General features: G+C 39.0%; 2 protein-coding genes, 3 long non-coding RNA genes and 1 other non-coding gene across 10 annotated transcripts; 3 read left to right on the top strand and 3 right to left on the bottom strand.

The window, feature by feature from the left end:
• Positions 1-35,546: 35,546 nt before the first annotated feature.
• On the bottom strand, positions 35,547-41,410 carry LOC145570290 (quinolinate synthase, chloroplastic-like). The gene is made up of 7 exons (XM_081629327.1): positions 40,542-41,410; positions 39,176-39,460; positions 38,566-38,784; positions 38,159-38,338; positions 37,140-37,655; positions 36,724-36,885; positions 35,547-36,620 (listed from the first exon to the last, which is right to left on the bottom strand). The coding sequence occupies exons 1-7, from the start codon at positions 41,274-41,276 to the stop codon at positions 36,555-36,557; spliced, it is 2,163 nt and encodes a 720-aa protein (XP_081485453.1). The 5' UTR covers positions 41,277-41,410; the 3' UTR covers positions 35,547-36,554.
• Positions 41,411-50,472: 9,062 nt separating this feature from the next.
• On the top strand, positions 50,473-50,544 carry TRNAQ-CUG (transfer RNA glutamine (anticodon CUG)). The gene has a single exon. It is a non-coding gene; the product is annotated as a tRNA-Gln (tRNA).
• A 1,287-nt stretch (positions 50,545-51,831) lies between these two features.
• Positions 51,832-55,543, bottom strand: LOC145570289 (serine/threonine-protein kinase AFC2-like). 2 transcript variants are annotated; one of them, XM_081629325.1, is made up of 12 exons: positions 55,328-55,543; positions 54,470-54,659; positions 54,157-54,183; positions 53,920-54,073; positions 53,757-53,805; positions 53,550-53,664; positions 53,252-53,343; positions 52,942-53,098; positions 52,790-52,854; positions 52,605-52,702; positions 52,379-52,481; positions 51,832-52,279 (listed from the first exon to the last, which is right to left on the bottom strand). In XM_081629325.1, the coding sequence occupies exons 1-12, from the start codon at positions 55,427-55,429 to the stop codon at positions 52,133-52,135; spliced, it is 1,299 nt and encodes a 432-aa protein (XP_081485451.1). In that variant the 5' UTR covers positions 55,430-55,543; the 3' UTR covers positions 51,832-52,132. The 2 variants fall into 2 exon arrangements, with proteins under 2 accessions (XP_081485451.1, XP_081485452.1); XM_081629326.1 differs by lacking the exon at positions 54,470-54,659 and having other exon boundaries at positions 55,328-55,508.
• A 4,452-nt stretch (positions 55,544-59,995) lies between these two features.
• Positions 59,996-63,846, top strand: LOC145571909 (uncharacterized). Of its 4 annotated transcripts, none has more exons than XR_014096649.1 (7): positions 59,996-60,461; positions 60,608-60,778; positions 60,920-61,015; positions 61,147-61,521; positions 61,657-61,710; positions 62,187-62,224; positions 63,601-63,846. It is a non-coding gene; the product is annotated as an uncharacterized LOC145571909 (long non-coding RNA). The 4 variants fall into 4 exon arrangements; XR_014096650.1 differs by having other exon boundaries at positions 60,920-61,019; XR_014096652.1 differs by having other exon boundaries at positions 59,997-60,461; positions 60,955-61,015.
• Positions 63,847-66,355: 2,509 nt separating this feature from the next.
• Positions 66,356-67,341, top strand: LOC145571908 (uncharacterized). Its single transcript, XR_014096648.1, has 2 exons — positions 66,356-66,710; positions 67,189-67,341. It is a non-coding gene; the product is annotated as an uncharacterized LOC145571908 (long non-coding RNA).
• A 2,966-nt stretch (positions 67,342-70,307) lies between these two features.
• LOC145571907 (uncharacterized) lies at positions 70,308-71,192 on the bottom strand. The gene is made up of 2 exons (XR_014096647.1): positions 70,850-71,192; positions 70,308-70,490 (listed from the first exon to the last, which is right to left on the bottom strand). It is a non-coding gene; the product is annotated as an uncharacterized LOC145571907 (long non-coding RNA).
• Positions 71,193-72,089: the final 897 nt, after the last annotated feature.

The raw sequence follows: 72,089 nt of genomic DNA, 5'->3' as shown, positions 1-72,089 counted from the left end.
AACCTGTGTTTCCAGCCTTCGAATTTTGAGATCTTGTCCAAGGTCATCATGTATTGGAGTTGCGTGGTTAGAGTATACCACGCCCTCCAGCCGCCTAGGCTTCTGCTAAGATAATGCATACTGGCAAAAGCCTCCCAGCCGGGGTTAAGCCCCTGGAACTCGCAGGCGGCAACATACCCCAGAATGTTTGTCCAAGAGTTGGGGGTAAGTTGCAAGACTCCGAGGCTGTAGCCTCTCAAAATTGCCTTCACCGCCTGGTGAAGGGGAAAGCGGAGACCAGCCTTGAACGCCGCCTCATAACAGCCAAAATAGCTGTTGGCGTTCTCTTGATCGTCCTCCCAGGCGACGGTGCCATTCTCAGGCGGCACCCGGATCCTATACCCGTCTCCTAGCAGGTGCATTTTAGTAAAATTCTTTGAGTTTTCCTCCATTTGGATCCGGTCCTTGGAGGAGACGTGGATGTTGAAGGGATCATCCTTCTCGTTCCACTTTTTCTTTTCTTCCTCCTCGCTATCCGGAAGTGGGGGTAAATCGTCACTGCTCTCAGAGGTAGAGGCGGAGCTGTCGCTCTCCGTCTCCTCCTCACTTTGACTCAAGGGGGTAGAGACGGCCTCGTCGCCGCCTTGGTTGCATTCCTCCAAGAAGGAATCAGCAGGAGTTGAAGGGGCGCGCGGAGGGGATCTCTCCAGAGCCGTCTGGTCTCCCTGACCAGACGTTTCTCCCTCAGGCGTTTGGCCGCCTGATCCTTCGCTCTTGTAATTTGGATCAGTCGCCGTCTGCATTGTCCAAGCCATGGTGTCCTGCACAGACACATAACTGGTCGGAATCCAAGGCAAAGGGTGGTCCCAACACCCCGAGACGGCACTCCCAGTCCTAGACTCAGCCGTCCCTGGTGACCGGCTGGACTCTAACCAAGGTTGTGCCGTGTGTGTTGGTGATGCATCCATTTATTGCAAGAAATATGTACAAGCGGTGAAAAAAGAAAAAGAGCTAAGAGAGGCAGAGACGGTACCTTTTGAAGAGATATCAGAAACTAGGCGGATCCGGCTGGGTCGGTGGAAAACGAGCTCTCTTGCTTGCGCCTGACTCAAACGGATGACTTCTGCTCTCTCAAAGTTCTCTCTAGAAAATTTTTGTAAACGTACAAAATTATGAGGGTAAAACGGCTATATATAGAGGGTAAATACGGGGGCATTTCCATAATTTACTCAGAAGGTGAACGGTTACTCTTTAATGGTAAAATTACCGCTAACCGAAGCGTGACATGTGTCACAGATGCCACGTGGCGTGCCACGTCACATCTGTGAGGGGCAAATGTTTAGGGTAATTTTACCCCGCCACGTGGTCCAATCAGAGGATGACACGTGCCAGCCTCAGGATGGCCCAAAGTGGACCAATCCCTGCTTGACACGTGTCACTCAAGAAATTAAGGGGAAAAGGCGGCCTTCAGGCCTAAATCCCGAGAAAGCCGCAAAACGGCGCGGCCCACCAATGATTAGGGTTTAGTGACCTAATCAGGGGCACAAATCCCAAAGACCCTATAAATAGGGAGATGTCCCTCTTTTTGAGGGCACGTTTTACCATTTATTACACTTGCATTCTCTCACATCAGAAAAACACCTGAGCTTGGAATCCGAGCAGATACCCACCTAAATTTCCGTTCTCTTTATTCCTTCTCAAGTCACTAACTTGACCGTCGGAGGCGGAGCTCCAACCACCCGGAGTCTCCGTTATTTTGCAGGTACAGCTCAGCCGGATCAGACTTCGTGTTGTAACTCTCCCGAGGGACAAAAACACCTAAAACAGGTGGACTTTTATGGAATGCATCGACTGAGTCGGTTTTGATCATTTTGCGTTTGCGTCTGATTTTCAATTTTTGTGAATTTTAATTTTTAATTTTTGCCTAACTTATCAAAAGCATGCGGCGATTTTTTTCCTAACTAATCAATAGCCTGGCTGTCCTTGCCCCTGGACGGCTGTGTGATTGGTTTCAAGTGGAGTTGGTTGATTGACTTGGAAACGTCTGATGCTGCAAAGAGCATGATATGTTTGTAAGTCAATCAATCACAGTAGTGATTGCCCCAAACCAAGTGCACAGCCGTACACCAACAGGCGTTCCAGTCACTACGCAGACGGCGTTTGTCCGTCTTGGTAAAGATTTCATAGCCATTTAACAACTCTTTTGCCCCAATTGGGATAGAAAGTGCAATTTTGGAATAAATAACCTAAGTGAGAACTTCAGCCGGTGACCGACTGATGCCCCAGGCCATCCGGTATTTGGTAACTTGATCGTTCTATACAGATCATTCTGGTCAGACGGCTATGAGTTGACCAATTCGGTTGTTCAATTTTTGCCGTCTGCATGGGTACGTAGAAACGACAAATAGTTTGTTCTCTGCGACGATTGCACCCGGAGGGGTTTCGCCAGACGCCTTTGTCCATGTTGGGACAGGCGGTTTTATAAAATGAGCAACCATCCGGCCATTTTAGCCTTTGGTCTTGTTTAGGACCGGTTGTATAGCCACTAAGCGTTTTTGTGCTTAGTTTTTAATCGGAGCATTGGCCGATCGTTATTACTACATTGAATTTACACTAAGTGTTGAACTTAGTTGTTTAAACAAACGAGCCTGTCTGGGTATTACCCAGACGGACAGGAAATTATTAAATCATACCAAGTATCAAACTTAATTAAATAAACAAAGGATCCCTCTGCCCAGGCGGTCAAACAAAAGTAACCTTTACTAAGTATCAAACTTAGTTAGGTAAATGAAGAATTCGTCTGAGTATTACCCAGGCGGATAATAAAAAAACAACAAATCAATTTTGCAAACAAAGTCTGAATCTTCATTAATTGACTCACTGTTTACAAAAAACTTACATTCTTAGAAGTAGTACTTTTTTATATTGTCTACATTCCAAGTTCTAGGCAGGCGCCTGCCGTCTGGAGTTTCCAGGCGGTAGGTGTCGTCCCTTACTTCTTCATAGATCCGGTAGGGGCCTTCCCAATTTGGAGTTAGCTTCCCCAGCTCATTGGCCCTACCGGTTGACTCAAATTAATTAATTAATTAATTAGGCAAAGTTCTTTAAGTCATTAATTTATTTATTCTCAACACAAATCAACAAACGGTTAAGAGAAACATAGAATATATATGCACAACAAATAATGCACAATTAGTCAAGTAGGCACAATATGATGCAATGCGTTCACAACCTAACCATGGCTCTAGTTCTCTAAAGTTCGGGATATAGTTTAGTCAATAGAGGGTCCATGGTTAATTGTCCGGATGCACCGCGCGGAAGCCTAACCGTGAAGGGTTGGCGCGAGTGGATGGGACACCGCGAGTTTTAGAAAAACTCGCTTCCATGGTTTGGTAAATTCAACATCTCGGATGTACCCTTTGTTGCACGGAGCGTTCAATCGGGTAGATGGAGCATGAATTCCCAGAGGGTTATGTCCATATGTAGAACACATATGGGTTTCAGAAAAGTGAGAAAAAATTCAATCAGGAAGTAGGATCGAGCAAACAATACAAAAAACTGGTCGAAATTAGAACGCATATTTCTGGCTCGGTATTGGGAGAAATTGGCGCCAGCAAACAGAGACTGGCGCCAACTTTTAACTGTAGTGCCTGGTGCCAATACTGGCGTCTGGCGCTACGGCTAAAAGTCTGGTGCCAAGCTCTGGCCTCTGACGCTACTTCCCACATGCCTCAGCAGCTTTCTGTGCTCGATAAAATCTTCCAGTTTCGCGCGGTGTTATTTCAGTCCTAGTTGTGAAAGACATTTCTCAAATTTCCTACGTGTAAAATCCTATGTTTTTGACTCATTACGGATGGTCTTTCCAATGAGAACCTTTTTATGCATATGACAATAATGTTAATCAAAATTACGCACATGAAATACTTAGAACTTTTCGAGTCTCATCCACTCATTCTAAATCATTGCCGAAACAAATTCAGGAATTAAAATAGAAATCGTCCCCAGCGGAGTCGCAAAAAAACTGTAGGAAATAATTTCAAGCCTTTAAATCCCACTAGCTTGAACCCCACTGTGATCATACACTAAAGTACGGTGGCGTCCAAAAGGGAAGAAGATAGAGCAAAAGAGTCGCCAACAAGTTTTTAAGGAACTTGTAAACCGTTCACGAGGTGAAGGTTACACCCCTTAACGATCCAAGAGATCGTCAACTCCATAAGGTCATGAACCAAATAAGGGTTCGGGGATGAAGGTACAAATCCAACCTAAAAGAGATTGAACCTGCCCTAATAATAGGCCTCTACTTTATTCTGATCGTATTCATGTGCGCTTTTTAATTAACATGCAATCAATAGGATTAACCCTAAACCTGTTTAATCTATGTTGGTTGAATTTAATGCACATATAAACTATTATTGGCGATCACTTGAATTATAATCAAAGTTAACCCTAAACAAGATTATTAATTATCTTATTAAGCATGATTACAAGTACAAAATTCCCTTTAAACATGCATAAGAGGTGTGATCAAGCAATAACAAAAAAAAATAATGTACCAAGCAACATAATAATAATCAATATCATGAATAATAATTATAATCGTAATAACCATAAATATAATCATAATCAAAACAATTATAAAAATAGTCATGAATCATGTTAAAGCATAATAATAGCAAGATCCTAGGCATGATACTAACAAGATTAATAACAAACCCTAGCCTGTCACTAATCAATAAAAATCAAATCTTTAGCCCTAACATGATACTAACAATCATAAATATTAGGAAGAACATAGGAAGCATCATAACAATCATATTTAATATTAAAAATACCCTAGACATGATACTAGGAATCATAACAACAATATAAACATGATATCTACATCATAAAATCAATCAAATCAATTAAAGTACTTACTTTGATGCCTCGTACCTCTTTCTAATAACAAAATACACACGTTAGTAACTTCAAGGAAAATAATAATCAACAATTAAATTAAATAATTGAAATAGAGATTTGGGACCGAACCCTCAGAAATTAAAACCTTTCACGTCTAGGACGAAGGCAACTTCGAATATGGCTAGGTGTTTCTAGATCTTGTGAATGCGGAATTTTGTATGAAAAAGTAAGAAAGAAAGAATGCTAGAGAATTAATGATTGAGAATTCGTGAATGAAAGACGATAAATGATGATTGTAGAATGAGGAGAATTGGTGAATGAAAACGGAGTTTTTAATACGATATTTATAGAGAAAATCAGCCAAAAAAGATAATTTAACAAAACAGAGTCTGACACTCGCAAAACAAGGTTGGCGCCAACCCTGGCAAGCTGGCGCCAGGCACCAGTGGCTAGCGCCTGGCGCCAAGCCTGGTTCCAGGCGCCAAGGCCTGGGGTTGGACGCCAAACCAGATTTCAACGCGTTTTCGAAAATCCGATAGATTTACCATACAGGAAGATAAAATAATATAATTCCTTCGAAAATGCTATTTGATTTTGATTAAAACTCTGAAAAGTCAACAAAGTCAACTTATCAATGCTAATTGAATTAGGAAGGAAAAGAACCTTCTAGAAGATTCTAGAAGACCAAAACCATTCCTAATTGCATTAGGAATGATAAATCATATTAAGCCCTCCCCTAGATCATTGGGCCGCACATAAAACTCAAACCGGGCCCAGTTCAGTAATTGGCCATAATTTCCTCAATATTCATCGGAATTGGGCTTATAATATATCGTTGGAAAGGTCTTTGCAAGCCCCATCCAACTACACTATTATTGGACCCATATCATGGACCAACCAAACCGGATTGGCTGTTTTCTTAAAATAAAGTTTTCAAAAACAGAGAGAAGAAAAAAGAAAATTAAAACTTTCCGCAACACTAGACCTTTCCACACTTTCGTTTCATTCGATTATGATTCGATGTGAAAGGTACTCATCACTGGGTTTGGTTTTGGGGAGACACAAATGGGTGTCTACAGAAACCCCCACTTTGACTGAGTTTGGAGAAACGCAAGTTTCGAAAACAAAAGTCAAAGTATCGATAGGGATGGAGAATGATTCAGAACGTTCTGCGATCCTAAACCAATCTTGTAACGCCGATACCTGCAAAACTAGCGTTAGTTAAACAGATAAAAGAGTTAAGAAACGCGTATCTTGCACCGTCGAGCACACGTCTCTGAAAGTAATCGATTTGCCGCATTGATGTTGTTTTTGCTATTTTGACGACCTTCTGCAAGCTAGAGAATTCCATCCCACTTGAAAACCGCTACGCCTGTAACTGCTTCCAAATTAGAAGATTGCTTCGCATGAAACGATCCTCCTCCGCAATGATAATATTCCACGTCCAAGGGAATACTATCGAAGATTATTTCTCTTGAAACAATCCTCATCCGCATTGATAATATTCCACGTCCAAGGGAATACTATCGAAGATTATTTCTCTTGAAATAATCCTCATCCGCATTGATAATTTTCCAAAGGAAAATACCGAAGATCCACGCCCGTCGATCTTTAAAAAAGTTCGCCTGACCTTTGCTTCCGCTATGCCTGTACGTCGGCGCTCTTTTGCTTTGGACCTGTATGTCGGTGCCTTTTGCTTTGAACCTGTATGTCGGTCCCCTTTGCTTTTGAACCTATATGTCGGTGCTTTTTGCTAATAAGCCAATGCTTAGGCGCTTTAAGCTAAGTGAGACGATCTCTTATCAGGTCGATCACTTTATGTAATCAAGCCGATTACTTAATCAAGTCAAATTTCTTAGAGGGGCTAACTGGCGTACCAAGGAACCCAAAATATGTTGCAGAAGCTAGCACAACCTCAACAAGTGGCTGAGTGCTTTGGCGTCGCTGAAAAACCATCAGCGCCAGGCGCCAAGCCCAGATGGTGACGCCAATGCCTAGGGACAAGCTCCAGAACGGGATTTTCTTTAAATCCCCACTTCTTCTTCATTTCGCTGCTCTGTTCGTCGCGAAACTGCTCGAGGAAAACCGAATGCTTCAATTGCTCATTGCTTGCTCGTTTTTCAACCGAATTCGCTCAAATTTGTTGCAAATCAAAGCTCTTCTTATCTATTTTCCCGATCTATGTAAGTTTCCCTCAAACTCACACCGGTTTTTGCGAATTCTTGGCATGAACATTCACGAATTTCATGAAAATTCGAATTCTATGATGCTCAATTTGCTTTGTTTGTCAAGTTTTATGCCATGAAATTGCTTGTTTATGTTTATATATTGCCTTAGGAGTAATTTGAGACTTGTTTAACTCAATTTGGTGAAGAAATGAGCAATCTGCCATTGTTGGACCTCTAAAGGTCGTGAAGAACAATGTGGCTTGTTCTTGATGTTTTTGCTAGCAATTCTTGTTCAATTTGTCACAATAATCACTATAGTATTGCAAGAAATGGTCTGGTTGCTTGAAAAATGCTGTCATGCTCAATTTGAATTTGTGCTCTGTTTTAGTACTACGTACTCTGTTTTTTGCGAACATAGTATCATGCGACTAGGCGAACCTTAGATACTATAGAACCTTAATTTATGATGATTCTGCACAATGTAGCATGGCTAGACAACGAGGCTCAGGTTCACGGTCCCGAAACACTAGACGGGAGCATGAGCCCGTGGAGGATGACGCCACGCCGTCCACTTCGCTTGGTCGGCTCCCGGAGTGGGACGAGCAGACTCTGTTCTTTTCCCCTGTCCACCACATTTCTGAGAGGGTGAGATGGGGTACCGAGCCCGGGAGGACACGGCATCACGGCTCTGGCTGTGACGGTCTAGGCGATCTGTACAGGATGCATATCGCCAGGGACCTTGAGACGAGACTCCTATGGGAGTCTTGCGGGCTAGTTACTCTATTCGAGACCTTCGAGGCTATGGTCGCCTCCAGCGGGGGTCATCACGTAGTGCGCGCTTTGGTGGAGTTCTTCTAGGACACCACCAACACCTTCCATTTTCCCTGGGGCGAGATGATGGTCACCCCTACAGACTTCAGTCTCATCACAGGACTGGAGTTCACTTCTGTGCCGCTGCCGTTCGACGGTGGGATCGACGTCTTTTCTTCAGAGGTCGAGGAGTTGTTGGGGCCGATTGCTATTCGGGCCCGAGCTGAGGTCGAGACGACTCAGTTCAGTGCTAGAGGGACTCGCCGCTCGACGCTGGCAGCGGCTCTTGATGACGATGCGACCACCCGAGAGCAGCGGGTGCGCATCTTTGTGCTGATGTTGTTGTCAGGGACATTCTCTCCTGACAAGGGTAGTAGGGCATTGCTTTACTACCTCCCTGTTGTCCGTGATCTCCAGCGGATCGGGACTTATGACTGGGCCAGCTTGGCCTACGCTGATTTCGTTCGCGCTCTGAGGGACTCGTGTCGTCATCGGTCCTTTAGGACGAACGTTGCTTTGTCTGCTTTCTGGAAGGTCGTAGAGGTAAACATTATTCCCTATAAAGTTTAGCCCTACATATTAGTTAGCGTTTACTCACACTTTTAACTCTTTGTAGATCTGGTTCTACGAGTACTTTCCTTCCGTTGCGCCGGCGAGACCATCGCCGAGGGGAAATCCGGTGAGCGCCTCTTGGGGCGGCCACCATGTGGACATGTCTACTGCACGTGTCCGGAATTGGATCATCTCGGTATGACTTTTAGTGTTTATATTGCTCTTCCGCGGTGTTTTAGATATATTCTTGCCTGATTGGTGCTTTTTATAGGGACCTGAGGTGGTATACCGACCGTGGGGCGGTTGGACAGCCCCTGGATTAGCCGCACAGTACTCTGCTGAGCGTCGCTATTTTCTGGGGACTTACGGAGCGGTCGTGTATTTAGGAGAAAGAGTTGCTAGACAGCACTCTTCTGATGTCTTCGTTGTTCCTGCTCCTCCGCCACGTCACATGTTCGACGAGAGACGGTTGTCAAGCATGGATGAGGGAGCTGGTTCCCTCTGGGGGTCCCATGTGATTCTCGGGCGGTGTTACGCTGAGGAGCTACTACCTTTATTAGCTCCAGCCCCTGTACCGGCTGAGGATGTGAGGGTAAGATATTTAGCTTTTTATTTTTCGCTAAGTAGCCCCCAAGTAATACCTTACTGATTTCTTCTGTTTTATCAGGACGGTCCTGCTGAGTTCATGCCGCCCCGTATGTCCATTCACTACCAGGGGACATACGGACCGATCGAGGAGATGATTTCTCCGGCTCCCGAGGGCGAGCGCTTCGTGGAGCGTTCGATTCCTCGCCACCAGACTAGTGTAAGCCTAGTTATAGTTCAGAATTTTGTGTTCCTTTATCATGTATTTTCACTGACTTATTTTTCTAACAGTTCTCACGCAAGGTGGTTTCGGCTATGGCACGATGCATAGATGCCTTCCGGAGCCAGCTCGTCCGGATGAGGAACGCGGCCACCTGTCGTCGGGACGACGTTGTCCGAGAGGTAACCTTTTTTACTCATTATTTCTGCATTATGGCTTCAGTTTTACTTTGTTTCTGATTTAATTCTTTTTGCAGGGCCAGCCTATCGCTTCTCAAACCCGTACGAGACCTGAGGGGCGGAGAAATCCGGCGAGGTCTAGCTCGCGGCGTAGCCGTACTTCGTTAGGGGGTAAAGGCGGTCGCTTTGAGGCTGCTCGAGCCGACGTTGCTGAGGGCTCGGGATCTTCTTCTGAGGGTGCTCCTGCTGCACCGGTAGGAGAGGCTACCTCGGCTTTCAGAGGTGGTGGGATGTACGAGGTTGGCTCGTCATCGCAGCAGCCTCCGCGGTCTCAGCCTCAGGTTGATCCTGGCTGGAGCGGTCCTATCTTGAGTCTTCCTCCTCCTACGGAGACTGGAGCTGGTGCTGAGGCTGGAGCTGGTGGAGAGGTGACTCCTCGTACGGCGCAATTTTATGGCATGATGGGCCTACGTCCTCCGGCGCCGTAGTCTGTTTCTGTACATATATTTTATTTTGACTTTTATAGAACTTTGCCTTTGACTTATTATTTAGACGCATTTATCGTAAATTTATTTGATTGCTTATTATTATGTTAGTGTATGTTAGTGTGTGCAAAGGAAGTGTGATAACAATTTTGGCGCAAAAATTCAAAATTCCGTCATTTTTATTATTGATGGAGGATATTATCCGACTCTCTCCCCCAAAAAGAAAAATAAAAAGGAAAAGAAAACGGAAAAATGTCGGTTTTTTGAAAATTAAAATAAAATCCAAAATAAAGGAATTAAGATAAATTAAAAATAATTGCTATATTAAGAAAAAAGATAGAAAAGATATTTAGGAAAATTAAACGAGGCCATAAAGTCATTAACCGACTCAAGTTTAATATCAAAACGCAAACTGAGCACGCGTGGCTGCCATGGTGACTTAGCGCCAGCTGGCGTCGCACTATGGCGCGTGGCACCAGGCGCTACACTTAGCGTGTGACGCCAAGCTCTGAAAGGTGGCGCCAATGTCGGGGCTTTGACGCCAATTCACGCTGACTCCGTATTTCATTCAGATTAAAATTCTTCACAATTTGTGCATAAATTGCCCCCTGCTCAGCCGATTCTTCTCATAATTCCATCGAAAAATTATTCTCTTCTTCAGAAAAAAATAATAATCATGTCTTTAGCCACTAAAACCTTCACCCAATACACTCATGAATGGTGTCGATCTCTTAATGCTAGAGAAAGAAAGGAATTAGATTTATTTCACTTGGGGGGAATTTATGGCATCAAAGGGGTAGATCTAGACTTAGACTTCATACATACCGCTTTAGAATTTTGGAATATTGATACGCATTGTTTCAGAATAGGGTATGATGAAATTAGCCCTTTGCCGGAGGAATTTGGTGCTATCTTAGGCTTCCCTGCAATAGACCTGGTAGTAATCCCTAGAGTAGATGCATATTACTATAAGGATTTCGAACGCTTCTTTAATTTAAAGGAAAGGGATTTATCAAAAATAGTAGATGGCAATATAGTAAATTTGAAAGAATTCGCACGCTACTATTTTGATAAACCTCTTTCGGAATCCTTTCATATATATAGAAGAAGGGCGTTTTTATTTTGCATGCTCAATCAATTTTTTCTTGGTAGTGGTAACAATAATAAGGGTCAATCAATTATCACCACTGTACTAGAACAAATTGAATCATGGAGGAATCCAATGCCATTAATAGTTGGAGAGACCATGATTAGTCTTGATGAATTGAAAAGGGACCCAAAAGCTCCTTTTCGCGGTTCTCCAATTTTATTACAGGTAGAAAAATAACATTTTTAATTACAGAAATCAAAAAATATATTTTTGTATTGTAATAATAATTTTTTTTCATTGCAATTTTTTACAGATGTGGCTAATGGAAAGACTAGGGTTAATTAGCCCTCCGGATGACATCGAAAAATATACTCCCAACTGCTTCGTGAGAAGAAAGAAGCGCATCCCTAAGATTGGGCGTCATGGGTGGAGAAAAGTATTTGAATCACGTGATTTTGCTATCAAGTGGGTCATCCCATGGTGGAAAATAGAAAGGATGGTTGGTGTTAACAGGCAACCTTTTTTCCGTCTTCCAAGCTTGTCTCGCGTAACATATTATTATCCTTGCAGGGTAAAGAGACAATACGGCTTACTTCAAAATATTCCTTCCGGGGATCTTCGTCCTCCCTATGAATACCCTGTGTCCCAAGAAGTAGATAAATTTGACGCCTACTGGAGTGCTAGACCTTTATGGGAAGTGATTACCCAAAAGGTTCCCCCTTCTTTACCTAATGATGTAAAGAAGTGGTTGCTGAAGAAATCTTCGATTGATCAAGGTAGAACCGATGTGAAGAATCGTCTAGGTGACAGGGTGAAACCTGCCAAAGAACGCTTAGGTGCAAGAATTGAATTCAAAACACCTACAATGCCTAAGAAGAAGAATGCTACTAGAGACAAAGGAAAAAGGAAAGCTAACACCACGGACAAAAAGGCTTGGGTGGAAAAGAAGCATGGGGTGCTAGCTGAAGGGGAGACAATCTATTCTAGAATTGAATGTAGGTCCTCTAAAGGATGCCTACTAGCTGAAGTAATGGATGAAGAGGAGGAAGCAGAAAAGAATTGGAAAAGAGCTAAAAAGGAAAAGAAAGATTGAAAACATTGCTTAGCTTTAGATTTATTAGACTGTTAATTTTTATGTAAAGTTAATTTATTTCAGCCTTATTTAAATTCCATTAATATTGTAATTTTATTATATCAATGAAATTTTAGCTTTCAATTAAATTATTTACTTTAAATTTATTTTATTCAAGCAATGAAAATCGAAAAACAAATTAGTTTTCCAGAAATTCTTCGAGTACGGAAGTCGAAAATTTTCCGAAAAACACCGAAATTCGCCCAGATCTTCTTCCTGAATTGGCGCCAGTAATTGGGGTTTGGCGTCTGCCATTGACGTCTGGCGCCAGGCGCCAATTCCATCGGCTGGCGCTGATGACTTATGGCTGGCGCCAGGCTCTGCTCTGCGATGCCAACACTTTGTCGACTTTGTGTTGACTTCTTAGTTGATTCTGGAATGCGGAGATGTCGAAAAATAAAGTGGTCGCACCCGTAAAGGGTTGCCTACGTATCCTTTCCTAAGGAATCAGGCCGAACGTAGCTCTCTTGAGTATCCTACTCAAGTAATTATGGGTAGTATTTTTTAAGTTGGTCAAGATTGGTCATGTTTGAGAATTCATTGCCATCCATATCAGTTAGTTTTGTTGCACCACCTGACAGGATTGTTTTGACAATGTAGGGGCCAGACCAATTAGGCCTAAATTTTCCCCTTGGGTCTAAAACATTCTTCCTTAGTGCTTTTAATACCAAATCTCCTACTTTGATATTTCTTGTCTTGAACTTCTTATTAAAATGTCTAGCCATACGAGTTTGATAACACTGAGTGTGATGTAGAGCTTCTAGTCATTTTTCGTCGAGTAGGATCAATTCTTCATATCTTGCGCTAGTCCATTCAACTTCATCAAGTTTACTCTCTAGCGCAATGCGTAGAGATGGTATTTCTAGTTCGACAGGTTGTACGTCATCCATTCCATATACCAAGGAGAATGGTGTATTTCCGGTTGATGTACGGATTGACGTGCGATAACCCCACAGTGCGAAGTGGAGCTTGTCAGGCCAATCCTTATAATTTTCTGTCATTTTCTCGATGATAGTCTTTAGATTCTTATTAGCTGCCTCGACTGCTTCGTTTGCTTGAGGTCTAAAAGGGGACGAATGATGATGTTGGATACCATATTTATGTAGCAATTCTTCACATTCGGCTTGAAAGTGAGTTCCATTGTCACTTATCATTTCATGTGGGACTCCATATCGGCAAATAATATTTCTCTCGATAAAGAGTGCTACATGTTTTGCAGTGAGTTTAGCGTATGATTGCGCTTCGACCCACTTTGTGAAGTAATCAATTGCTACTAGAATAAATTCGTGGCCTCCTGCCCCTGGGGGAGTGATTTTGCCGATTATGTCAATTCCCCATGTAGAGAATGGCCATGGCGATGTGTAGGTGTAGAGCAAAGATGGAGGGACATGTTGTAAATTGGCATAAATTTGACACTTAGGGCATCTTTTCACGTATTGATGGCAATCCCTATTCATTGTAGTCCAATAATACCCTTCTCGCATTATTTTCTGGACTAGCATTTTGCCATTTACATGAGTTCCACGGATTCCTTCGTGAACTATTCTCATTATCCTTTGTGCATCCACTTTTCCTACACATAGGAGGGCTCGACCTTTAGGTACCCTTTTATGTAGCTCGTTGTCTATGAGTACATATTGAGAAGCCAAAAGTCTCAATGCTCGCTTTGCTCTTTTGTCAGCATGAGGAGGGTATTCTCCATTGGTGACGTAGTTGAGTATGTCTGTGTACCATGGTTCTTCTTCTTGTTCTTCTTCTTCGTCCCGGACTGAGTCGTCGTCTTCTATAGCCTGTATATATGCTGGTTTATGCCTTTTTTTCGATAGTTAGAGGCATTTGCTCGATCTTCGTGGGAATCCTAACCATTGAGGCTAATCTTGCCAAGGCATCAGCAAATTGGTTTTCTTCTCTAGGTAGATATTTGTATTCTACCTTCTCTAACTGATCGGTAAGAGTTTCCAGATAAGTTTGGTGAGGGGCTAGGCTTTCGCTCCTTACTTTCCACCTTTTAGATATCTGATTGATAATCAAAGAAGAGTCTCCGAATATCCTTAACTTCTTTACTCCCAATGCCAGGGCTGTTTCAAGGCCTACCACGCATGCTTCATATTCAGCAGCGTTGTTGGTAACGTCGAAATCAAGCTTTATTGAGATTGGAACGTGCTCTTCTTTAGTTGATACCAGTAGCACTCCGACGCCACATCCCTTTTGGTTTGAGGCTCCGTCGAAATACAAGGTCCAAGTATCATCTTCGGTGACCATCAAATCTTCATCCGGAAATTCACTGTCCTGTATTGGCGTCGAGTCTTCTATTGGAAAGTCTGCCAGGAAGTCTGACACCACGGATCCTTTAATAGCTTTTTGTGGCATAAACCGTACATCAAACTGGGCTAAGTTGACTATCCATCTTGAAATACGTCCATTGAGTGTTGATTTCTCGAACAGATACTTGAGTGGATCCAATCGGGAGACTACGAAAATGGTATGTACCAACATGTAATGTCTCAACTTAGTTGTGGCCCACACCAAAGCGAGGCACAATTTCTCGAGCGGCGTATAGCGTGTTTCGTATTCGAGCATCTTCTTACTTAGGTAATAGATTGCATTCTCTTTTCTTTCTACCTCTTGTGCTAGCATGGCTCCCATTGTCTCTTTGGTAACCGTCAAGTATAACCTAAGAGGTATTCCGGGAAGTGCTGGCGCTAATACGGGAGGATTTGCGAGATAGGCTTTGATCTTGTCAAAGGCTTTTTAACACTCATCATCCCATATTACTGGTACATTCTTCTTGAGCTTTTTGAAGATTGGTTCACATATCGTTGTCAGTTTTGATATGAACCTACTTATGTATTGCAACCGGCCAATAAATCCTCGAATCTGTTTCTCGGTCTTGGGCGGTGGCATCGACATGATTGCTTTAATCTTGGTTGGATCTACCTCTATTCCTCTAGAGCTTATGACGTATCCCAAGAGCTTGCCCAAGGTGACTCCGAAAGCACATTTTAATGGATTCAACCTCATATTATATTTTCTTAGCCTTTCGAAAAATTTCCTTAAGGCTACTTGATGGCCTGGACGGTCCTTTGATTTCACAATCATGTTGTTGACATATACTTCGACTTCTTTATGCATCATGTCATGGAGTAAGGCAGTTGCTGCACGTTGGTAAGTAGCACCTGCGTTTTTCAACCCAAATGGCATTACCGTGTAGCAGTAAGTGCCCCATGGTGTGATGAAGGTCGTTTTCTCCATGTCTTCTTCTGCCATGAGAATCTGATTGTACCCTGCATATCCATCCATGAATGAGAGAAGCGCATGATTTGCCGTGTTGTCTACCAGAATATCGATGTGTGGCAAAGGGAAGTCGTCCTTTGGACTTGCCTTATTTAGATCTCGATAGTCGACACACATCCTTACCCTTCCGTCTTTTTTTGGAACTGGGACGACGTTGGCGACCCATTCGGGGTATTTGGATACCTTGATGAAACCTGCAGTTATTTGTTTTTGAACTTCTTCTTTTATTTTAAGTGCTACGTCGGGTTTCATTCGACGTAACTTTTGTTTTACAGGTTTCATTCCTGGGATTAGTGGTATAGTGTGTTGAGCTATTTCTCTGTTAATGCCTGGCATATCTTCATATGACCAAGCAAATACATCAATAAATTCTTTAAGTAAGTTAATTAAATCGGTTCTTTCTTGTTTATTCAACGTTAGTCCGATTTTAACTTCTCTTTTATGAGTTGAATCATTTGAGATGTCAACTGTTTCAGTCTCTTCAATTACTGGTGTTTTCTTTTCGAGTGTTTCCATTGCTTTAATAATTTCTTTATCTTTTTCATCGTTAGCTAAGCAATGCTCGTCATCTTGGGTTAGGGAAGAACACAAGAAGTAAGGAGAACGAGAAATATTATTATACTCTGAGATCATTACATCAAAGAGTGATATGTCCTCAGGGACTGGATCACTAACTATCCTAGGAGAAGGAATAGGAAGGGGAGGTGTTATTGCTAAAGACTTAGAAGACTCTAAAGGGAGAGACTCTGACTCGGACTCTGACTCCGACGACTCTTCGAACATCGGCCCTTGCCCTGTCATGATTCATATCTTCCTTCCACTTGGAGTAGTCACTTTGATAGTCTTGCGCCACCCTTGTAGTGATCCTTTAGCTGGAGTAATTAGCTTCGAGGGGTCGAAGTTTTCGCTTTGTAGGACCGTTTGAATGAGTGAGGAGTTATCTTCTTCATAAGCTGGCTCATTCTTTTCTCGCCCAAACAGTAATCCCATGACGTTAAAGTCAAAGCATGGGGTGCTTTCTCCTTATGGGCAGGAGTTGGGATTTCGTCAGTGAAGTAGCAATCCAAGAAAATCTCGAATCCTGGTTGTCGTATGCCATTTACAACAAATGGCTCGGGAAATTCATGGCATGGATAGTCCTCTCCTTCTTTTATAAACTGACCATTAAGCGTAAGAGGGTACTGATCCATTGGAATTGCTTTCTTTTGAATGCGAGCATCACTACGTGCTTTCAACTTGTCCTGGGCTCGCTTGAGATCTTTCCGAGTCGGTTCGAAACCAAGCCCGAAAGTATCTAGCTTAGGGAGGCCAGGTGACTCTACCGATTTTGCTATCCCCTTCTTCTTTCCTAGGGTCATCCCAGAGAAGTGTCCTTGTTTCTTCAGCATGGTGTTGACAATCATGTTGGAATGGGGGTTGCGGCAAAGAGATGTCCTTTCATCCTCTTGGATTAAAGAGACTTCTTCGTTAAAGCCCCATAGGTCTTCATCATCTTCGTCATGCTCCACATTGATGATTGGATTTTCTATGGATTTGATTCTCATCGGCGAAGCGTCAATAGTGATTGGAATTCCTCCAACTATGGCTTTCACTTGTTGGTGGAGAGATGAAGGGACGACCTTTAGATCATGGAGCCAAGGGCGTCCTAACAACAAATTGAATGAGGCTTTGATATCCACTACTTGAAAAGTAGTAGCATGTTCTATTTCTCATGCTGTCACATTTAGGGTTATTTTGCCAAGAGCTTGACGGCGAGTATTATCGTAAGCTCTTATTCCTTGTGTGGACGGAGTTAAATCCTCATCTCTTATGCCGAGCATCCTCGCAGTTCTAAGTGGACAGACATTGATAGCCGATCCATTGTCTACAAGAGTCATGGGAACATTCATCCTTTTGCAGACTACCGTGAGGTTTAACGCTTTATAGTGTTTGTCACCTTCTGGGGGTAAATCTTTATCAGAAAAGGTGATTAGATTAATCGGACTAGGAAGGTCACTTGTGAGGAAGTTAGCTAGTCCCTCAGGAGTGGTGTCAGAATCTATCCCGATTTTATCCAAGGCATTCATTACAACCAACCTATGTTCTCGAGATGTTGCCAGGAGCTTCCACACATTCATCTCAACTTTTGTCTTCTTAAACTGTTTAACGATGTCGTTGTCTTCGATGATAGGTATGGGAACTTGTTGTACAGTAGGCATAGGTTGTGTTGAAACGGGAGGTTGCATCCTCCCGGATCTTGTGAGGACGTCTATTGATGAATCTTCTTCAGCCCAAATGTCGTCAGTGGTGTATGATACAGAAGGTGAAGGTCCTACTATGTCCTTTAGGTAGACATCTTCTTCATCACTGTCCCACACTCCATTAACAGTTATGTCCTCTTCTTGTTGAACTTGGATTAATTCCTTTTCATCAATCATCTTCTGCACCAAATCCTTGAATTTGAAACAGTTTTCTATGGTGTGTCCCTCTGATTGATGGTATTGACAGTAATATCTGTCTTTCCTTTTTAATGACTCAAATGGTCTCGGTTCGAGAGGTTTGACCTTGCCACTCTCAAAGAGCATTTTGAACATCCGTGCATATGGGATCCCAATTGGAGTGTAAACTCTATTGCTCTTCTTGGGTTTTTCGGTGACTTGTAAGGGAAAATACTTTGCCTCATAAGTCGTTCTCACTGGTGTGAATTCTCTTTTAGGTTCCTCCTTTGGACATGGAAGCTCATCATATTTCTTGTGAAGTTCGTTCATGACTTTGAGAGCTTCACGTAATAATTGCGATGCCTCCTTCATGGATAATGTGAGCAATTGTATGTCTTCCTTATTTGCTGGTTCTGGAAGGTTATCTCTGACATCGAAAAAGATCTCTTCTTCTTTTTCTTCGACATCGATTTCTTTGACAGGCTTAATGAGAGATGAGGGGTCAACCTCGCTTTCTTCATCGGAGATAGCCAAAGTATGAGCTAGAGGTGCATTGTCAATGCTTGGCTTCTTACTGGCAGGGGGCAACGGCATTTTGTTATTATCAATCAGGTCTTGGATAGCTTCCTTAAGCTTCCAACAGCTTTCAGTAGAATGGCCCCTACCTTGGTGATATTTGCAATGTGCGTTGGGGTTCCAGTTAACCGACCTCTTCTCAGCTGGTGGATCCCCAAATGGTCCAATGGGAGTTATAAGACCTTTTGCATTTAACCGATCAAATGCGGTGTCATAACTCATGCCAATAGGAGTGAAGTTCCTCCTAAATGGTTTCCTTTGTCCTTGGTTGTTCATGGCGAGGACTTCTCCTAGATTAAAGGTGCTGACGTTATTTGAGTGGGTGGTTTTGGAAGAAGAAGGATTGTCGTTCTTCTTTCCTTTCCAGCCACTGTTGGAGTTATTGTTGGTAGCTTTAGACTTAACCAAGTCATCTTCAATATTGATCCCAATATCATAAACAGCCTTAAAGGTATGGAGGTTATTTTGATATTTAAGATTTTTAGAATATTTTTCTTGGAGATTTTTGATGAACAGTCTCACGGACTCTTTTTCACTTGGTACCTCGATCATTTTAGCTAAGGTTTCTCTCCACTTGTTAAAGAAAGAAGTGAAGCCTTCATTCTCTTTCTGTTTGAGGATTTCATGTTCTCTATGGTCAGTTTCGACTTGAATGTTGCATTTGTACCTATCAACGAAAGCGTTTGCTATAGACTCCCAGGTAGAGGTCTTTTCTTTCTCGAGGGAAAAGAACCATTGTTGGCAAACGGTCTTGAGAGATAGTGAGAACAGAGAAGGGAATACCTTATTATCAATACCCTTGATACTCATTATTGTTTCAAATGCTCTTAAGTGGAAGTAAGGGTTGTCAATTGCTCTGAATTTTGGGATGTCGTTGGCGTTGAACTTCTGCGGAAGAAGATCTTTATCCACCGAGACCCCTTGGGATGTGAGTTCTTGAAACTTGTAGTCGCTGGACAACTTGCTTAGGCTCTCTTGCATGAGGTCCATTTGTTGTTGTTTCACGGGATCATCGATCCTAAGTGCGAGAAGCTTCAGTGTCTCAGTCACAGTAGCCAATTGGTTCTTGAGATCATTGACTTCTTCTTGAGTTGCCATTATAACTCTTGCATTCCTCTTGCGGGCTATAGGTTTGTCGAAAAGTTGGACTTGTACGAAGAGATTATCTTTGATTAATCGTCCTTCCTTTCTTGACCACGCGCTGTAAATTAAACCATTTTGCGTTTTAATTACTTGACTCGAATCAACTTGACTTTATGGTTCATTTTTTGAAAAAAAGGATGCATATTTTTGGCAACAATAATGTACATATTTTTAGGGAACTAAGTATTATTATTTATATTGGAGGATTAATATCCGACTTACCCCCCTAAAAAAATGACGGAAAAAACGCGCACACAAGACTCTCTTAATCATGATCGAAACATGTGTATTGGTGTGTGCATTGAGTGTAAGTGATATGTTTGGACTCTTGTGTAAGACCATGGGACTTAGTGCCTAGACTCGATCATTTATTCAATTAAGTATTATTGTGAGCAAAATTAACCGAATTAAACAAAAAACTGATTAATTAAACTTTAGACGATGACTCGACAAATAATCTGAACTGTCGGCCAAGCAACAGGACTGGCGTCACAATGTGGTGGTTGGCGCCAGACAATTTAGTTAACGTCTGATGCTGCAAAGAGCATGATATGTTTGTAAGTCAATCAATCACAGTAGTGATTGCCCCAAACCAAGTGCACAGCCGTACACCAACAGGCGTTCCAGTCACTACGCAGACGGCGTTTGTCCGTCTTGGTAAAGATTTCATAGCCATTTAACAACTCTTTTGCCCCAATTGGGATAGAAAGTGCAATTTTGGAATAAATAACCTAAGTGAGAACTTCAGCCGGTGACCGACTGATGCCCCAGGCCATCCGGTATTTGGTAACTTGATCGTTCTATACAGATCATTCTGGTCAGACGGCTATGAGTTGACCAATTCGGTTGTTCAATTTTTGCCGTCTGCATGGGTACGTAGAAACGACAAATAGTTTGTTCTCTGCGACGATTGCACCCGGAGGGGTTTCGCCAGACGCCTTTGTCCATGTTGGGACAGGCGGTTTTATAAAATGAGCAACCATCCGGCCATTTTAGCCTTTGGTCTTGTTTAGGACCGGTTGTATAGCCACTAAGCGTTTTTGTGCTTAGTTTTTAATCGGAGCATTGGCCGATCGTTATTACTACATTGAATTTACACTAAGTGTTGAACTTAGTTGTTTAAACAAACGAGCCTGTCTGGGTATTACCCAGACGGACAGGAAATTATTAAATCATACCAAGTATCAAACTTAATTAAATAAACAAAGGATCCCTCTGCCCAGGCGGTCAAACAAAAGTAACCTTTACTAAGTATCAAACTTAGTTAGGTAAATGAAGAATTCATCTGAGTATTACCCAGGCGGATAATAAAAAAACAACAAATCAATTTTGCAAACAAAGTCTGAATCTTCATTAATTGACTCACTGTTTACAAAAAACTTACATTCTTAGAAGTAGTACTTTTTTAGATTGTCTACATTCCAAGTTCTAGGCAGGCGCCTGCCGTCTGGAGTTTCCAGGCGGTAGGTGTCGTCCCTTACTTCTTCATAGATCCGGTAGGGGCCTTCCCAATTTGGAGTTAGCTTCCCCAGCTCATTGGCCCTACCGGTTGACTCAAATTAATTAATTAATTAATTAGGCAAAGTTCTTTAAGTCATTAATTTATTTATTCTCAACACAAATCAACAAACGGTTAAGAGAAACATAGAATATATATGCACAACAAATAATGCACAATTAGTCAAGTAGGCACAATATGATGCAATGCGTTCACAACCTAACCATGGCTCTAGTTCTCTAAAGTTCGGGATATAGTTTAGTCAATAGAGGGTCCATGGTTAATTGTCCGGATGCACCGCGCGGAAGCCTAACCGTGAAGGGTTGGCGCGAGTGGATGGGACACCGCGAGTTTTAGAAAAACTCGCTTCCATGGTTTGGTAAATTCAACATCTCGGATGTACCCTTTGTTGCACGGAGCGTTCAATCGGGTAGATGGAGCATGAATTCCCAGAGGGTTATGTCCATATGTAGAACACATATGGGTTTCAGAAAAGTGAGAAAAAATTCAATCAGGAAGTAGGATCGAGCAAACAATACAAAAAACTGGTCGAAATTAGAACGCATATTTCTGGCTCGGTATTGGGAGAAATTGGCGCCAGCAAACAAAGACTGGCGCCAACTTTTAACTGTAGTGCCTGGTGCCAATACTGGCGTCTGGCGCTACGGCTAAAAGTCTGGTGCCAAGCTCTGGCCTCTGACGCTACTTCCCACATGCCTCAGCAGCTTTCTGTGCTCGATAAAATCTTCCAGTTTCGCGCGGTGTTATTTCAGTCCTAGTTGTGAAAGACATTTCTCAAATTTCCTACGTGTAAAATCCTATGTTTTTGACTCATTACGGATGGTCTTTCCAATGAGAACCTTTTTATGCATATGACAATAATGTTAATCAAAATTACGCACATGAAATACTTAGAACTTTTCGAGTCTCATCCACTCATTCTAAATCATTGCCGAAACAAATTCAGGAATTAAAATAGAAATCGTCCCCAGCGGAGTCGCAAAAAAACTGTAGGAAATAATTTCAAGCCTTTAAATCCCACTAGCTTGAACCCCACTGTGATCATACACTAAAGTACGGTGGCGTCCAAAAGGGAAGAAGATAGAGCAAAAGAGTCGCCAACAAGTTTTTAAGGAACTTGTAAACCGTTCACGAGGTGAAGGTTACACCCCTTAACGATCCAAGAGATCGTCAACTCCATAAGGTCATGAACCAAATAAGGGTTCGGGGATGAAGGTACAAATCCAACCTAAAAGAGATTGAACCTGCCCTAATAATAGGCCTCTACTTTATTCTGATCGTATTCATGTGCGCTTTTTAATTAACATGCAATCAATAGGATTAACCCTAAACCTGTTTAATCTATGTTGGTTGAATTTAATGCACATATAAACTATTATTGGCGATCACTTGAATTATAATCAAAGTTAACCCTAAACAAGATTATTAATTATCTTATTAAGCATGATTACAAGTACAAAATTCCCTTTAAACATGCATAAGAGGTGTGATCAAGCAATAACAAAAAAAAATAATGTACCAAGCAACATAATAATAATCAATATCATGAATAATAATTATAATCGTAATAACCATAAATATAATCATAATCAAAACAATTATAAAAATAGTCATGAATCATGTTAAAGCATAATAATAGCAAGATCCTAGGCATGATACTAACAAGATTAATAACAAACCCTAGCCTGTCACTAATCAATAAAAATCAAATCTTTAGCCCTAACATGATACTAACAATCATAAATATTAGGAAGAACATAGGAAGCATCATAACAATCATATTTAATATTAAAAATACCCTAGACATGATACTAGGAATCATAACAACAATATAAACATGATATCTACATCATAAAATCAATCAAATCAATTAAAGTACTTACTTTGATGCCTCGTACCTCTTTCTAATAACAAAATACACACGTTAGTAACTTCAAGGAAAATAATAATCAACAATTAAATTAAATAATTGAAATAGAGATTTGGGACCGAACCCTCAGAAATTAAAACCTTTCACGTCTAGGACGAAGGCAACTTCGAATATGGCTAGGTGTTTCTAGATCTTGTGAATGCGGAATTTTGTATGAAAAAGTAAGAAAGAAAGAATGCTAGAGAATTAATGATTGAGAATTCGTGAATGAAAGACGATAAATGATGATTGTAGAATGAGGAGAATTGGTGAATGAAAACGGAGTTTTTAATACGATATTTATAGAGAAAATCAGCCAAAAAAGATAATTTAACAAAACAGAGTCTGACACTCGCAAAACAAGGTTGGCGCCAACCCTGGCAAGCTGGCGCCAGGCACCAGTGGCTAGCGCCTGGCGCCAAGCCTGGTTCCAGGCGCCAAGGCCTGGGGTTGGACGCCAAACCAGATTTCAACGCGTTTTCGAAAATCCGATAGATTTACCATACAGGAAGATAAAATAATATAATTCCTTCGAAAATGCTATTTGATTTTGATTAAAACTCTGAAAAGTCAACAAAGTCAACTTATCAATGCTAATTGAATTAGGAAGGAAAAGAACCTTCTAGAAGATTCTAGAAGACCAAAACCATTCCTAATTGCATTAGGAATGATAAATCATATTAAGCCCTCCCCTAGATCATTGGGCCGCACATAAAACTCAAACCGGGCCCAGTTCAGTAATTGGCCATAATTTCCTCAATATTCATCGGAATTGGGCTTATAATATATCGTTGGAAAGGTCTTTGCAAGCCCCATCCAACTACACTATTATTGGACCCATATCATGGACCAACCAAATCGGGTTGGCTGTTTTCTTAAAATAAAGTTTTCAAAATCAGAGAGAAGAGAAAAGAAAATAAAAACTTTCCGCAACACTAGACCTTTCCACACTTTCGTTTCATTCGATTATGATTCGACGTGAAAGGTACTCATCACTGGGTTTGGTTTTGGGGAGACACAAATGGGTGTCTACAGCACCGTAAACCATGAGAAATGGGGTTTCACCGGTTGCCCCCTTTGTTGTTGTCCGGATGGCCCATAGGACATGGATTAACTCTTCTGCCCATAAAACACCGGCTCTTTCTATTTTCTTCTTGATGCCGTCTAAGATGAGTTTATTGAAGGCTTCAACTTGGCCGTTTGCTTGGGGCCGGTCGACAGATGCAAAATAGTTTGAGATCCCCTGCTCTCCCAACCAAGTTTTTAGCTGAGGCGTCTCAAACTGAGGACCATTATCAAACACCATAGACATAGGTACCCCATACCGGGTGATAATGTTTTTCCGGATGAAGGAAATCACGTCTGAGGTCTTGATGTTTTTAACCGCCTCAGCCTCCACCCACTTGGTGAAATAATCCACAGCCACCAAGATGTAGCGCTTTCCGCCTGGAGCAGGCGTGTAAGGACCTAGAATGTCCATGCCCCATTTTGCAAACGGGATAGGGCTGTGGATGGCCGTCAGATCAGTAGCCGGACGGTGAATAAGTCTGCCAAATTTTTGGCACTTGTCACACTTCTTTACCAACTCCTTGGTGTCTGCCTCAAGAGTAGGCCAAAAATAATGTCGTCTGACTCTGACGGCTAGAGACCTGCCGCCTATGTGGGAGGCGCAGAATCCCAAGTGCAGGTCTTCGAGAACTTCCTTCCCCTTTTCAGGGGTGACACACTTCAACAGGGGCTTAAGAAACCCTGCCTTGAAGAGTTCTCCATTTTTCAACTCGAAGCTTGCAGCTCGCTTCTTCAGGACGTCTGCCTCCTGTGGCGAATCAGGAAGTGTACCATCTGAGAGGTAAGCCTGGATGCCATCCATCCAGGTAGAGCTTCGGTCCAGAATTCCAATGGGATCTTCATAGATGCTTCTCTTTTCAAGAACTTCCCAAAAGACTGACCGAGGCGTAGCATGGCAGGCGGAAGACGCCATTTTTGACAATGCATTCGCCTGGTTGTTTTCTGACCTAGGCACTTGATTCGGCCGGAATTCCTCAAGTGCCCCGGCCTCTTCTTTGACTGCCTGAAGATATTTGATCATAGCTGGATGAGTAGCCTCATAGCTTCCCTCATACTGGCTAACAACCAATTGGAAATCAGAGTAGGCATCAATTTTCATGGCCCCTGCCGCCCTACACATGCGAATGCCGGCTAGCAGGGCTTCATATTCCGCCTCATTGTTAGAGGCCTGAAACTTGAAGCGTAGTGCATACTCAAATCTGTCCCCTTCAGGAGACTCGTAGATTACGCCTGCACCACAGTCGTTCTTTGTAGAGCTCCCATCTACGTACACTTTCCAAACCTGATCAAGATTATACGGAGCCACCGGACGGGTCATTTCAACAATGAAGTCGGCAAACGCCTGACCTTTCACTGCCTTTCTTGGTTCGTAAGTGATTTCAAGACTTTGCATTTCAATAGCCCATTTCAACATTCTCCCGGATGACTCCAAGGTAGACATTGGCCGCTTGAGTGGCTGGTCGGTGTAAATCACCAGCGGATGTGCCAAAAAGTAAGGCTTCAGCTTTTTGAATGCCATATACAAAGCAAGGCCAAATTTTTCAACCATGGGGTACTGGAGTTCAGCATTTTTGAGAACATGGCTAATAAAGTAAACCGGGAGCTGCACGCCGTCTCACTCAGCAAGGAGAACAGCACTATGGGCATGATCTGAGACGGCTAAATACATGTACAACGTCTCCCTAGGCAAAGGGCTGACCCACCTAGGTAGAGAATGTAAATGTTCTTTCAACCTCTGGAATGCCGCCTCAGCATCATCCCCCCCATTCAAACCTGGTCTTCTTCCTGATTGCTTGGAAGAAGTAGAGGCATTTGTCGCCTGACCGGCTGAGGAATCTTCCCAAGGCGGCCAGGCAACCGGTGAGTCTCTGAACTTCCTTAACAGAACGGGGTGACTTCATGTCAATCACCTCCTATATCTTTTCGGGGTTAGCCTCTATTCCCCTTTGATCAATCAGGAATCCGAGAAACTTCCTAGACTTAACACCAAAGACGCATTTCTTTAGATTTAACATGACCTTATGCCGCCTGAGGGTGGTGAATGTTTCTCGGAGATCAGCAAGGTGATCCGTCTGTAGCTTGGATTTGACTGTCATATCATCAATGTACGCCTCCACATTCCTCCCAATATGATTAATGAAGACCGTATTAATCATCCATTGGAAAGTGGCAGGCGCATTTTTCAAGCCAAACGGCATCACGGTATAACAGATAACCCCTGATCAGTGACGAAGGCCATCTTCTCTTGATCTTTTTTCCACAAGGGTATCTGATGGAAGCCGGAGTAGGCATCCATAAAGTTCATCAAGGCATGACCGGCTGTAGAATTGACCAGACTGTCGATCTTTGGAAGCGGGTAACTGTCCTTTGGACACGCCTTGTTGAGGTCTGTGTAATCAACACACATGCGCCAGGTCCCATTCGGTTTCTTAACAAGAACCACATTGGCCACCCAGTCGGGGAAGTTACAAGGCCGAATGAACCTGGCGTCTAGCAGCTTTTTGACTTCGGCAGCTGCCGCCTGACTTCTTTCCTCACCGTGGTTTCTTTTCTTTTGCCGGATGGGCTTCTTTTTGGGGTCCACGGCGAGTTTGTGGACAGCGAGATCCGGGCTAACGCCTGGCATCTCTTCCACTTCAAAGGCAAACATGTCTTTGAATTCCTTCAGCAGAAGGTGCAAGCTTGCACCCGAGGTAGCATGAGCAACCGTCCCCACCTTTACAGTACGTTCTGGACGGCTGTCATCCAGAACGAGATCAATGTTTTCACCAGCCGGTTGGGGACGGAGCTCATCTGACCGTTCACCGGTCAGTGATTGCTATTTCTTCTCTTTCTTCACCTCCACCAGCAGAGGTGCCTTTCTTTTCTTCTCGGCTGCTGGTGGGGCAGGCGCTGGGTCGGCATCCTTGACATTGTCAAGGTCTATTGGTTCCTGGCCGCCTGAGGCCACAGTGTCTCTAACGGCTGAGAGATAGCACTCTCGGGCCGTTTTCTGATCCCCATTCAGGGAACCAACATTGCCGTCATCCCTCTCATACTTGATGAGCATGAGAGACGGGATGATTACTGCCTTGGCTACGTTGAGGGTTGGCCGGCCAAGGATAATGTTGTAGGCGGTCAACTCCTCAACGACCAAGAATCTGACGATAATATGTCGTCCCTGGCCCTTCTCTCCCAACCGGATGGGTAAGTTAATTCTTCCGGCTGGGTAGACCATCCCACCCCCAAAACCAACCAAGGGGTGGGTGACCGGATGCATGCTGCTGACGTTGTATTTCAACTTTTGCAAGCACCGGAGGCTGATGATGTTTGATGAGCTGCCGGTGTCAATAAGGATTCTTCCAACCAGCTGGTTGGCAACCTTACATTCAATGACAACCGGGTCATCATGCGGACGGCGGACGCTGCCCCTGTCCTTCTCAGTGATCAAGACGTCTGGGAAGGAGGTGCTTGCAGACGCTTGCTCATCATCATCCTTGTCCATCTTTCGAAGATGGCTCTTGGTGCCCCGGATGGTAGGGCCACCACAGGAGAACCCGCCTGTTATTATGTAGACCGGCTCCTTGTCGGTATCCGAGCTACTAGCAGGCTGGGGGGTAGTCTTGGATGACTGACCCTTGTTTTTCTTTTTTGCCCCGGCTGGGGACTTAGAAATGTAGGACTTCAACAGCCCTTTGTCAGCCAGACGGTCCAACGCCCGTTGTAGGCTGAAGCAGTCGTTGGTGTCATGGCCAACCTTCTCATGGTATTGGCAGAACTTGCTCTTGTTCCTTGACTGAATGGAACTTTTCATTGGATTCGGCTTCTCTAGGGACAGCCGGTCCTTGATTTCCATGAGGATGGAGTTGCAATCTTTGTTAAACTCGTACTTAGGAACGTACGGTTTAAACTCTTTCTTTTTCTTCTGGGACGGCTGGTCAGATTCATTAACCGCCCATATTTCTTTTCTTTTCTTGCTCTCTTCCTTATTTTTGGCCGGCTGAGCAGACCGGCTGTCTTTCTGTTTGTCGGAATTCTTGGAGTCCGACTGGTTACCAGGCGAGCAGAGGTCGGTAGCCTGAATGTAGCTTTCCGCCTCCCTCAGGGCCGCCTGTAAGGTGGAAGCCCCTTTTCTGACTAGGTCGAACTTAAAGGTCGACCCGTCTCTCAGACCCTTGAAGAAGTCTGTAAAAGCTACCTCGTCAGACAGTCCTTGAATCTGAATTCTGATCAGATTGAACCGCCTGACATATGAGCGCAGCCCTTCTCTCTCTCCCTGCTTAACAGTGCTCAAGTCAAGGCTTGTTTTCTTAGCAGGGATGTTCATTGAGAAGTTGGAAGCAAATAGGAAGGCAAGCTTCCTAAAATTGTCAATGGACCCGGCTGGCAAGTTGCCAAACCATTGTTGGGCAATGCCCTTCAATGTAGCCGGGAAGCATCGACACCAAGTGGCATCATCCAACCCCTGTAAATACATGAGGTTGGTGTATGCCACAAGGTGATCTTCCGGGTTGGTAGTACCATCATAGGTACCCACCAACACATTCTTAACCTTGGCTGGCTGTGCCGCCTCGGTTATCTCCCGGGTGAACGCAGAAGGTTGTTCACCCAGGCGTAGCAGACGGAGCTGCCAGTCCAGTGGCTGGACATTTTGATATGTCGCCTGACCCCCGAAGAGGGCCGGTTGCATGAAGTAAGGAGGATACTGACCGTAAACCTGAGTAGGTACATACGGCACAGTTCCAATCATCTGAGGACCATAATGGACGGTATTACCACCCGTCCGGCTCTCATGCAGGGAGAGAGCATTCCCTGCAGAAGAATTGTTGAAGCTGTCAGGGAAGTTCGACGTTGAAGCAGACTCAGACAGCTGTTGATTTCTCTTCCGGTTGATTATTTCCCGGGCATCAAGAGATGACTTTTTACTTCCCCCCGGCTGCTGAGTCCGGCGGGTATTATTGTTATTCCTCTTAGGAAGAAGGATCTTGGACCAATCAATGGTCCCGGCTGCCTTCTCCTTTGGGTGAGGAGTTGGCTGCCGATCTTTGACTGACTTCCCCTTTTCCAGAGAAGCCTTCTTGGCCGACTGACCTCTGCTTGGGCCAGCCCGGCTCTAGGTGATCAGTTCTTTAATCTCACCCTTGAAACTTGTCATGAACCTCATGAGTTCGTCTCGGGTGACAAGTGCTGATCCAGCGGCCGTATGGGTTTCCCCTTCCGGCTGCCCAGGGGGTCGACTTGTACCCGCCTGGGTGGCACCCCGCTCCAGAGTATCTCTAGGCCGGATGCGCTTGATTCTGAGAGAGCCATCATCGGCTGTAAAGGTTTCAACCTGAGGATCTTCATCCTCATGGTCTGTAAAGACTTCTAGGTCATCACCCAAACGGTTAGGGGGTGGTACAGACTCTTGAACCATCTTCGAGGTACTCTCCCCACAGACGGCGCCAAATGTTTTGGGTGTTTTAGTCCCTCGGGAGAGTTATAACACGAAGACTAATCCGACGTGAGCTGTACCTGCAAAACAAACGGAGACTCCGGGTGGTTGGAGCTCCGCCTCCGACGGTCAAGTTAGTAACTTGAAAAGGAATAAAGAGAACGGAAATTTAGGTGGGTATTTGCTCGGATTCCAAGCTCAGGTCTTTCTCTGATGTGAGAGAATACTCGTGTAATAAATGGTAAAACGTCCCTTCAAAAAGAGGGACATCTCCCTATTTATAGGGTCTTTTGGAATTGTGCCCCTCATTAGGTCACTGACCTAATCATTGGTGGGCTGCGCCGCTTTGCGGCTTTCTCGAGATTTGGGCCTGAAGGGCGCCCTTTTTTCCCTTAATTTCTAGAATGACACGTGTCAGGCATTGATTGGTCCACTTTGGGCCAACCTTAAGCTGACACGTGTCGTCCTCTGGTTGGACCACGTGGCGGGGTAAAATTACCTTAAACACCTTGAGTATGAACAATGGGGGGAGTTATGGGGTTTTATATTTAACCATAACTTCCAATGGAGTACAGGACGCTGTATATTCCTTTTTTATTATTTATTATTATGTGTAGGAATTCCGCCACCTTTGTGTGGTTTTGTCGCTGGCACGGTTAGCTCCTGTGCCAGTTAACCTCAAATTTATTTGGGGGAGGTTAATAGGTGGAAACCCGTTCGATGCGTAATCAATGCAAAATGAATTAGTTAGTGTCTAGTCATTGTGTCTTGTTGATTGGTGTGTATGCTTGTGAACAGGTGCAATGAGGTAAGTGTGTGTTGATAGGTGAAAGCATGTTAGTGTGTTTAATTACTCTTATGTACTCAGCTTTGCTGATTGTGTGTGTTTGTGTGTTTTGGCCTTGTCTTTACTTTGGCCTTATGACAACCCATTTTCTAATGGCGAGTAGTGGGGACAAGTAGGGAGGAGGTTTTCAGGTGATGAAGCATATTCATGATGGGCATGAGTGAAGAGCGAATCATGCTTAGTTTCCATAGGACTATGATGTGATTTATTGCTTTATTGATTATGTTATTATTGTGCTTGTGAGACTAATGCAGAGGTTTTCACGTTTCATTTGGTTTTGTTAAGGGCCTACAATGGTTCCAAGTTGTAGGTTGTTTTTGTTTGACTTTACTTTCGTTTGGTTTGGTTTGTTTTGGATGGTTTTAAGGATAGTCTTCCGCTGTGTATCTTTGATAATTGCCTTAGCCGTTTTCACGGTGGCGGTAATATCTTATATATTCCTATTTAGATTTTTAAACAGGGAAAAACATGTATTTTAAAAGAAAGGAATTTCTAGGGTGTTACAGCTACACAAACAAGATATGTTGTTAGCTTATTAGACAAAACTTGTAGCTGCAATGCATGGCAACTAAGTGGTGTGCCATGCCATCATGCTATGGCAGCTATATGGAAGGCAGTGGAGCATCCTGAGCACTATGTGTCTGAGTGGTTCAGCAAAGAGACCTATCTAAAGGCATATCAGTACCCTTTAGAGCCATTGAATGGTCCTCAACAATGGCCTGAATCACCTTATGCACCAATTGTAGCACCACAAGTCAAAAAGGTACAGCACAGGCCAACTACTAAAAGGAAGCCTTCACTTGGTGAGGTTGAAGGTATTAAGCTGTCCAAAAAGGGGGAAGCTCACAAATGCAGCAACTGCAGGGACCCAGGGCATAACAGAACCAAATGCCCCCTACCACTGAAACAGCCTGCCCCTCCAAAATCTGCTAGGAATGCATCACAGACAGGAGAGTCATCAGTTGCAGGGGCTAAGAAGAGAAAACAAAACCCACAGCAACCTGATCAACCTATTCCAAGCACCCAGCAAAGTGAGGTTAACTTGCTTATGCATCACATGGGTGTAGGTGTGTATACTTACCCAAATGGGTACAGTAGACCTGCAATGGTAAGCTAAAACCCCACATTTGTATTTATTGTAACTAACTACAAACAACAACCATTGATCAACTAAATAATTAAGCTTTTATTGATAATTGTTGCAGCCAATTCATACATCATAGCCAAGTCAGCCACAATCCAACCAAGGATCAACTACTACAACAGTGCGCATGTTCTAACCAGGTTTTTTTCCTTAAAAATCACTAATTCAATTGCACATATACATTACAGCAATAACAATATGAATTTCCTTGCAGAGACAGAAGAACTATTTTGAAGAACGGCTATTTCACCAAATGCCACTGAGTAATTTAAAAATTCACCAAATGCCATCGGACTTTTCAGAATTCACCAAATGCCACCCAGTTTTTAAAAAATTCACCGAGTGCCATTAATGACCAACGGCCGTTAACTCCGTTAGTCATTAGGGGTTAATCATGACACATGTCATGATATAATTGGTCAATTTATCTTAATTCATAAAAATTAAAAAAAAAAACAAAAAATTAATAAAAAAAACAAAAAAAAAAAATTTAAAAAAAAAAAAAACCCAAAATTTTCCCAGCCACCCTCACCACCGCCAAACCCTAGCCCCACCCTTATCTCGCCGGAAAACGGCCGACCACCACCTTAACCACCAGGACCACCCAGAACTCACACCCTAACCCCTCCCCCCCAAAATTCGAGCCACCCTAACCCCTATCCCATGAAAACCGACCACCCCAACCCCCTCTCCCATGAAAAACCGACCACCCTAATCCCCAAATCGACCACCCTAACCCCTTCCCCTACAAAATCCGACCATCCCTCCTCGTCCCTTGCAAAATTCGACCACTCCCTCTCCCATGAATTAATTTGTGTAAAGTTTTTTTTTGTTGAAATTGGATTAAAACCCAAGTAAATGGCTAATTTTGGGTGTTACGGGTTTCAACAAAAGGGGATAGGATGGGTTACGGTTTTCAAGCGGAATGGGGGATGCGATTTCAGGTGGTGGTCGAGGTGGAGAAAGAGTCGGGACAGGGAGGGGTTGGGGGCCAGTTTAGGGTCGCCGGCGATTGGGATTTGGCGGTGGGTAGCGTTGCGCGCAGGGGAAGGGAATTGGGATTGGGATTTAACCACCACCTTGTGTGGGTGGTTTTGGGGGTCGGCGGTGGGTCAGGTGGGGCGCTTAAGTGTCGGTCGGCCGATTTTTGATGGTTAAGGTGGTGGCCGGCCGTTTTCCGGCGAGATAAGGGTGGGGCTAGGGTTTGGTGGTGGTGAGGGTGGCTGGGAAAATTTTGGGTTTTTTTTTTTTGTTTTTTTTTTTTTAATTTTTTGTTTTTTTTTTAATTTTTATGAATTAAGATAAATTGACCAATTATATCATGACATGTGTCATGATTAACCCCTAATGACTAACGGAGTTAACGGCCGTTGGTCATTAATGGCACTCAGTGAATTTTTTAAAAACTGGGTGGCATTTGGTGAATTCTGAAAAGTCCGATGGCATTTGGTGAATTTTTAAATTACTCAGTGGCATTTGGTGAAATAGCCGTTTGAAGAAATGAAGGCTTGCTGATGGCTTCCTGTGGCAGCTGAATTTTTTGTTTTTATTTTTAAATTCAACGGCTAGTTGAATATATGAAGCAGCCTCATCAATTTTTGGAAATTAAGTATTTTTGTTTAAAATATTTGGAATACATTTATATGCTTAAATTAATCAAGGTACTCACTTATTTGTAACGTTTTTCAAGGAGGGGACTAACTTTTTTTGCCAAATAAACTAATGAGGGGACTGACTTTTTTTCCGGTGAGTTTATGTTGAGTTAATTGGCCGGAAACTTAACTAGAGTATCCAAAAGGTGAAAAAAAAAGTGGGAGTACCCAAAAGGTGAAAAAATTAAAATGTTATTACCTAACATTATACTTAACTCTGAAAGCACATAAAGACTTAAGAAAATGTAGACTTAAGAAAAAATTCAACCACATTCAACCACATTAAGAAACAAACTTTCTAAGCATGAATGTGGTTGAATTTTTTCTTAAGTCTACATTTAAGAATGTTTAAGAATGTTGAAATTACATTCTTAAGTCTGTTACATTCATAGAATTATCTCCGTTACAATCGTAATTGCCTAATGACAATTTAGAAAGTTTGTTTCGAATGCATGCTTAAACGCGAGGTAAAACAAATTCAAATAAAACACAAAGACACGGCATCACTCATTAATTTAGTACATTAATAAGTAGTCTTGTGTAGTATATTCGAGTTAAGGTAATAATTAGGGACTAAAGTTTTATACTTTTCACCTTTTGGGACCTAAACCTTTTTTTTTCACCGTTTGGGACCTGTGGTTAAATTTCAAGCCATTTAACCCATCTGAAAAATTTACTAACCAACTTGAGCATTAATTGGAGTTATATGTATTTTTTAAAAAAAAAAAATAATTCCAAACTAAATAAACATGGTGAGGTATTGGGTGGTGACTGGTGAGCATTATCCTTTTCGCAGGGATACATCAAAATTCCAAAAGTTATGTTCTATTTCTCATTAGTTAGTATGGTTATTGGTTCGGTAACTAAAACGCTGCATCAATGTACAATCATTTGATTTAGTTTGAACGGGTAACTAGTTCTTCAACTGATCGTCTGATCCATGAATTATATAATTAAAATTATTAAATATGAGAATGTAGTAAACTAGTTGCCTAACTTTTAACCTTTCGTATCAAAACTATATACTTGGTAATTCTACTAGAGGTGTGGATGTTATCTTGCCAAACTATATAATTGATAATTTTACTAGTACCATGTTCGAGAATTGCATAGCATAAATTTGACTAGGCATAAATTGACCCCAAACTGTAATTATACATTCTCAAATACAAGAACAAACAAATAAATTCAACACTATAGCAACACTAATCGTCAATTTTAACATCAAAATTCATGAATACCCATAATTTTATTTTTTTTTACAAAAAAATCCCTAAACCCAGCGATAACTTATAAGAAAAAAAATTGAAGTAAAAAATTGTACAAGATTAGACAACTTACTTGTGTTAAGATGCTTAATATACCGCTAATTATCTGCACTAAAATCAGCTTCAAAGCTTCAATTTTTTTTCAAAGGGAGGTTGATGATGAAGGAGTACTCTAATGAACAATGAGAGTTGAAAAGACACCTTTTTTATTTTTATTTTTTGGGTAAACACGGTTACTTTTTTTTTATTTTGGAGAAACCAATAAAAAATTCTCTTTGCAAATAAATTAAACCTAAAATAATTAGTGGGTCCCAATGCTTAACCATAGTTAATTTATTTGTTTAAAATTCTTTCTTAGGTCCCAAACGGTGAAGAAAAAAAGTTCGGGTCCCAAAAGGTGAAAAGTATAAAACTTTGGTCTCCAATTATTACCTTAACTCAGTATATTCCACAAGATAATACGGGCTTAGCTAGGAGTTTATTTTACTACTCAAATATAGTAAGATTGGACAAACCATCGTCGATTTCACGGCTGGCAGTTGTGCTACTGCCTGCCATGACAATCACGCTAATAAGTAGCAGATAACTCCATTTCATCTTTTCCATGGATGATTAAGTAATAGTTGTTTGTGTGTGTAGTTTTTAGCTTGTCCCTCATCAGTTTTTATAGGGATAGGGAGATAAGAAACACTACTACTCAGCTCTATGATTTCTTGCAACTGTATCCACAGTGTGATGAAATAATTAATTATAATTAGTGTATGACTAGACCAATAATTTGATTTAATCGTGATTCATGATATTATATTATTATTTGAACACAAACTATTCAATTTCTAAGTTTGAAAAGTCCCAAAAAAAAAAAAAAAAACATGTTATTTTATGACATTTAGCACCATCACAACTCGTTTGGTAGATAATAATCAATGACGGTGGACCTGAGTAAATTTAAGTATAATTTTGTAAATATCATCCTAATTCATGTATTATTGAACATCACCCCTAAAGTGGTAAAAACATGTTACAAAGTTTTATGAAGAAAAGGGTATATTTTAGGGTGAATTATCATTAATATGGACAATGGCACAAGACTATCTTTACAAATTATTTCTCATTATCACCTAGTTACCGAACAAATTGCCAAGGTACTAAATTTGACAAAAGTGATACTAAATTTGACAAAAGTGACACTAAATCTGACAAAAATGTACCCGATGTACAGTAAATTACTGAAAATAGGGTGTATACAAAAGTTTTCCTACAATTAAAGGGAGTGACGGCAAAACAATGAGAATTAATAACTCTAACCAAATCTAAAACACTAAGGGGCCGTTTGGTTCACCCGAGGTTAACGGAATGGAATGAACAAAGGGAATGGAAGAGAATGGAATGAAAATACCCAATTTTCTCTATGTTGTTTGTTTTCAAAACCAAGGGAAACAAACCCATCATCCCACCACCACACAACCACCTAATACATTCCCTTTTCACCTTTTCTAGCCACCATCCTTCCACCAAAACACCAGCCGCACCTACACTGCCGGTCGCCTCACCTTCGCCGCCCTTCGCAGCACCTTCGCCGACCTCGCGCAGTGATCTCTTCCCCAAAAACCAACCCAGAAAAGCTAGTAACATTCCAGCCCCTAGAAATCCCTCCATCTCCCCGAAAAACCACCGTCCGACCCTCCCCCACCCTCGAAACCCTAGCAACTAAGATAATTTGGACAATTAAGATAAACTTTGATATGAATGATCCCAAATTGGAACAGCTTTATTGACCTCTGCACCATAGTAGAACAACCAAAATATAAAGTACCCAAAGTGAATTTCCTGTCTCTATTGTTGGGTGATAACTTTCCTCAGCATTAGAACCTTTGGGGAAAATGCCCAGATTTGTGTATTTGATAATTCAGAAATGAGTTTAATCATATGTACAACACATCGCCCGGTATATCTCTCACTAGAATTCTAAGATTGAACTATTATAATTAAGGTATTAAGGTAACAACAATCAACACAAGTACCAACCCAAAAGGAAGAGGGGGTAGGGTTAGGAAACCAAGCAACAAGAGATTACTCTTTTGCAGCATGATTAGGGAAGGTGCGTTGAATATAAATCATCTGACAAAATTGCATGTAAAGCTCATCCATTTGAGCAGCAGAAACTATCTGACAGCCACCGTACATGACAAAGTTCATCAGATTTTATGATGCTGGCATCCCATTCACACAGACCTGATGAATTAGCTTCTTTGGCAGTTCTCGGTGTGCCTGTAGATACAACAGAATAAATCCAAACCAAACCTATTCAGATATGAATATTTAAGAAATGTTAACATCCTGAAAATTTGAACAAATTCTACGAGAGAAAAACCTGAAAGTGCCTCATGTGAAGAATTGGTTCACATCCAACGTCAGCTATTGATCTTCCATTCACTGTCTCAGAACTAAATCTTCCAGCTTCATAAGCAGAGAGAACATGCCTATCATTTGGCAGGTTTTGGCAAACTTTAAGAAGGGCGCTGAGAGAATTCATCTGGCAAAGCAAGGGAACCGACCAGATTAGATTTTAAAATGTTTGTCCTGTAAGCTAACTTCAGATGAAACCCAGAAGAAAAAGAATCACAGAAAGGTCTCAGCCAAAAGAATCACAAGTTTTATCTTACACAGTAGACCCCCGTAGATATTATCAGAAATACAACCAGCTTAAGCAGAAAATAGCAGTTCAAAGAAAATTTGCGGTAGTATTGCAAACCAAAACATCAGTAAAAGGATTGATAAGCTGCTAACCTTCATGTATGGACAGGATGCACAACCCCCATGGATCGAGCACCCTTCACCGCTTGTAACTCCAGGTACAACAGTAAGATTTACTGGATCTTCAACTCCTGTTGAGTTAGAGCTGCAACATGAAGTATCTTTTGTGTTTGATACTGAATCTGATGATACAGGAAAAACTATCTCAACATTAATATCAGCTCTCTTCGGAGAAAGTTTTGGGGACGTCAACATCTCACGCACTGTAGCAGCAATGGAAGTAATCATTCCTGATTCTGTCCCCAGGACAAATTGAAGATTGTCATCAATATTTCTATCCAGAGCCTCTTGTAGTCTCTGTTTTATGAAATCTAATATGTTCTGGGTGGAGCCAACTACCCCCATTCCTCGTCTTTTTGCTTCCATAGCCAAAGAGAACATTTCTCCAGGGACCTCAAAATGGGCAGTAAGGAATGCATCACAGTACATCTCATTTATCTTCTCTACAACATCATGTCCAAAAAGGTCATGTACAATGCATGTACCATCCTGGTGCAGAAATGTTGTCATAGATTAATAAAAGGCAACCGCTTGTACTACATTCATAGAATATTCATACAAAATTGTAATTTGCAGATATGCTAATAGTGTGTTTGTAACATAATACAGAGTATTCTCGGATTCATTAGATCTCTGTCTAAATTTGATAGAGGGACATATCTATCATTGGATTGATTTTTTTTTTTTTTTGGGTGTTTATAGAGCCAAGGGCGACTAATGAGAATCGATTCTAGGATCACCTAGAACCGGGAGAGGAGCTCTAACCACTTGAGCTATTCCTCACTCTCTACCATTGGATTGATCGTATAGGGGTTAAAATTGTTAATTTCAATGGAGCAGCAACATGAAAATGTTCGATGTATTATACATAACAGATTAATAGCTTACACCTAAGAAATTCAGAAATTAAATCATCAGCATTATGTCTTATAAAAGGCCCACAAAGTATAACAGCACCTCTTTTCAAAAAAAAAAAAAAGTATAACAAGCACCTGGAAGTATTGTAAGCGTGGAAGCAAAGATCTGATTGAGTTTCTGTTATGTTGTGGATGTACTGCTGAAATTTCTTCATCTGACATCAAGGCCATTTGCTGAAACAATTCTGCAATATTGGCACCCATGTAGGAATCCGGTCCATAATACACCGTCAGGTCAGGAATCTGTGCAAATGCCTAAGAAAGAGAAAAGGAGATGTGGAATAAGAAACCCAGAACTGCAATTAGAATCCACATAAATAAAGGGAGAAAAGGGATCAATAAACTTTACATGCGTAAAAGGGGAAGTCCAATTAGGCTACCTTGGAAGTATAGAATAGAGAACCAGCAAAAACATATGCAAAAGTAAAGAGAAACAAGCAGCACTGCAGCAGTAGTAATGATTATTTAGCATTTAGGCCAACCTGCAAAATTGTTTGCACCACATTGGAAGATGTACATGTTATTGTTGGAACAAGTTCATGAGCATGAGCCTTTGTCTCCAATGAAGTATTAATATAGATCACATGCAATGAAGGTGGCGACAAAGAGGCAATCTCAAGATATTTCATGTATTCTGTTGTAGCTGCAGCATCAGCCAATGAGCAACCAATTCGTTCATCAGACATCCTGTAAACACCAACCTGCACAAAGCATTCACCATCAAGTTATATTGTTGGACGCATATTGACAGCAAACTCTTGTGTAAAACAAACTGCAATATACTTAATTAAGGTTTTGTACATAAGAAAATCATTATTTTAACATGAAATATATATAAATGCATTTGAGTGGAGTTGAAATTGAACAATGCAGCTACAAGAAGACAAGGAGCTGATCACATTCTGAAAACCACAGCACTAATAACAAGGTCATTAACAATGTTTTTTTGGCAGGCTAAGGTTACGCCAATTTTCTACTATGCCATTACCCTCTCATTTTTCAGCACATTAATACTTAGCTTTGACATAAAACAGTCTCCTGTGGTAACTAGAATAAAAGACTATTTGACAAGACAGCACTTGTCAGATTTACCTTGTCATAGCCAGCTTGATCAAGGATTGCACGAACATTTTCTGACATGAAATCTACACCAAGAACAGCAATAAATTGGCATCCAGCTTTAGCCATATTGACAGCTCTATCAGCCATAACCAATGAGTCTGATATATGGATGTGCGGCCACTGCTTTTGGGCTGCAGTTAAGACACCTTGGACCTCAGGATCCATGTAGAAATGTGCAACAATGCCAATGTTCTTTTCTTTGAGATGTTTGACAAGATCATTGACTTGTGATTCATCAGGGAACAAATATCTTGCCTGAAATCAATTCAAATCAATAGTATCATAATTATGCTAGAAATACATGTAGAAGATAGATGCAAAGAATTAAGGACAGCAGCAGATCAACCTAAAGAGTAATGAATTATAAAGTCATTCAAGAAGCGAAAAAGAGGAGTCTTTCATGCATTATTGGAATTTCGTCATTCTTCAACTGATATCCTTATAAGGAGACATAACTTGACCCTCCACATGAGAACCAAAATAAATACAGCAGTATACAATCACAATATTCTGACTATAACCAAATTTCTCTAAATCAGCTTAAAAACCAAACTCAAATCACTGAATTGTTAATTGCCTTAATATAATCAGACGAAAGGTTAACCAATCCTTCAGGCAAATTTTCCAATCTATCTAGTTGCCTAATTCGACTATGTGTGTCTCTCAATCTGCTCCACAAATTCAAATATGTGCATAAAAATATGCAGTTTCTGATGAAAATTTATGCCTACACAAGTACACACATAAGTGAGCGAGCACCTGTGTCTTCTTTTTTTCATCATACAAACATAATCTAGTCATCAACTCACCATGCTTCAATAAATACCAGCACATAAGATCAACAAACTGATAATGAACCGACTCTAAACAACAGCAGATCAGCATAATAAACTAGTTATACCGAGTCTAATTTCACAAACCCAAAAAATATTTAGTCTTTAAAATTCAAAATTCCACTGTCAAACAATCAACTAAATCAGCAGCTTTCCACCAATTAAACCACTTATACTGATAATTCTAATTCCTAAAAACCCGAAAACTATTGTCTTCATAATCCTAAATACAAAAGATCAACCAAAGCAGCAGCATGCCAGCATTCCACCGACTATACTATTCAAATACACCAAATAAATTAAAAAAATTAAAAAAAAAAAAAAAAAAAAAGACCAAATCTTGATTGCACACTGGAATTACCTCTACTACATCACTAAAATATAAGCGCATGACAACTAGTTTAGTTGGTAAAAGCATTTGGGAATTACACCAAAAAGACTACGTCTTACTGATCAAATCCCGTCTACATCATTTAAAACAAAAGCGTTATTGAAAAGATTACCTGCGTTTCAGCAAAGCTACCTTTAGCAGCAATCCCATCCGCAGAAATAACCATAGAAGGAAAAGGTTCACCAAAAACCTTCCCATCTTTTTCAGCAACAAGAAATTTAGTCTTCTTCTGCATACTAATCAAAACATTATACCAAGTATTAGCCCTAGAATTAACACCCCCAGAAATTCCCCCAAAATTCAACAACCCTAAATCTTCAATCTTAAAATTCAATACTTCCTCAGGAAAAGCACCATCCAAAACCCAGATTAAACACCCACAAAACCCTCTACTCAGCTCAGAATCACTATCCGCCATGAATCTCATTCTCCCTTCTTCGTCAAGCTTCGCGTCAACCCAGACTTGTGTCGTGCACCCCATCACACGATTCTTCGCCGTCCGATTCTCCTCATCTAACGGCGGAAACTTCGCCGCGTAAGTCAGCAAATGCTTCACCCGGTCAACGGGGTCAGTCAACGGAAGAAATTCTGCAATTAACCTATCAAATTTCGATGCAGCGAGGTCGGAGGTTTCCGGCACCGGAGTCGAGGTAATTGCGGCGGCGCAAACGAAGGATGAAGGGGGAGAATTAGGGTTTATGGTGGTTTTGAGGAGAGAGAAATTGAGGGTAGAATTGGAAAAAGGAAAGCGAGTGATTGTAATGGAGGAAGAAGAAGGGGGTTTGAGAGAAGGGATTGAAGAGAAGAAGCGTGAGGAGGAAGAAGAAGAAGTGGCAGGAGAATTCATGGTTGAAGGTTGGGAGGAGAGAGAAAACCTTGAAAAGCGGGAAAAATGGCAGAAAATATGGAGATGAAAACAGAGGAAGACGATTATAAATGGAGGAGGGTATGGTGTATGGTGTTGTGTTGTGTAGGTGTGAGGTGAGGAATTCAAGACAAACGCGCGAAAAGGAATGAATGTTCCACTGTCCCCACTTCTATGGGCACTTTATTTCACTTTTCTAATAATTTTATTTTTATTTTTATTTTATTTTTATACTGAGATAGGACAAGTTTCGATTTTATTGAACTAATTGTGTTGAAATGAAATGAATTGTTTATGAGAGAAAGAAATTTTTTATTCTCGTCATTTATTGTCATAGGGCCTGTTCACATTTACTCAATATCAGTTCAATTCAGTTAATTTCAGCTCCAATCAATTCTATTCCGTTCAGTTCAACTCCAAACAGATCAGTGCAGTTCAGCTCCTAATTTCCCTCCCTCATAAAATATTCATTTCAGCTTAGTTCAGTTCAGTTCAGCTCCAATTAGTTTAGTTCAATTAAGTTCAACTCAGTTCAGTTCAATAAATGTGAACATGCCCATAGTTAAGAAGAAGACATAAAGAGAAATTTTGTTTTTTTAAATGGCAAAGTAATCATATGAGCAAAAAATCAATGGCCCAAAATGGAATAAAATAAATTTGTTAAGAACAAAACAAAAAAAAACAAAGGGACGTAGGCCGTCGCGGCTAAAGCTGTCAATTCGGGTAAATGGGTCGGGTAAGAGTGGGTTGGGTCAACTCGGGTCGGATCAATTCGGTAAATTCCATAACCTATGCAGGTCAGGTTTGGGTTGGGTCATGCTTGAGTTGGGTCACTTCGGGTCATACTTCTTATCGGGTTTGGGTCGGGTTTAAGTCGGGTTAATAAAAGGTCGGGTTACATCATTCGGGTCTGGTGAACAATAGGTCGGGTTTAATTCGGGTTAAAACGGGTTAGGGTAATTCTTGGTTTTGGTTCCAGTCAATAATTTGCGGGTTAGAATCAGGTCGGGTCATTCTCGGGTTTGAGTCGGGTTCGATTCAAGTCAATAATTTGCGGATTATAATCAGGTCGGGTCATTCTCGGGTTCAAGTCGGGTTCAATTCAAGTCAATAATTTGCGGGTTATAATCAAGTTAAGTCATTTCCAAGTCGGGTCATTCTCGGATTCAAGTCAAGTTATGTTCAAGTCAATAATTTGTAGGTTACCATCAGGTCGGGTCATTTACAATTTAGGTCATATTCGGGTTCAACTAACTATAAATAGATAATTATCATTTTTATCAAGCTAATTATTTCCATTGACTATAATATATATGATATTATACTAGGAAAATATAGTCTATAATTTAGGAAGATAATTATCTCCTTTGACCATACAACAAATATATACTTTATTTAACTCTTAAATTTGAGGATGATGCTCCTTCCTTTTGCTGGCATGGACCGATTTGGTCTCCCTAGACAAAATGCTTGATCAACAATAATAAAGGTAGTCTAAATTGCATTTAAGGTGATTTGAAATCGGGTCAAGAACAATTTGGGTTGAATTTAGGTCGGGTCAATAACAAGTCGTGTTGATTTCGAGTCGGGTTAGTAATCAATCGGGTTGAATTTTTGGGTCGGGTTAGTAATAGGTCTGATAAAATTTGGGTCGGGTCAATAACAAGTCGGGTTGAATTTGAGTCAGGTCAATTACAAGTCGGGTTGATTTCGGGTCGGGTTTGTAACAGGTTGGGTTAAATTCATGTCGGGTTAGGAACGGGGTGGGTTGAATTCAAGTCAGGTTAGTAACAAGTCGTGTTAAATTCGGGTTTTGACGGGTTAAAACGGGTTTGGGTTAATTTCGGTTCAAGTCGGGTTCGGTTCAGGTCAATAATTTACGGGTTACATTCGGGTCGAGTCATCTCCAAGTCAGTTCATGTTCGGGTTTGGGTCTCACATACTCAGGTCAACTCGGGTCTAGGGTTGGTTTCAGGTCGGGTCAGGTTAGGTTTGGGTCACCATTTTTTCGGGTTCAGATGGGTCAATTAATAATCGTGTGCGAGTCGGTATTTCGGATCGGGTCAACTTTTGACAGCTCTAGTCCCGACTAATTATTAGTTGGAACCTAGTTGTATTGGAGTAATAGTTTAATTAGCTAAAAATGGAGAACAAATAGGAACTGACAAGTAAAAATAGAATTAAAGTATCTTGTAACATATGCCTTCATTAGAGTGAGGCAAAAAAAAAAAAAAAAAAAAAAAAAAAAAAAAAAAAGTGAGACAAACGAATATGAGCTTTTCAAATTTCATTGGGTTGGTGGCTGTGGACCCCTTGATCAATTACGGCATATTGTATTGCGCATCGCCTGTGGAAAACTGGAAAACTTTGAGGGAAAAAGGGTATCTTTGAATTGAATGTATATGGTAGAATGGCTTATTTCATGGTTAGATTCTCTTCCATCAACAAACAAAATCTTAAATATGCTATTTTAGTGTAATATTAGGTCTTTGTATAGACTACATTGAATACATCGACTCTTTTTAAGTTTTTTTTATTTTTTTATTTTTTTTTTTATTTTTTAAATAATAATATTTCATTGCTTTGGCTAAATATCGATTTAAAATTTGAACGGATTATTCATCGCCTTGATTTTACCATCTTGGCTATCTATTTAAGTGTAAATGACGTCTTTGTATATAATACATTCAATACATTGACTCTCTCAACTCTTTTTAAAAAATGTTTCATTGCTTTGGCTAAATATCAATTTAAAAATTGAACAGATTATACATCGCCTTGGTTTTACTATCTTGACTATCTACTCTTGACTCTCTTAGTCTTTTTTTTATAATGTTTCATTGTTTTGGCTAAATGCCTAAAAATCAATTTAAAATTTGAGCAAGTTATTTATCGCCTTGGTTGTATGATCTTCACTGTCCAAGTATTTCTCCTTTTAAGTGATGTTTGTCCGTAATCTTCTTCAATGACCAAATTTCATATTTAAGTCTAATAAGGCAATCTTAAGGGCAGATTGCCTTAATTTTGTGTACCCTCCCTTAATTGAAAAAATAAAGCAAGAATTATACAAAATACATACTCCATACGGAGTATCTATTTTACTGTTTTGATAACCAACTTTATCAAATATTCAAAACCTAATCAATACCAATAAGTCTTTCACCTTAGCATAAATTCTAACCAACTTAAATGTCCAAAATACATAAATTGCTAAAATGAACGTCTTCACATGAACTCTAAAATGATTCAAATAAATTTTTAGCCGTGCCCACTTAATCCCCTATATAACACATGCGTCTTTTTATGTACTAATTGAGGTATACATGTGTAATTTTCTACATGCAAGTTGCAAATATTAATTGGACAGCTCACCAAAAGTATTGAATAAATTACCACGCCTTTTCAATATATTTACATAAATGGCATCAGATTAATAAAAATTCGTTTATTTGGCAGATAAACTTGTATTTGCCCATAAATTTTACTACAAAATATGTAGAATTCAAAACAAAATCTTAGGGTCTGTTCTCTTACGTTGAAATTCAGTACAGTTCAGTTCAGTTCAGCTCCGAATTTCCTTCTCTTATAAAGTATTCATTTTAGTTCAGTTTAGTTCAGCTCAGTTCAGTTTAGTTCAGCTGAGTTCAGTCAATGAGAACAGACCCTTACTTGTTCTGGACTAATAATTTTGTGTTTGTTCCTATTATGAGCCTTTTCACATATACTGAGAGCTAAGCTGAATTGAACTTAACTAATTAGAGTTGAACTGAACTGAATATTTTATAAGAGAAGGAAATTAAGAGCTGAATTGAAATGAACTAAACTAAACTGAAATTAAGTTGAAGTGATCAAGCTATAAATGGTGAATAAAGTTAATTAGTTGTGCGAAATCCCATTGGCCAATTTATTCTTTGAGATTATGTTGAAGGACCGCCAAGATAGGGCAAGTAAGTCCACTGATAAAACTAATGCTCCCGTTTCAATCAGAAGTTGTCTAAATAGAATCAAGTAACTCACCACAAACAAAAGGTATTCAAGTAGTACTACAAAATTCTTCTTATAGTCAACCTAAAAGTATTTTTCTATTTATAAAATTTGTTTAAAATTCATTCCTTTTTCATAAATATCGGACCCCCCCACAATAGGGTTGCAAAGAATTTGAGATGTGATAAATTGGGGGCAAATGAACCAATAAACATCCTTTCAAGTATAAATTGAGCCATTTGAATCTTATGGACATAATTGGGTAGCTTGTCAATAGACAATAAGAGCCCAGCTTATTCACTTACATAAACTCTTTTTTGTTGTTTTCAATAGTCGTCTCCAACACCTTTTTTTTTATTTTTTTATTTTTTTATTTTTAGGGGTTCAAATTTCATAATTTTACCACAAATTCTTTATCAATTTATAAAAAAAAATACTGTAATCAACAAAGATCCACTACTTACATACAAAGTATTACTTATTCTTTTGTATTACTTGTAAGTAGGGATGGCAATGGGGCGGGTCGGATGCGGATGATGGTACCTCCATATCCATATCCACCTAAAAATCTTATACCCATCCCCGCCCCACCACCCGTGGCGGGTACAATATCCACATCCATACCCGCCCCACCAGGTACAAGATAGGATCCATCTTCGCCCCATCACCCACCTCATACCCGCCCCAAAATCATCCCAAACCCATTGCCATGATGCTCTATTGTATCACATTATTGACAATTATATCAAATTAGGTAAAGAAAATTGGGACTTTCATTATTCAAGCTTATTGGGTCTTAGAGGGTTTCAAGTTTTATAAATTCTAAATTTTTCTAAAAGAAATATGGTGCCGGTATAAGATGGGTACGGAGCGGATATGGGGCGGGTCTACTCTAAAATCCATACCCGCCCCATCACCCATGGCGGGTAAACATTTTATACCCATCCCCGCCCCATCACCCGCCAAACCTCCTCCATCCCGCCCCACTTGGGCGGGTCTCCCATTTAACCCGACCCACTGCCATCCCTACTTGTAAGAACTATTCCTAAATCGGTTAACCTTAAGAACCACTTACTACATATATTTTTCCCGTTGGTTGCCGCTAGAGGTGTCCACCGTGCGAGTCGTGCGAGCTGGGTTAGGGTTAGGTGGGTCGCGGGTTGGGGTTTCATGACACACGACACGACACACGTTAGGTAGGGTGGGCCGGGTCGTGGGTTGGGTCGGAGAAGTTGGACACACTAGGGTTAGGTTCGTGGGTTAGATGGGTCGTGGGTGGGTCGAGCTGGGTTCGTGGGTTAGACGGGTCGTGGGTGGGTCGAGGTGGGTTCGTGGGTTAAGGTGGGTCAAAGGGTGGGTCGAGGTGGGTTAGGGTGGGTCGAGGTGGGTTCATGGGTTAGGGTGGGTCAAAGGGTGGGTTTGGGTTGAGTTGGGTTAGTGTGTTAGGGTCGGGTGGGTTCGTGTGTTAGGGTCGGGTGGGTGAAACGGCTAAATGGGGTGTGTGATGTTTTAATTTTTACAAAATTAACAATTTGATGGCTTGCTCTTAATTAAGATGCCTACGTATCCTTATATCACAAAATAAGGAATCAAAGCCAACGTAGTTCTTATATTGTACTTATTTTGGAATTTGGGGGAGGAAGGGGGGCTTGGACCTATCTTTAGAAAATTAAAATTTAATTTTTCAATTAAATTCTAATTTTCGAAAAATAAGTTGCCTACGTATCCCGAAAGAATCAAAGCCCACGTAGTTCTTAGCGTACCTGATTAAGACTTTTCTAGCCACCCATGTTTGTTGCATCATCATCCCCGGAAGCTGCATCATCCGTTGACGACTCCAATATCATCACAGGATCATCTTCATCGTCTTCGTCTTGCTTTAAACCTTGAGTTCTTCTTTCAGCTTGATCCCAATCTTTCTTACAAACACAAATTTGAATGCTTTCCGGAGTTAAGCGAGATCTTTTTTCATCTAACACTCTTCTACCTGCACTAAAAGCAGACTCGGAAGCAACTGATGAAGCGGGAACTGCAAGTATATCTTTTGCAATTCTCGCTAATATAGGAAAACTTTTTTGATGTTCTTGCCACCATTTTATAATTTGAAAGCTGTTGTTGGTCTCATGTTGATATGACAAATAATCATTAATAGCAAGTGTTGAAGAAGATGATGATGAGAATGATGTAGATGCTTTGTGTTTTTTTTTCATAACTTTATCAAGAAAACCAAATCTAGAATCGGAAGTACTAGTATTAGTTGGTGTAGCTAAATCAAAACCATAAATAGATGCATAATGATCATAAAGGTCTCCCAAAACAGATTTGCATTTGTTAATATATTCACTAACATCATAATCGATTCCTAAACTTGTATAATAAAATTCTAAAAGATTTTCCAAACCTTCAGCTTTGACACCGGGGTCAAGAATAGCAGCAATTCCATAAATAATTGGAAATTCACTAAAATAAGTATGCCACTTACGTTTCATGCTATCAAGAACGGGACGAAGTTCATCAATCTTCATATGCTCTTCGATGGTGTGAACAACTTTAACACACTCAATTACTACTAAATGAATGTTAGGCTCGTAGATATAAGAGAAAATATGAGTTGCACTATCAAAAGCATTTAAAACATCACGAACAAAAGAAGCATTAGTCCATTGACTTTCGGTTAATAACTCAGTAGGATCAACACGAGTCTCGTTGTAAAGTTGGGTCAAAATATCACGATACTTTATAGCATCATTCAACAAATTGAAAGTAGAATTCCAACGGGTAGGGGTATCAATAGACCATTGTCTTTTCTTAAGACCTCTTTCTTTACACATAGCTATGTACTTTCGTCTAACTGACTGAGTTATCCTAATCCATTTTATAACTGTTCTAATTGGGTTTAGCAATGGTTGCAACTCAGCGAGACCCTCTTGAACAGACAAATTCAAAATATGAGCACAACATCTAACATGCAAGAGACTACCACCCAACAACAAATGCAACTCGGAGTCATTTTTCAAATAGTCAATACACTTTGTGTTTGCAGTTGCATTATCAAGAGACAAAGAAAAAACTTTATTATTCAAGTGAAATTCTTTTAAACAATCCAAAATACGAACTTTGATGTTAAAACCGGTATGCCTTTCTTCCATAGCTTGAAAACATAGTATACGTTTTTGAATAAACCAATCATCATCCACCCAATGAGCAGTAATGCAAAGAAAAGGTTCGCCCATACTAGAAGTCCATGTATCACTTGTAAAACTAACACGACCATCAAAAGTACGAAATAATTCAATCAAACCACTCCTATATTTATAATAAGAAGTTTGTGTATAACGTCTTAGGGTGTTTCGGGGGACACGAGTAAATGCAGGTTGTAATGCAACTTTATTAAAATGCTCAACATTTGCATTTTCACCATAACTAAAAGGGTATTCATTAGCAATAACTAAAGTACTCATTTCATCAATCATTCTATCTTTATTATAATGGAAAGGTGTACCTCCGCCTGGTAGATGGCTCATGTATCCACCCAATTGTGTTTGGACGGGCAACTTACCCCCCGAAGGACGGGGGCCATTTTCGAACAAGTCGTGTTTATTTTGCAAATGCCGACTAAAGGTTCCGGTTCCATCTCCCGTTTTCCAACTATATGACTTGTCATTTGCACCTAGCGCCTTGCAAACTAGGCATGTATACGTGAACCTCTTTGGTTGACCGGGTTGCCATCCCGGGGGTGTGACGTCAACACCGTCAAAATGTTTCCACACCCAAGAAGTGTGTCCTCGACCTCTACTTTCACCGCCACCACCTTTCATAAATCAAATTATTGAAATTAATTTTTAAACGCTATTCATGAAAATAAGCTTTTAAATTTTAAATATTTTAATTATAATTATTTAAACGCATTTTTCATGGTAATTATAAATCATAGAAAATTGGAACTAAACGAACTTTATAATCATTAATAATAGTTTTTTTCAAATATTCATAACAATAAAAATTAAATTAGAAATTACCTTGAGATGAAGGTTGAGATGTTGGTTGTGATGGAGGTGGCATAGTTGAACTCGATGATTGGTGGGAGAAATGTTGTGGTGGAGACGTTTGAATATTTTGCCCATCTCCTAAACCATAATCTCCATATTCATTGACAAATTGGTTTAAATTTTCCGTATTAATTTCATACGAAAAATTTGCACCACCACTCCTTTGGCCACCACTTCGACCACCACTTTGACTCCTTCCCATTCCTCCTCTTGAGCCCATTTTTTTTTTTTTATGATTACTAATTATAATATGGAGAAGAACTTTTTTTTTTTTTTTTTTTTTTTAGAATCTTAAGAATACTAATAATAATAGTAAGGAGATTTTTTTTTTAACAAAAATAAAACTCTATATAACACTAAATAACACTTGAGAATTTGAGAACAATTAAGAATTTTTGAGTAAGAGAGAAAGAAAGCTTGAGTTGTGTGGAAATTTCAATGAAATGGAATTGGTATTTATAGGAAAAATTGAGGGGATGATCATACAATACAAAAAAACTAGCCGTTAACATTCTTCATCAAATTCAAAAAAAAAGTAGCCGTTAGTTTTGAAAATTATTTGGAATATGGCTGTTAGGCTAGGCGGGTTGGGCGGGTTGTGCGGGTTGTGCGGGTTGTGCGGGTTGGCGGGTTGGGCGGGTTGTGCGGGTTGTGCGGGTTGGCGGGTTGGGCGGGTTGGTGGGTTGTGCGGGTTGGCGGGTTGGGTGGGCTGGCGGGTTGTGCGGGTTGGTGGGTTGGGTGGGCCGTGCGTGATGGGTCGGGTTGGGTGGGTTCGTGGGTTGGGTGGGTCGAATCACGTGGGTCGAAATGGGTTGAACGAGTTGGGCCGAATCATGTGGGTCAAAATGGGCTGGGTCGAAATGGGCTGGCCTAGAATTTTTGGACCCATGACGCACCCACCTTTTCAAACGGGTTGTGCCGGGTTGTGCCGAGTCGGATCCGGGCTGGACCCATTTGACCCACCAGCCGTGCGGGTCAGGGTGGGCTGGGTCCAACCCGGCCCACTGGCCACCTCTAGTTGCCGCTTACTTAATACTTACTACTTCTCTAAACACTGTAACAAACAAACAACCCTTCACAGATATTGAGAACATAGTACGAGGTAAATTATTCTTAACCATCTACTGTAAAATTTACCACAAATTGGTTCTATGGTCTAGTGGTCAGGACATTGGACTCTGAATCCAGTAACCCGAGTTCAAATCTCGGTAGAACCTTATATTTTAATAGTTGTGCTGTTATTTTTGCATAGCTTTTTGGAGAAATTTTGTGCTTCAAGTATAGCTGATCTGATGAATATTTTTCCTTTCTACCAGAGAATATAATGAATTGTATTTTAAAGAAGACTGTTTTTATTCCATGGATTATAGCTAAAGATCCTATATTCCCCACTTTGATCGAATATTAATAATTTTTAAAAATGAAATCGGGATGAACAACAATCAAGAATTAATTATGACCAAATCATATTACTCGAAAATGTTCTAGTAGTAATAAATAACTAATGGTTTTTGAAGTAATAATAATACTTGTAAGTTGTAAGCTACAAAGATTTATTTTTTTGGTTCGAGCTTGTAATAGGATTTTAAATAATTTAATTTTATATCGTTCTACAGAGCTAGCAAAACCTAAAACTACTTGCACAATGTGAGGGATTGAGGGAATATATACTGCAAAAACTTTCAACTATGGTTGACATTTATGCTTATCTCAAGCTCCCCACAAATGAAAAATGAAACGCTTGCTCGAAAACTACTAAAGCATAACAAAGCCCTATATACTAAAGCGCTTTTATTACAGAATATATCCATTGCTAAGTTTATTCTTATGATCTTATCTAGCTTGATTGTTACGAGCATTAGGCCCTACTCTTTCTTAGAGCAACCAAGGCATTGAGGAACAGTTTTGATTACATATAACACACATTAGACGAAACTATCATAGTTTTATCTTAATATAACAAAACTGATTGATTTGTATTACAACATTGGTTAGCAGGAAGTTATTAGTGATAAACACACGGTAGAACGTCCTATTAACAACTGCAAATGCAGCAGCTAGAAGTAGTAAGTTAATAACTATGATTAGAATCTTAGATAAAGAGATTCTTTGAATACATTTTCACAAAATCATCTCCAATCAAAAGTTATTAAGAGCGCCTAGCATATAATTTTCTGGCAACCTAAAGCTAAGCATATACTGCAATTTTCAACCAACATTGCATAGTTCATAGTTGCATGTACATTGCAAGTTTGCAACAAGGGACCTTCCAATGTACAATGCCAGGTATAGACAATAACATCTGCATATTGACTCATTTTTGTTAATGTTGTTGGGTTAACCGGTGAATACTCATTTGCAAGAGACTACTTTGATTAGAAACGATTTGACATATTAGCAGCAATCCAAGAAATACTAGAAGAGCCTGAAGAGGTTAACATCAACTTTGATCTCCATGAGATGAACATTTAAAAATAAAAATATGGGGCGATACAAAATGCAGATATTAAGAGAATTTTTATTTCAAATACCAAACTCCAGTGTTGTTATATAAAGAAAATCAATACAACAATACTCTTTACAGCTCTGTGACCAAAAAAAGTATACACACTTTTGAGACATGTGCCTCAAGGATAGGTTAGAATACAAACTCGACCAGCACAAGCAGAACTTGTAATCCATCATGTGGCAACTTTTACAATATAAGAGTTGGGCACAAGAATTATAAACATCTTCTTCACCACTTTCTTGACGGATGACAAGTTCCCTCTTCTTTAAACTAGATGGCACCCAGATTTGTACATTTCACCGCCTGAGATTATCACGAGAAAAGAATGGATGTCGGAGAGCTTCACAAGCTGTGAGCCTCTCCAACGGATCGTATCTAAGCAGACCTTGTAGAAGGTGTATGAAATCACCACCAGAATAATCCACATGCTGCATTACAAGGTTCTGAAACAGAAACAAAAATTAACGATATCATCAACACATCACAAGAGATAAACAGGTAAAAAACATTGCGTCATCATGCAATAATCGACATGTTCATACCTGGAGCCGTAGAAGCTTTGAAACTGCCCTAACACTCTCCCGAGAAGCTGCACCTTCTGGCCAGTCCAATCTACCTCTTCTAACATACTTCTCAGCATGCCGACTGCCAATATAATAAGCAGAGTTAAATATATTCAAGTAGAACACATCACCACTGTACCCCACATTATCATTGTACCCCACCCCACTTCTACTATATTTATTCCCCAAAATGATTAGTACTTACTCTAATCTCTTAAGCATATGCTGTGGCAATGGACCGAGCACCCTCTCCATCATTGCAAGATGTTCCAAATTTTCATGTGTCTGGAACAAGGCTTCCCCCTATAATTAAAAAAAGGAATACAAGGTCAAGATATTTCATAAAAAAAATTAAAGGATCCATAATTATCATCAAGAAGGCAGACTTACAGAACAGAGTTCCACAAGGATACAACCGACACTCCAAACATCACATGGGTAACTCCAACCAAGGCCTACATATTTCAAAAAGTATCTCAGTAACACAAGTAAAATATACGGGATTAGGGCAAACATTCAGTACAATGTAACAAGAACTGTACCAAGAATAACTTCAGGAGCCCTATAATGTCGAGTTGACACTATATAATTCTGATCTGCACGTTCATATGTAGTGCTTCCAAAATCAATGACTTTTATAGCACTTGACTTGGGCACTCTCTTGTAATATGAGCTATCCTTGGGTGATCGAGAAGAACCCTGCATTCAATGTCAAAGATTATTAAGAACTAAGTAGGTGCAAGGGCAGCAGAGATAACATGTACAAAACATCACATCAAAATGCAATACACAACAACAACAGAAACACTAAAGGTTAACCAATGCAACACAAAAGGTAGCCGAAAACCAGACCTTGTAATCAGGGACCTTAACATAGTCTGGTGAGACTAATAGCACATTCTCAGGCTTCAAATCAGTGTGTATAAGATGAAGGTCATGCATAACTGCAACATTTTCCAAAAAGCTCAATGTCATGAACCAAACAAAACCCAGACATGACAGTTAATGATTTCTTATGATGTCTTCCCCGAGAAGATAACAAATTTATAATCTTGGGAAAGGGAAATCAAAGATGTGCCTAAGGAACTAGATGCCGGTAAGATAACAACAAAATCAGTATAACTAAGGGAAGATATATTTTAGTACACACATGCTACACACTCCAACAGTTGTCTTCCAATCTCACGGACATGATCAATGGGAAAGGTGCGGTAATTGTTTTTGCGAAGGAAATCGTATAAGCTTGGTCCAAGCTTCTCAAAGACCTGTTAAGACCATTTCAATTCACCAATGATTTCTTAACCCCAAAACTTATGTGTAATTGGGGAAACCCATTCTAAATCAACTATATACTTACAATACAGATATGGTTACGATAGTCAAACCAGTTCCGTAATTGCACACAACTGCAAGGAACAAAACAATTTAACCACTGCAGTCAAACTTAAAAAGCCTCTGTGGCAGTGCCATCAATGGCAGCAAGCACAGAGGTGCAAATGCAAAACAGAAATATAACTCACCGATTGCCTCCTTTATCATGTTTACCAAGCTGTTGCAAAACATCAATTTCAATCATTGCTGCCTCACGGTACTTTTTAATGCCACGTACAATCTTTATTGCCACCATTTCTTTCCTCTCACGATCCCAGCACTCCAATACCCTACCAAAGGTACCTGAGGCCAAATGTGATTCGCATAAGATTCCATAACACAAAGATCACTAACCTTAATTAATAAACCTTTCACTTTATACATACCTTCACCCATTTTGCTGTGGACCTTATCTGAAAAGACATAAAAAGAAGTAATCAATACCATGTACCAATATAAATCTGAACCACCCTGCTATACTAGTCTACATGAGTATACTGCTAAATGCTTAATGTTTTTAAAGTTGCATCAATATTAGGACTAAAGTATGGAATACCCCCAGCCAAATTGAATGCAACCTTTAACTTTATTAATTCGTAACTATATATTAATGATGAATGACCATCATATCTACTTAGGACAAGCAAACCAGTAACACAAAAGTAAAAGAACAGTTTTAACAATGGAGAGTGTATTTACAGCGAGAAGTTAAATCATCTCCAAGCTCAAACATGTAATGTCCATCTTTGTCATCTTCCCTCCACGGGGGAGAACCATTTCTTGCCACTCCCTTGCTAAACAGGGGACTAGAATGTTCCGAAAGTGCAGCTGACGGTGCAAAGCTTGAAACATTCCCAATCTCTTGTCCACAAAATATACCTATTGGAGCCTACACACAGCCATTCATCCATGTTTCGCTCAAGTTAACACAAAAACAAAACCCTATCATCTTTTATTTTCTGGGTATTTTTGTTTCATTACTTCACTTCAAATATTTTTCCCATATATCATTGTTCATAACACTTGAAATCAAATTAAAAAAACCAACTTCATAAAATAAATCTTAGCTATCAATTTTAAACAGATCCCATCAACAATTTGAAATAAGAAAACATTAATTTGATTAACATCTCCTCAAGCGTGAAATAAAAATCAGAAATTTAACTTTTCTTTCAAAGTCATCAAAGAAAAATAAAACGTTTGAATAAAATTTAAATTCAACAAAATCTACCAATCCATGATTTCAAAAGCTACAAATCATATAAATTCTTGAAATAACATGTAACAAAAAACTTCAATTTCATTACAATACCAAAACTTTGAGAAATCAAACAATCATAAATAGTCAAAAGATGATTAACAAACATAAAACAACAGATCTGAACAAATATAATTGAATCAATACAATAAACCACCAAGAATCAACCAAATTAAAATCAGATCAAAATCACAAATAAAATTCAATAAATTCAGCCATTTCGAATCAAATATCACCAGATCTAGCCAAAAAAATACCGAAAACAATAAAATTAAAATCAAAAAGAAAAGATCGTATACCTTGGTAGTTTGAGGAGCAACATCCCATCCCAGACGAGGTCGCTTCCTGGGACGACGATCAAGATGAGTCATAGGAAACTCGGTAACTCGTTCAGTTTCCATTGCAAAAAGCTTCGAAATCGATGAGATAGAAAGTCGATTGAAGAGAGAGAAATAGAGAATTTGAGGAGAGAGAAAGTTAAGAATTGGGGAAAATTTTGAGGTGAGAAAAAACCCTAACCTAACACAGATGAAGATTATAGGGGAATCCGATGAGATTGGTAAGGCGGTTGAGAGATGAAATCGGGGACGTACACGTGGATGGTTTTATTACTGTTGGATTTAATAAATTGACTTTTTCTGGATTTTGTGTATTTCACGTTGTGTTGTTGCTTTTGTAATTGTGATTAAATAATAATTGTGATTAAAGGTGTTGTTAACTAGGGTTGGAATTAGGTTCGCATATTCGGTATGTTGTTCCAACTCTAGTTAAGGTCATTAAGGATTTAAGGAGTTGGTTGGACTTGTTGAGGCAACTTATGGATCAAAAAGTATGGGCTGGGCTAGCAGATCTTGTGCTTAAGCTGGTCGGGTTGGATTGTGTCGAAAATGAGCAAGGTTCTTACTTCCTCTGTTTTTTTTTTTTACTTGACCTGTTTCTTTTATCACGCTTGCCAATGCAAAACTTTAACGATCAATAACTTAAAATCTCCATAAGTAAAATTTATAAAAGTTACTACCTCCATTACAGGTTATGTGCAACGATTTGATATAAAGCAGAGAGGGAAAATGTCTAATCGTTGCACATAACCTGTAACGGAGGTAGTATATATTATGATAGTACTTATTGAGACGAACCCAAAAAGATCATACATGAATATATTTTTCCTTACATATTATTCACAAAAGACGGTCAAATGAGGGATGATGAATAGTGTAAAAGTCAAAGCGGGTCAAGTAATAAAGAACGGAGGAAGTATGTTATTCCTCCTCTATCTCCAAGGGGATGTTTGGATTTAGAATTAAGATGGAATTAAGGTGGTATCGGGTTGTTGTGACAAAAAAAAAAAAAAAAAAAAAGTGGTATCGGGTTGCAACTTGATACTTAATACTAATTCCTATGTGTGGTTCAATTCTGGAATGAAATCTCTCACTATTCCCTCCTTTTATTTGATACCTAAGAGAATGGAATGAGTCAAACCCACCTCCCCCAAGGTTTCTAAACCCCGTATCTCATGGGTTTGAGGTATGTGCAATAGTAGAAAAAATGATATTTGTAACGCCCTATTAGTAACTGGCATATGTTATGCTAGTTACAAAAGCATCAATTGTAACTGGCTAAGATAATGCCAGTTACAAATTTCATGACCTTAGTAACCGACGTAGTAAATGTCAGTTACTAATATGTGGTTTATCATTGTTTGAAGTATTATTAGTAACTAACTAAATAAATGCCAGTTATAAATATTAAGTCAAATAAACTTTGATTAAAAAGTTTGTAACTAGCTTACAAACGCCAGTTACAAATATTAGGTCAAAGAAACTTTGACCAAAGCGTTTGTAACTAGCTTACAAATGCCAGTTACAAATATTAAGTCAAAGAAATTTTGATCAAAATGTTTGTAACTAACTTATAAACGTCAGTTACAAATATTAATTACTGAAAATAATTTTATTTAAAAAAAGGAAACAGTTTCTCATTAGAATTTTTTTTAAGGAAATATTTTAATTTTAACCCATATAAAACTCCAAGTACCCTTACTATTGCACAATTATTGTTTCTTATGAATAAGGAAATGACGCCTTTACCCTTTGCCCCCTTTACTAAATTGCCCAATTTACCTAGGGTAGTTTTGTCTTTTTGGTCTTTCATGTGTGGCTTGTTCCTGGTTTTCTTTCATCGTCCTCTTTGCCTCATTATTTCTCTTTGTTGTTTTTCTCATTTCCCTCAATCTTTTCTCATTTTCCCCAATTTTCTTCCTCAAATCGCCAAAAATGGCATCAATCACCAACCCCTTCCCCCTTTTCCCATGGCTGACGCTAGAATTTTTAGTTCGTCGAAGCAATTTGCGAGCTTTCCCTCAGCCATTGAAGCGGTTACTCAAGTAAGCATTTTTTTTCCTTTTTTATTGTTGTAATTATCGAATACCAATTTCTCAATATAATCTATGGTTCATTATAAATATAATTGTCAGTTAGGCTCCTAAATTTGCTTTCTTTCCACATTCTCCGGATGATGAATTTGAATCGTTTAAAGTACTCAAATTTAACTTGATTTTGTGGGATTTTTGAGAATTGGGATAATTTATTATTTTTCAATCAACTTGGTAGCAACTTTAGGGTTTAGTTTTGCTTTTCTCTTCTCTTTCTTGAAATTCTCCCCCAAATTGTTTGATGAAATCTCGGATATGAGCATCCACCATTGAATTGTACCTATGAGTCCTCGATTGAAGCGATTTTTGATATATTTATCTTCCTTTTAAACAGCTTATGAGCTGAAGATGTTTTCTTTTGTGATCATCGAATATCAAATTCACAATCTAGGTATTCCTCAAGAAAATAAAAATTGTTGTTGTTGTCAATTACTTGATTAATTTTTAATCAAATTGGATTATTAAAAACCAAGATAAAATTAGGTTTTGATGAATAATTTCAATTTTATATAATTGGAAATGTGTTCGTTGGGTGAAATGTCGACCTTGTAAAGTGTTGTAATTGTTAAAGTTTACTCTTCCAGTTTTCCCTTATTTTTGGGCTGCATTCAATGAAGTTTCCTGTTGCTATGTTTTATTAGAGGTACCAATTAATTTGTTTGTTCAATTTCAATAAACTTCTCTGGGTCAGTACTAAAGCAGGATGTATCATTAATAAGAACCTATTATACTTTGTGTGAATGTGTGTGACTCTGTGTGTGTAAAAGTTAACAAAACATGGTATCAAATACTCTTACGTGCATGTGTGTGACTTTGTGTGTAAATAAATGATTAGCTAGATTATACTTTTCATCCTAGTTCCAAGCCTTGTTACTGACCAACCTAAACATATCATGCTGCGATTCAACCTCAGAGAGCTAGGAGACTTGGAATTTATCAGCAAAGTAGGATATATTGGTTTCAACGCCATTGTTTCAGACTATCATGCTTTTAACATCTAGCCTTTTAGCTTCGTTTCCTCTCTTATTTTGATATTTTGAGTTTAGAACCAGAAATTATTTGGAATATACATTTGTAATCCCGAACATAAAATAGCTTCTGCTTGTTACAGGATATATTGTTACAGATGAATGTAGCACATTTGCTGCTAGGTATGTCTAAGCATACTGCAGGCATACATATAGTAGTTACAGTAGATTCAATTACTTCATTTTATGTCATTGATTTTACATGTATGGATAATGTTCAAGAATTTACACAAATTAAATTGTTTGAAGTTCATGGGTCGATATTCTGAATCATTATCAAAGAGGCAGAGACTATATTATATACTAGCATATTGGATTAAGTATATTTGATTAAGTAATAGCAAACAATTTGGCTTGTGAGAAATACTCTAAGAAATATATGAATCCAGGATTTGAAGTTGTTAATATGTATCTGGCTTGTGAAAAATGACTACGTGGAGAAATTGATAAGTCAAAGAAATTTATTCAGAATTTGAAGTCAAAGTTTGTAAGTGTGACTATGAATTCCTCATCATAGCACTACATAGTACTTCCTCTAGACATGAAGTTTGTTATCCTAGAACACATAAATACAGGTACATATAGGTCTCAACTTTGCAATTATAATTAAAAGACTGAGAAAATTCATGTTGTATAGTTTTGGTTGCAATGCCAAAGCCACTTATGTTTCTTTTTGTAATTTGACAATCAGCATTCATCAGGGGTTTTTGCCCATGCTTCTGGAGTGGAGAAACCTCTTTATAATTGCTTAGATTCACTGGAGAAGACTTATGGACATATGCAAGGTCACAGATTTACAGTATGGGTTTATTGAGTTTCTTCTGCTCTACTCCTCAGATTGGTTTTGATACTTGGCTTGTGAAATTTGACAAGTGGGAATCATTAGGTGATAAATCACTCTCTCTTTTTTTTTTTTTTTTTTTTTTGTCCTGCTTGTAATGATAGATAAATTCTATTGTTCTTGCTTAACAAAACTTCCCTGTCATAAACCACAATTAAACTGTGGTTAATTAGGATTCTAGGAGATTAAAAAATAACTAGTATGAATTAGGTTGTACAACAATAAGGATTTTGGCAGTTTTATGCAATAGGAAGCCATTAATTTAGGATTATGTGGTTAATTAGGATTTTGGAAGTTTTATACAATAGAAGGCCATTAATTTAGTTGCTGCAGAGTACACCATATGTTCGATAAAATGTCTAGGTGAATCTCGTTGGAACAGTTTAGAGGTCTGACTTCACTGGGCTCGTTCTCCTTCGTTACAGATGATTTTTAGATGATTCTTTTTTTGAATTTGGGTGATTTTTTGTCTACTCTTTTCCTGTAAAATTTCAGAATTTTATGAGTATGGTTGCTATTAAACTGGTTTGTTTTCTGAAAACTGGTCAATTTTGGTTCTATTTGGTTATTGCTTCTGTTTTAGTGCATTTTTCTGAGAGCTATGTTGAGATTTTTTCTTGGATATTCCTGTGTGGTTTAGGGTGTTTTAAGATTGTTTTACTCGTATAAATTTCATCCTTGCTACTGCTATATTTTGTGTGGTTTTTTGCTCTAATTTGTGTACATATTTTGTGTTTAAAACATGGGTGAAGAGGCTATAAACAAACTTATGTAAAATTTCTTGAGAAATTTGCTATAGTGGAGGAAAAGTTGATGGATAGATCGGAGTCTAGGTTTGATGCCTTTGCTAGGTTGTTACAAGTTCATAAGAAGAAAAAAATGGAAAGATAATGATGATGAGTATTCAAGTATTCTTTGCATAATCTGAGTGACATATCTATCTATATCTATAACTATTAAAAGTGAGAAGTTTGCAAGTTGAAAAACTCCTTAGTAATAGTGTGGTGACTCTTTTGCCCCTCAAAAAGTACAAATACATTTTTGCCCTTATTTGCTTTTTTGCTTGTTGATGATCTGTTAACTCCAGCCTTCTGCCTGCCAAATTGCTTAGCTGGTTCTTCTCTCTCCTCAAGGTGAGTTCTTTGATTTTCCCTAAATTATTGAATTGTAAAATTTTGATCTGTTTCAGTTCTTTTTGCTTTTGATTTTCTGCTCGCTTTTGCTCTTGTGAAATTCGTTGTTTCTTTCAATTTTCATTTTTGATTTCGTTTTTGAATAGTGAATTGTAGCTACGAGACTCTTCTAATGGAAGCGGCTTTGACCTCGGTTCTTCCGCCGTCGACCGTAGCTTTCCGGCTTAGTAAGAACTAAGAAGTATAGAATTAATTAGCCGATTTTACTTGCGGGTCTCACCGAGGTTGATCTTATGCGGGATGCTGAATTAGGGGAGGTAAATGCTTCTTCAATTTTTTTTTTTTATTGTTTGTTGTAATTTCAACTAAAATCTTAATTTTAAAATAATTGATGTTGATTTTTGTAGTTGTTTTCTCGTTCATACAATTTTTCTTTTTTTTCTTCTTGTTTTCTTAAGATTTATTGATGGAGCGTCAGATCTGCTATTTCCAGATCTGCAAACTTCGCCTGCAATTCACGATCGGATCACCGGTTTAATCCCGGCGATTATAGCGTCAGTGAGCTCTCTTTAATATCCATTTCCTCAATTTTGTTTATTTCTTTTTTCTGAAATCGCAAATAATATTAGATTAAACGATCTTTTTATCACAAAGCCATTGACCATTGGGAACAATTCTGATATAGCCGAGGTTATCGCGGTGATGTTGTAGCGGTTCAAGCTGAGAAATCTGTTTGCAATTTGGTTCTTCTCTCTCCTCAAGGTGAGTTCTTTGAATTTCCCTTAATTAACGAAGTTAGTTTTTGGTTTCAATTTCGTCGATTTATGTGAATTTATGTGGATGCTGCTTGTTCTTGTTGATTGAATCTGTTTCTGAAGCGGCTTTTAGGTTTTCACCCTCCATAGAAATAGCTTTTGTGGTTAAATTATTTTCTTTTCATTATTAAATCATCGAATATGCGGCTTTCTTATTTTTCTTTATAGAAGCAGCTTCCGAGCTTTTTCCGTTCCTCCATTAAAGCAAATTCTGAGCTTTCCCCTTTATAGAAGCAGCTTACAAGGTAATGTGTTTTTATTAATATTTGTGGGTTGAATATTTTAGGGTTCAATTTGATCGAAAATTACCCACCCTTGCCTTCTCTTTTTTGTTTTTTTTTTTTTTTAATTTTTTTTTTTTTTACTTTTGAATATTTTAGGGTTCAATAGAAGGGATTAGAAGGCAATGGCTACGTACGGGGGAAACTATATAGGTAATCCAACTTAATTTTTGCTCTGCTTCAACCAATGAGCCTGGAATCCTTCACTTGTTTTTGCAGAAAATCCAAAGTTCATGCTTTTCTGATGAAAATTTAAGTTTTAAAGCTTTCCTTCTAATCCCTGTTCAAAAAAAAAAAAAAAAAAGCTTTCCTTCTAATCCCTTCTATTCTCCGTTCTGAATTTGATATTTTTGTTTTCAATTTCTTATGTAATTTTGACCTAATTCTATTTTTGATGTATTATTTTCTGTTCTAGCTTTTCAATTATGTTATTCATTTCAATTGTGTCCTAATCCTGTTGGAATTGACAATATGATTTCAGGTTAATTTGGTTGAGTTCATACAAAATAAGTTTTCAATTTTGTTATATTCCTCAATTATATCGCTATTTTGGTCAATAATGTGTAGATTTTAATTTGAGATTAATAGAAAGGAATTTACTTTCTTTTTTTTTTTGGTCAAAATTGCAGAGGTGGAGACGTTGAGTCAAGGAAAGCAAAAGGAGAAGGTGAACGCAAAATTGATTTTGGTTTTTTTTTTTTATAATTTTTGGTTTTCAAAAAAAAAAAAAACCTAAATGGATTATAATTTTAATTATTTACTCAATCTTGTATGATGCATATGCTTACATTCTATGATTTAAATTCTTTCTTGTGGCTCTGTGTGTTGTTGGCTTATTGCTAGCAAATACGGAGTATATATTGTGGTCCATCTGAAATGAAGTATCATAGGCTTTTGTGTTATGACATATGATTAGAATAATGGGAACTGAGTAAGCAAATTAAAAGTTAATATCAATATTATTAGTTGCTTGACACAGTAGGACTCAAGAAAATTTAAATGTTTTATCACTTTATGTTGATATTGTAAATCTAGCATTATCTTGGGATTGGATCAGCTTTAGAGGTTGAAGCTTAATTATACTCACTTAATGTGGTTGACACATTAAGAGTATGTTGTGTGTTTGGACCAGATAGACGTGCTTTTATGTAGTCATGTGTCTGCTTTGTGGTGGGCTTTATTGTGTCATAGCGAGCTGGGCTTATGATGTTGGGTGACTGGGGGTGTGAGGATGGCGCACAGCAGCAAGAGTGGATAAATGAAACCTAATTAAACTTCATTCTCAAGGTTTGATGCTTTGTCTTCACCTTGGCATTTGGTAATTTGCTTTTCAAATCTCTGCTATGTTTGGGCATTTATGATGCTATAATTTATGTCGATTCCAATAAAGTTTATGGAAAGCCTATTAGCTCAAATGGTAGAGCAATGTGCTATTGCACGTATGTGTAGGTTCGAGTCCTACATAGGTTGGAACTATATATATATATATATATATATATATATATATAGTGATTTAACAGTTTGGACTTTGGAGAGTTCCATGCATGACATGCCCATTTTTAGATGTATAATTGCATAATAGTATAATACGGACTACGTCACAATCTTGATGGGTTAAATAGGAACTGGGGTGTACTCGGTTAGGGGTTACTCGAGAGGTTTAGTCATACTATTTTCTTAGGGAACTTAGAATAATTGTACTATAAAACATACTAACAGATGGGTAAATAAATTGTTATCTTGCAAGTAATTTACAGGCTACCTTTGTTGGCATTTTTGAAATTTTGAGCTTGTTAGGAATTGGTTACACGGGGGTAATCTCAGCACCCATTAGCTAATTTCAGAGGATTGCAATATTATTAATCTACTCAAATCATTTTTAATCACAATTGAGCTTTTTTTTTTTTTTTTTGGGGTATTATTATGAAGTGGTTTGCATACTGTAATTTAGTCTTCAAGCCTGACCGGTAAATCTCTGATTAGATTGAATTAAACCTTATGCCAAATATCACATTGTACTTGATCATTTACATTATGTTTCAGGGAAGCTTTCTACAGAAAATCAAAGATACCGCAAGAAAACAATTGGAAGTAGGTAAAACAAATCAACAAGAAAAGTTAGCAAGAAATTTGGGGATGTATGCCAAAAAGAGTTGAACAGAGATTATGTAATTTTTATTTTTGAAATGGAAAATCTAACTACTCTTTTGTACTCATATTCCTATAACATTAAGTAAACTCTTGTAATTTACCCTCTATCCATCGGATCAAAAGACGCACTTTTGTACCTATATTATTCTAAAACCCTTTGTTTTAATTTGAGCATCATAACATAATAGTATATACCAATATTAGTTCATGCTTATTTCTTGAGTAATGAATCATGATCTTACAAAGTTAATTTTGCCAACTTTCATGCCTTATTTTAATAATAATATGCATCATGGGAACACAATATAATAAATTGATCGAGCATAGTAGTGAGCCAGTGATGGAACCAGATAATCTATACACTTATACTAACCCATGAATCTATGATACAATTACCAAAACTTGAGCTATGAAAGTACAACCACAATGAGAGGAGAGAAAGATGAATATAGAGGAGGAGAGGAAGGGGAGAAGGAGCAAAAGGGAAAGGGAGGTAGAGAAACAAGGGCCAAAATAGAGAGAATCATTGAGAGTGAGAGAGAGAGAGAGAGAGAGAGAGAGGGAGGGAGGGAGGGAGAGGGAACTAGGAAAGCAAAGGGTTTGAAGAAAGAGACAAAGAAGGGCTAAGAGATAGGGTAGACCGAAAGATAGAGATACCAGTTCAAAAGAGATAAGGGGTAGGCTAGAAGAAGGAATAAAGGCGGGAGAAAAAAAGTTAGAAAAAATGGGAGAGATAGAAATATGGGTTATGAAGGAAAGAGGATGAGATAAAAAAAGGCTAAAAAGAAAAATATAGGGATAGGAAAAATACAAGGGGGTTGGAAGAGAAATAAAGAGAGTGATAAATAGAGAATAGGACTAATGGAAAAGGACAAAGAAAGAGTTTATGATATAATAATAAAGAACGAAAGAGAAGGCTCGAGGAAGAGAGAAGGAGTAAGTGCGACCTATAATTTTCAATTATTGTTTTTATATTTTCTCGCCTATTTGAACTCAATTATGTCACAACATATATTATCACACAACAATTTTTTGGTGCAGCAAGCCACACCGTGTGGCAGGGGTTACTCGAGTTATTTTGTTAGGGGTTATCCGAGTTATGCAGTTAGGGGTTACTCGAGTTACTCGGTTAGGGGTTACTTATGGGGTTTTGATAGGGGTTATTCGAAAGGTTCATTCGGTTAAGGGTTACTTGAGGGATTACTCAATCAAGGGTTACTCGAATTACTCAGTCAAGGGTTACTCGAGGAGTTACTCGGTCATAGGTTACTCGAGTTACTCGGTCAGGGGAACTCGAGTTACTAGGTAAGGGGTTATTTAAGGAGTTCGGTCAGGAGTTACTTGAGTAATTCGGTAAGGGTTACTTAAGAGTTTGGTCAGGGGTTACTCGGTCAGCGTTTACATGAGGGTTCATTCAGGGGTTACTTGAAGAATTAGTCAGTCCGAGGTTTGTCGGTCAGGGGTTACTTAAGATGGAGGAGGAGAGGAAGGGGATAAGGAGAGAAAGGAAAAAGGAAGTAGAGAAACAAGGGCCAAAATAGAGAGAATCATCGACAGAGAGAGAAAGGGAACTAGAAAAGCGAAGGGTGAAAAGAGAGAGACAAAGAGGGTCTAAGAGATAGGGTAGGCCGAATGATAGATATACCAGTTTAGAAGAGATAAGGGCCGGGGTAGGCTAGAAGAAAGGATAAACGCGGGAGAAAAAAAATTTAGAAAAAATGGGAGAGATAGAAATATGGGTTATGAAGGAAAGAGGATGAGATAGAGAGAGGCAAAAAAAATATAGGGGTAGGAGAAATGCAAGGGGGTTGGAAGAGAAATAAAGAGAATGATAAATAGAGAACGAACTGAGAGAAAAGGACAGAGAAAGAGTATATGATATATTAATAAAGAGCAAAGGAGAAGGCTTGAGGGAGAGAGAGGGAGTAAGTGCGACCTATAATTTTCGATTATTGTTTTATCTTTTCTCGCTTATTTGATCTCAATTATGTCACAACATATATTATCACACAACAAATTTTTGGTGCAGCAAGCTACACCGTGTGGCAGGATTTACTCGAGCTATTTTCTTAGGGGTTATCCGAGTTATGCAGTTAGGGGTTACTCGAGTTACTCGGTCAGGGGTTTCTTGTGGGGTTTAGATAGGGGTTACTCGAGAGGTTCATTCGGTTAAGGGTTATTTGAGGGATTACTCAATCAGGGGTTACTCGAATTACTCAGTCAAGGGTTACTCGAGAAGTTACTTGGTCATGGGTTACTCGAGTTACTCGGTCAGGGGTTAATCGAGTTACAAGGTAAGGGGTTATTTAAGGAGTTCGATCAGGGGTTACTTGAGTAATTTGGTTAGGGTTACTTAAAGAGTTCGGTTAGGGGTTACTCGGTCAGCGGTTACTTCACTAGTAGAAAAATTGAAAAATACAACGCTCATTGGCCACCGGTTTTTGAAAACCCGTGGCAAAAATTAGTGGCGGGATGAGGCAAAGAGTTATTGCCACCGGTTCAACCAAACCCGTGGCAAAAATTTGAAAGGCCACCGGTTTTGAACCGGTGGCAATAACTTAGTATATTAAAAAAAAAAAAAAAACCGGCCCTTTATATACCCAAACCCTACCATTTCTTCTCCCAGCCGTTTCCTCCATCCTCTCTCCTCTCTCCATCCTCTCTCCTCAACCAAACATCCACCTCTGATCTCCTCCTTCTCTTTCGGCCTCAACTCCGATCCCCTCTCCCCTCTTCTCCTTCATCCTCTCCTCCTTCTCTTTCTCTCTCATCTCTTCCCTCTCCTCCTTCTCTTTCTCCTTCTCTCGATCTCTCTCTCTCCTTCTCCCCCTCTCTGTTCCCTCTCGTCCTCTCTCCTCCGTTCTTCTCCTTCGCCACCATCAACCCACGAAATCACCACTACGCCACCACCACACCAGCAACACCAACATCAACAACACCGACAGATCTACATCATCAACACCACTTTTCGCCTTGATTTGTGCATGTTTATGGGTCTACAGGTAAATGCCTTGATTTTTATGGATTTGATTGTTGTAATATTGTTCGAAATTGATTTTCGAAATTTCTGGGTTTAATTGATTTTCGAAATTTCTGGGTTTAATTGATTTTCGAAAGTTTTGGGGTTAATTGATTTGCCGGGTTTGATTGATTTGGGTTTAATTGTGATTGATTTTCGACAGTTTATAGGTACATGCATGATTTTTGGGTTTTTTTTTCGCAATTTTTTTTTAGTTTTAATAATTTATGATTTCTGTGTTTTTTAGGATATTTATCGTTTTTTTTTTTTGGATTTTTTTCTGGGTTTTAAAAAACTGATTAGTGTTCTTTTTTTTTTTTTAATTCCGAGATTAGTGTTTGTTTTTTTTTTCATCAGCTTAATTTAAACTGATTAGTCTTCTGTTTTTTTTTTTTAATTCCGAGATTAGTGTTCTTTTTTTTTTTATTATTCAATTTATATTTTTGTTTTAATTGATGCAGGTATATTGATTTGGATGTGAAAGTGAAGAATCAAGATTTTGATTTAGATGTTGTATGGGGTTTTTGTGATTTTGATGTTGTAATTTTTTATGATTTATATTGTAATTTTTTACTGATTTATTTGATGTAATAATTGTTGGATTATATTGGAAATTTTTTTTTTTAATTAAATGTTGTAATTTTTCGATTAAATTGAATGATATTGTTCGATTTATATTTAGATGCTGTCATTTTTTTTTGATTTATGTTCAGTTATATTTCAAGTAAAAAAAAAACAAATATATATATATATATATATATATATATATATATATATATATATATATATATATATATATATGTTCATTGCCACCGGTTAACCGGTGGCAATAGTTGTTAAAACAAAAAAAAAAAATATTGCGGGAACGACTATTGCCATCGGTTAACCGGTGGCAATACTTAATTTTGCCACCGGTTTTGAACCGGTGGCCTTTTCAACCGAGTATTGCCACCCCCCAACTGACCACCGGTTCAAAACCGGTGGCATAGGGGGGTTTTGAACCGGTGGCCAATTGATATTTTCGCCTAGTGCTTGAGGGTTTATTCAGGGGTTACTTGAAGAATTACTGAGTCCGAGGTTTGTCGGTCAGGGGTTACTTAAGATAGAGGAGGAGAGGAAGGGGTAAAGGAGAGAAAGGGAAAAGGAGGTAGAGAAACAAGGGCCAAAATAGAGAGAATCATCGAGAGAGAGAAAGGGAACTAGGAAAGAGAAGGGTTTGAAGAGAGAGACATAGAGGGCTAAGAAATAGGGTAGGCCAAAAGATAGAGATACCAATTCAAAAGAGATAAGGGGTAGGCTAGAAGGGATAAAGGTCGGGTGAAAAAAAAGTTAGAAAAAATGGGATAGATAGAAATATGGGTTATGAAGGAAACATGATGAGATAGAGAGAGGAAGAGAAAGAGAAAAATTGGAGCATCGGCCATACAAAAAACACAATTTAACCCAAATCTATATGCTCATTGATCAGATCGGGCTAAAACAATTCATAAATTGCAAATATAAATTTATCAATTTAAACATGTATAAAATTTACAAACAAATAGTAGATATCAAGTACAAATGTATCAATTTAAATATGTATATTATCAATTTGAACATGTATAAAATTTTAAGATAAGCTAGGCGAGGTCTAATTCAACTTACAAATCAATATCTTAATAGATGGGCCATAAAATTATCTTTTGTTAATTTGGTACAACAACAAAAACCACTCCATTCCCATAAAAAAGAACGGCCCATAATTAAAATTCATGTTACGACATTACTAATCCATAAATAACAATAACATTGTATTTGTTGATGCAACAAATATTATGTCAAAATACAACAAATTAATTACACATTTACCTTATGAGCTATGCAAATTTATTCCGATTCGCCAAATGGAGCGCGCGCATCGCGCGCGTGGGGGTCGATAACTAGTAATACTAAGTATTCTTAGCAGATTTTTGAGAAATGGATACCTTTTTTTTTTTTCATTTTTTTAAGATGCATGTACAAAGAATAAGCAGAGAAATTCAAATATCAGACTTGGAATAGGAAGTATATATATAGGTGCTTTTATTGTGTTTTCTACCATTTCTGTTATGTAAATTTAATAACTTTCTTGGTATGGTAGTACTTTATATGATTGTACTTCATACCATATGCAAAAGAAAATCCACCATGTTGGCATAATACCTAATAAAATAAAATTTGATGTGTGCTAGTGCCAATACATGTTTTTTGAAACACTTCGCGATGCTGAAGCTGTTAGTGTTGATCTCCTTTTTCCAATGGCTTACAATCGAACTTTAATTTAAGTTATACTCTTTAAATTTTCATTTTTAGGGCATGAAATGTCGATTCCAATTCGACAGGCTAGTTGATCAAGGTGGTGCATTCTGTCTAGTAAGTTTCCGAGCAATGGTCAGCTCTGATTTTTCATGCAATTAAAACTTAATACGGAGAGACAAAATCGTCAAATGTGAACAACAGTCAGAGATATGTGAGAGACAATTAAATTGGGGCTTTTGAGAGATATACCTGTAATTATAATTACATTATTTTCTTAATGTAGACTTGATGATGTATATGTAATAATTTTTAATTAAATTGTGCCTTAAATGGTTTAGTGGCCGAGATTGATAATCTTTGTATTTATCATAAAAGTGAATTAATATAAATATTTTTGGTGTTTCACATATTTGGAGTATGTGTTTTGTTGGTGGAATTGTAGCAGGTTTTAACCCATTTGACGATGGGTTGTTCGGTAGGATATACTACCAAGCTTGTTATATTCAAATTATATATATATATATATATATATATATATATATATATATATATATATATATATATATATATATATATATATATATATATATATATATAATGCTAGAAACTAATAGAATTTTAAAAAAAATTAAAAACTTTTCGTAACTAGCGTTAGGATATGCCAGTTACAAATAATACCCTATTTGTAACCGGCATAACTTAACGCCAGTTACAAATATTATGCTTTCTAACTTAGAAAACAGAATATTTGTAACTGGCATTTGGTTAAGCCAGTTACGAATAGTACATTATTTGTAACTAACATTAGCCGGTTACGAATAATTTTCACTAGTTGTAACGGTGGCATTCGCAACCAACAATGCCAGTTACAAAAAGTGAATTCCGCCAATTACAAATAGCATTTTTTCTACTAGTGATATTTAAAATTCATACTTTTAACAACCAAACATATGGTATGAGTTTTAGTCATTCTAGCTAAACTCATGCCTCATACCTATATTTCGTGAACCAAACGCCCCCTAAAAACACTAAACATAAAGGTGTCTATTCTTTTTTTGAATTTGCCTCAAAGATTATTTCCATATTCACTAGTAGAATAAACGTAATAGGAAGTGGTTCAAACCCCCTAATGGGAAGCGGTTTTGAATCGCATGCCATTGGGGGGCTTGCCAAGGCCAATGGCAAGCGGTTCTGTTTGTAGTGAAAGGGCAGCGGTTTTGGCGTCAAACCGCTGCCCATTAAGGGTATAAAATATAATATTTTTTTTTAGTTTTTTCAATTAAATTGAAACACAAACATAATATATGCAAAAACATTAATATTTAATTATTATTAATTAATTGTTGTAATATTATATTTTCATAAAAAAAAATACAAGTATTAAAATGGATGCTGCTCTTGTTCACCAGCCGCGCGCACCACCAGCCGCCGCCACCAACCACCTTAACCCGTATCACCACCACCACCCTATCCCGATTCACCGTATCTGCCAAACAATAAATTGAAAAAATAAACAACAATAATTAACTTAATTTCAGATCTTTTGTGTAAAAAAAAAATCAGATCTTAAATTATAAACAACAAAATTTTAAAGCTAAAAACTCAAAAATTATACACAAACATACCAGGTTCAGATCTTAAATTATAAACAACAAAATTTTAAAGCTAAAAACTCAAAAATTATACACAAACATACCAGGTTCAGATCTTAAATTATAAACAACAAAATTTTAAAGCTAAAAACTCGAAAATTATACACAAACATACCGGGTTCAGATCTTAAATTATACCCAAACATAATATATGCAAAAACTCAAAAATTAGCTAAAAAATTTAATGAAATACCGGAAAATCAAGTGAGATATGACTTGAGAAACAGCAATCTGAACCCTAACGCCGAGCCGAAAAACTGAACCCAAACGTTTTCTTCCTTCTCGTCGCTGGGTACTCGGTGTTCGTCGCTCTTCGTTGTGGTGAGGCGTGAGAAAGGAAAGAAGGGAGGCTGAGAAAGGAGATAAAAGAAGAAAGAGATGAAGATGGAGGATGGAGGGGAGATAGAGGAGAGATAACTGAGGCGTGATGGAGGGGAGAAAGAGGAGAGAGAGCATGAAAATGAGAGGAGAGAGAAAAAATGAGGGGATAGAGAGGAGAGAGAGCGTGAAAATGAGGTGAAAGGGGACGGAGGAGAGAGAAGATGAGGTGCCGCGTGAGTGGGTTTTAATTTTCTAGGGTTTTTTTTTTGACCAAATGGCAAGCAATTGAACCGCTTGCCATTTACATTTTGGTAAGCGGTTCATCCAAAACCGCTTGCCATTGGCATTTTGACAAGCGGTTCATCCAAAACCGCTTGCCATTTACATTTTTGGCAAGCGGAATTCAATAACCGCTTGTCATTTGTGGCTGCCCATTAAGTTTATTCTACTAGTGATTCTAGCATTGGCATTTTTTTCTTTTAAAATTTACAAAGCATTATATCACAACTCGTTTTGTGCGCGGCTGGTTACACCATGTGGTCACTTATAAAAGAATAAAATAGCCTCTACAACACTAACCGAGTAACCTGTGTATACTAATCGAGTACCCCTATAACGTCGTCAAAGTAACCTTTGTAACACTGATTGTGTAACCTCTATAACACTAACAAGGTAACCTCAACTTGGCCATACGGTGTATGTGGTCAGCCACATATAAGAATTTGTGTTCCAAATATAAGAGATTAACTTAAATTAAAACTGGTGTAAATAGAGCCACAATGACATACTTCCTCTGTTTCTATTTAGTTGACGCGTTTGATTTAGGCACATATATTAAGGAGAGGAGAGAGAATGAAAAATCAAGTGGGGTACCTTGTAAATGCAAGGTAAAAAATTTACTCTAAAAGGAAACGTGTCAACTAAAAAAAACCTTCCTAAAAAGGAGTATGTGTCAACTAAAAAGAAACAGAGGTAGTATGATGTAACAATTTAGTTAAAATAAGGGGTCAATAATTCTATTTCAGGGCCAAATCTGTTATGGCTATCTAAGTTTTTTTTTTATTTATTTATTTTTATATATGTTTAGAAAGCCATAAGGACGGATTTTGAGA

This window comes from Chenopodium album, chromosome 12, assembly GCF_948465745.1.
Source record: "Chenopodium album chromosome 12, dcCheAlbu1.1, whole genome shotgun sequence".
NCBI lineage: Eukaryota > Viridiplantae > Streptophyta > Magnoliopsida > Caryophyllales > Amaranthaceae > Chenopodium > Chenopodium album.
This window is presented reverse-complemented; position numbering and strand designations above follow the sequence as displayed.

Excerpts from the sequence above, each read along its gene's own strand:
- LOC145570289 (XM_081629325.1), bottom strand. The coding sequence starts at position 55,429 with ATGGAAACTGAACGAGTTACCGAGTTTCCTATGACTCATCTTGATCGT. Across the intron at positions 53,344-53,549 it reads ACTGTTGGAGTGTGTAGCAT|TTATGCATGACCTTCATCTT; the intron begins GTGTGTACTAAA and ends AAAATGTTGCAG. Across the intron at positions 52,703-52,789 it reads TCCTTGTGGAACTCTGTTCT|GGGGAAGCCTTGTTCCAGAC; the intron begins GTAAGTCTGCCT and ends TTTTAATTATAG.
- LOC145570290 (XM_081629327.1), bottom strand. The coding sequence starts at position 41,276 with ATGAATTCTCCTGCCACTTCTTCTTCTTCCTCCTCACGCTTCTTCTCT. Across the intron at positions 38,785-39,175 it reads ATCAAGCTGGCTATGACAAG|GTTGGTGTTTACAGGATGTC; the intron begins GTAAATCTGACA and ends TGCTTTGTGCAG. Across the intron at positions 37,656-38,158 it reads CACGCTTACAATACTTCCAG|GATGGTACATGCATTGTACA; the intron begins GTGCTTGTTATA and ends TTTCTGCACCAG.